Genomic DNA, 72,089 nt, shown 5'->3' on the forward strand with positions numbered 1-72,089 from the left:
TTGAAAAATAAATTTATAAATTACTCCTCTAAAAATTTTTCTTCAAAATAAAATTTTATAGGAATTTATTTAATAAATAAGATTGCTTCTACTGATAACTTTAAATATCATTTTCTCAATAAATGACATAGGGCTATAGCCAATTTTTTTTATAAGCTTTTATAATCTATCAAATTAATTTATCATAAAAACTTGTCTTAGATCAATCATAGATACAGTTTCAACAATTCTCTAATCGGCCTTTGAACTAAGTCTATAAAATAAACTGAACATGCTATTATATTATTATAACTTGTTATTTAATATATAATAATATATTTATGTGTCTACTAAACCATTAAACAAGTTGATTTACGATTGCTACAGTGAACATACATAATAGATGAACACTTGTATATACAATACTGAGTTCCACAGAATTTTAAAAAATTTGATGTTTGAAAAGTGAACTGCCTTTACGTTATTAAAATAAGTACAAATAATATATTTTACTATTTCATTTTAAATTTTTATATGGCCTCCTGGCTTAGAAATTTGTTGAATTGGGATCAGATGCTTTTATTTCAAACATATTTACTATTTTAAGATTTTATTAGATATTTTCTACAAAAATACTGTTTACTAGAGACGAATATAAATTATTGCTATTTTGATGTTTTTCAAATACAGTATATAAACTTAATATCTTATATAACAGTAGTACGTAACAGGAGTAGGTAAATTAATTACAATAAGAACCGTATATCGCCTATCAGAAATACACTAGAGCTCTTATCATCTATGGGAATATTATATTATAATACATTACATTACACACATATATATATATTAATTTATAGTGAATCGCATTATGAAAATGAAATTTAAATTAAAAATTATTATATTAAAATTTAAAAAAATAAAATGAGTTATTAAAAATTGAAGTGTTTATACATTTTTTGCTACACCTTTTATTATAGTTATCGCTGTTTTATAGTAACTATCACTGTTACTTTACACTGGTACTTACTACATCACTGGTACTTACTACAATACATAATAATCAGGAAAGTTACAAAAATATTACATACGTGTAAGCAGCACGTACTAGTTTATAAAAAAAGAAAGTGTGTGAGTATACGGGATCTGCAGTAAGGGTCTAGAAGATCGGCGCGAGTTTTGTCCCCAGTTATATATCATGTATACATAGGACATATATCATAAAAATCATATTGATCTTGTATGAAAATGGGAGTTCTGCTAACTATTTATTGATATTTTAAGATTTTTTTTGTGCACAAAAGAATCGAATTCTCGATTCCTTCTTTGATAGGCCAATTTTCTTTTTGCAATATGCAACATCATTTAATATAACACACGTTATAAAATCAATGCTTAAAAATTTTCCATAACAAGCTTTATTGGAGTTAAGTATCATTTTAGCAACTTTCTAATACTTCATTTTTCTTTATTGCTTATCTAGGATTATAGAATTATCTATAAAACTGGTCAACTTTATAATCATAACTTTGCATTCTTCTTTCGCATGCATTTTTTACTTAAGGATCTTATTTAAGGACTCTAAAAAGATTATGTCTTTTAAATAATAAATAAGATCTGTATGTATTTTTAAGGAAGTTGTGGAAATTCAGATGTAACTAACTTGTTCTCATAATGTTAGTTTTTGTAAGATCATAATTCATCTCATAGAATATAGTACTTTCAGGATAAAAAATAAATTATAAATCTTTCTTGAAGGAAAAAAAGATTGTTTTAAATAGTCAAAGACAAGCAATAATTGATTTTTCAGTTTGCTATACCAGGTAATTATAATTAAAGTATCCCTATTTAACATTGTGTAGAGATATTTAGAAGTCCAAAATGCATCCAGATATGGTAATGGTCACTTAAAATGTTACATTTTAAGTCACATTTTAAGTGACGAGGAAGACATTTTCGCAAGGGAAAAAGGCACCAGAACTAACCTCCACTGCAATTTTGTGGCTATCATTTTCATCCATATAATGTTTGCTTGTAGGGACACTCAAAATTGTTGTCTATCAAGAACATGTTGCAAATTTGGCAGTTTTAAAAGACATCATCAAGCTGCATATGGGAAGCATCACATAGGTTCAGTTTCGGTTGTCCATTAAACAAGGGCGTCGCCAGCCAATGGGCCAGGGGGGGCAAGATGATATAAATTGATAGAGAATATGAATTGTATGTAGGTAAAATAAAAACGATTCATAAATTTTAAGAAGCTTAAGAAGATTATTTTAATTAAAACATAATCTTCTTGGGTTTTTCGCGCGGGAATTATAAATCGGGCAATAAATGACTTAGCATTTAAATAATTTTTTTCGCATGTCTAGGGAGGGGCAACTGCCCCTCTGCCCCTCCTCTGGCGACGCCCTTGCCATTAAACACACTATTCACGTCTTCAGGTTTTACACCTTTAGAACGGTGACCAGATTGAGAAATTTCCATCGGAGAAATGCATCGCCAAGGTCTCTCTGCTTAACATGGTTGTCAAGTACAAATTAAATGTTTAACGCTTACAGAGCTAAAATTGCCGTAGTAATAAATTTTGGAAGTAATTTTCCTTTTTTATGGAATTGACTTCCGCACGTCCATACCAAATCTGATTGCATTTGATCTCTCAAGACAGCATTGAATGGAGATACTTTAAATACCCGATATAAAAAACAGAAAGAAAAAAAATAAAAAATATCAGATTGTCATTTTTATGAATATAAACATTAGTGCATTAACCTAATAAAAAGTTGCATAATGATAATTTTATCAAACAATCATTTCTTTACCATACAGTAATACTATGATTTTATAGTCCCATGGAAACTCTTTATTAATATGTAGAATTAATCGAGTCATATGCGTTCATTAATTTTAATCTTTAATTAATCATATATTTATTATATTTCTTTTGAACTTTTATTTACGTACTTTTATAAAATACATATAAAAATTTTATTATCCAAATTAGCTGCAGATAACGTTTTTTGTTATTGTAATGTAAGAAGCTTTGCCAAATAAATAAATTAAGAACTCAATTTAATTTATGTCTTAAATGAGAATTTTTAATTGAGAAAATAAATTGAAAAATTACATTAAAATTGATTACATTCATTGGGAAATTAAAAAAAAATAATAATAATTTTACAAATTAAAAATAGAAATCTTATTCTTATGTAAATATATATTTTAATATGTAGCCTATTTACATAACTAAAGTTAAATTTTATAAGATTTCCCATGTGTATATTTATTTCATGAATAATTTATTGCTTTAAATTGCTCTTAAATTTGAAAAGTTAGAAGAAATTACATTTCAAAAATAATAATTTTGTAAAAACTAATAAATATAAAAAATTTAAATATTGAACAATTTTAATAATGTTGTGCCCATCAGTAGCCGAGTGGTTGAAACCACTGAATATTGGTCGTGGGTTCGCCAACGCATTGGCCGAGTGGAGTTTTCCGGGTTTTCTTTACGTTTGTATCACCTAAATAGGGGCTAGTTTAAGTACTCCCGGGAAGCATCCCCCTGGGCAGATTGTCCATGTATCGCGTTGTCGTAAGCAAATAAATCAAATCAATTCAACAATGTTAGGCGATAGAATTAAATGAAAATAGAAAAAAATAATTATTTTTAATATAATTCTGAATTTTAAGAAATGCATTTCAATATAAAAATAATTTTATTTATGTCAACTTGTATAATTTTTAAAAATGGAATTTAAATGATAAAATTAGAAATGAATTAAAATTAAAATATAAAATACTCTAAGATAAAATTTTTAATTTTTCAAGAATTTAATTAATGTGTTTAGAAAATACTGAACTATTTATAACTTTCTTTTATCTTGCCGAGAATCGATGAACACGTAATCCATGATAGTAAACTGTTTGTTTAAAACAACTAGTATAATTAATTAAAAGCACTTTCTATTTATATACAACTTGATCTTCTTCAGTTGATGCTGTTCTAAAACAAACATTTCACATCTAAAACATTCCACGCATGGATCTTTCCGCGCTCAAAATATCAAATATTACACGTTATTATATTGTAGAAATATTGCGAAGTTTCGAACCTATATTCTGTAGCTCCTGTTCTTACGTTTTATTCACTTGGCTATCGCCATTATAAGAAATGAAACTTCCAAAGGCTTATAAGCTAAACTGCCAATTTTCAGAGGTCTGTTTTTTTTGGAAACGCTTGAAGAGTGAGTCCTATTATTTAGACATAGAGCTGTTTGTATTTAGGACTACGTGCTCACCAAGTTTCGTTTGAATCGGGAGACTCAAACGTTTGGCTCTCTCCTTGTTAGTAAGACACAGCAGGACAGAATTAAAATTGTGTATGGCGCCATATGTTATGAGATTTTATTTTAAAATAATCATTATATTACTAATTATTGTAAGAAGGCAAAAGTCTTAATTTTAGGATTCAGACAAGTTTTTAAGCAACTTGTAAATGCCAATAACGAGTAAACTTTTTATTAAGTCTTACTCCACTCGTGATATGACACAAGATTCCTCTCTATCCCACTCCTTTGACCATTATCTTCCAAAATTTTACAGCAACAACACTCCATATATAGAACTAATTTTGCCAAGTTTTAAAATTTTTGGTTTATCCTGAGATAAAACGCAAAATAGAAGTCGACATACACAAATACAGAATTTTGTTAGGAGTGTTTTTAAGTTTTGGGCTCCCGGAGTGTCAAAACGTCGATAAATGCAAAAAGGGGGGTGGAAACTTGACTGATCACCATATTTTCCCTATATTATATCAGGAATGTAAAATTAAATCAACTTAACGTTAATAAGTACATTGTATGTAACATGTTTATTTTGTTTAAAATTAATTGTTATGTTAAACCTGAAATACGCTTTGTTGCACTGGCAGGATTGTCCAGTGATAATACAATACAAAGACTTCATTCATACTAATTAATAATAAATATATAAAAATATCCCCAGGCAACACCCTTTTATTAAAATACTAACAATTTTGTATATTTCGTTTACTCAGCACAGATTTTAATAATTTTACATTATCAATTTTACAAGAATATTAAAATTATATTATCATTTACAATTATACATGATTTTAAATAATTTTAAAAAATTTTCCTCTTGACTTTACTCGGAAGCAGCATCATCTTTTTTGTATAGTCTGCAGACGAAGAGGAGTCTAGACCCGAAATGAATATTGCAAAATGACTATCTATCTCAAGAATTTGATTTGTTCATCTAAATAAAATATGTTCCTGTATGATATGTCCTTAAATTATCAATATGATATATGATTTTAAAACAAAGCAAATCAAATTTTATACCCACATGACCACAGAGAATTAAAATTTTAATTTTACTTTTATTGCGATTAACAGTGATTGAACAATCCGAATGGAAAGTTAAGTGCTTTTGAGTTTTCGATACAGGAAATAAACAAATTAATTCACATAAAATAAAAGATCGAAAATAAAATTAACACAGAATGTAAATTAATTGACATCAATGACAAAAAGAACAAAACTGTGCAGTCATATACTTTCGACTTTGAAATGTAAAGAGGATTTAAATTCCATTAAAATGACAGCAGAAATTGAACGTTTCAAATTAATTCTCCACATATTTTCAAATACTTTGATTTCAGCATTTCTGCAAATTTTAATCTGTTACAATTTATTTACGAGATCTCTAATAAAAATCTTATTTAAAAATGAAAACTAGAGAAGGCCGAATACTCGAATACAAAGTATTCAAGATTCGAAGACTCGGATTTTGCGTTTATAAAAATTAAATTCGAATACTATGAATACCTCCAATATCGTACCATACGTGCAGTCATAGTGGCGGATTCAGAAATACCCAAAAGGACTCTCATAACTCATAAATTAGGCCTAAAAAATTTGAAATAATTAACAAATATCTATTATTATACCTAAAATATGCACAAAGATTGCATTGCAGATTGGTCCGATAAACCAAATTTGCCATTATAAACGCTTTTAAAAACATTTCGAAATTCGAACAAATAAATTAAAAACTTTGTGTGTATGAGTGTCAATGGTTTATTTTTGTATCCCCAATAGCATGCAGAGCCTCTTCAGCACACCTGGTTTAATTTATGACAAGAAAAGAAACAGACTGAATCCAAATGTTTTTGAATTCTTGTTTCTAAAATAAAAATGCGCAGTAGATGAGAATGAGAACAATTATTTCTTAATCTATGATATTGTAATTGAGGTAAGAATACCTAAAAAAACTTTTTACTCTTAAAGTATACGAAAAAATATATTTTTTCGTATATTTTAAGAGTAAAAAGTAAGAAGAATAGAAAGTCTGACTCCATCGTTTTTATAATTATTTTGGAACCTAAAAAAAACGTTAGTTTAAAACTCCAGATCAGAATTAAAAGTTTGACTTTCATTTTTTAAAATGTAATAAATTGTTTTACATTATTAATCTATTAATATATTGAAATAAATAAAGCAATTTAAATAATAAATATTAAATAAATAATGTGAATAAGTTAGGTTAGAATAACTTAATAATTATTCGGGGTATTCGATTATTCGAGATCCGATTAATATTAGAATTCGAGAATAGTGATTTTCGCCCATCTCTAATGGAAACAACATTAAAAATATATTTAATCTGTCAGAATCAATTGCTTCGTGGGAAAATACTCTTAATTTAAAAGTAATAAATATACATTTTATTTTTCTTTAACACAGAAAAAGCTTTATATGATTCTTGTTATGAACAGAGCATAAATTTGTTAATAGGATTAAATTTTGAACTTACTATTAAGAACTTTGCGTCATTAAAATGCAAAAAAGTACATTTTCAAAGTCTATTTATTCTAACTTTACATTTTCATTTGAAGTATTTGATTGAATAATAAAAATGCTTTTTTAAATTCTTCTCACAATTAGACGAACGAAGATATATAAAATTGATATTTATGATCTTAGTTAATTAGATATTTTCTTTTCATTTTTTATTCTTTTTGAAGTTTTATTAGATTATAACTTGATGACCTTTTCATCTTTTTTATAATTTTTATGTTATACTGATAAAAGGAAGACTTTAAAGTATATCTAATTGAAAACCTGTCAAGAAAATGCAGCGAGTTGTAAAATGCTCAATAGAACAAAGGACAAAATCGTGGAAGAAATTCTATTATTTTTCTTTATTTCAATTGGATATTCTACTTTGTTTAGCGTTACGTTAAACTAAATGTGACCTCAAATGATTTGGAAGCTATGATTATGAAAGAATTACAGAATGTTGATGACCCCTAAATGTATTATATAAATTGTCTTCAATATGTCTCCTTTTTTACTAACCAATTGGTCATCTAAGTGAAAGTAAATAATGATTAAATTAAACCAGATTTTTTAATTTTAATCATTCTTTATGAAATTTAATCTGCATAATTGAATAGATCCATTATCTATTATTGAAAGGTTCTTCTGTTCAAAGGAAGCCGAAAAAGAAATCCAATATTGATGGTTATTATTCTCTTTTCATTTTTTAAAGAGTAGACTCAGAAAGAATAATAATTTTGTCAAAACTTTTAAGATATTAAATTCAAATATCTTATCAAATTAAAAGAATTTTACATCATAATAAAAGCTGTTTAGATTGTTATTCTTAAATATTCATGTAACTTGCATTTAGTTTATGAAAAATTTTCTCGTATAAACTATATTTAATTTATATTTTTTGATAAGAGAATTAATAAAGTATGAAATCAGATAAACAATATATTAATTTATACTTTACACATTTGTTCTAATTACAATATTTAATATTAAAAAAAATTTGTAGCTTTACTTACCTATCCTAAATTTGAATTTCTTTACTACTTACAATAAAAACTATAAAGAATTACACATTTATAATTACTTTATTATATTTTATTTTAATAGTTATGAAGTTTATATACAGACTGTTATTTTAAAAATTAGCTTTTAATTTCTTTTGTAGTTCGATGTTATTCTCGTTAAATTAACAAAGTTTCAAGATCTATGTTATAAAAATATTCAGATAATTTTTTCAAGTTTGCTATTTTAATATTTTAAGTAATGTACTGCACATATTACCACCCTTTTTATATCACTACAAAGCGGCCTTAACCAGGGTGCAGCAGCATACCAATATGTTGTGAACTTTTCATAGAGGTGCCAACAGATTTTGTGAATATTAAAATATGCTAAATTTTTTCTTATACTTTTTAATTTCGTTTGTATATTTTAATATTTAAAAAATGCAATTTTCAACACCAGTTTTCGTGAAGAGCAACTGTGTTCTTAAGAGCAACTTCTTAAGAGCACCACTTTAAGAGAAACTGTGTTCTTAAAGTGTAAATGGTGTTATATCAAACAACGTTTTGTCACTAGCTTAAAAAAGTTGAGAACCTCTAGATAGAAATAGAATAAATACTTAAGATTAAACAGTAAAATTATCTCTACTTTTATGCTTTAAAACTTTGAATTATTTTCCTATTTTTTCTCTTTACTAATCCTATATGTATAACTGTTATGGATAAAAATATAATATATTTATCCATAACAGTTCTACATATAAAAATATAATATTTTTATCTTCTTGTTTATGATAAGGTTTTTATACTTAAATATACAATATATTTTTAAAAAATCTTTAATAAACAGCTAATTACTTATTAACTTGTAGGTTTTTTTCTAGTATTTAATTTGAGATTAATGTTTAAATATTTAAACTGTACAATGATATTCATTTTATAAAAATAACATTACAAAACTGACATTTTTTATATTATAGTATTTTATTGATATGATAAGGTAATCTAAAGTAACTCATGCAAACAAAAAAGAAATGAAACCTTTTCTCAATGTTTGAGAAAAGCTTTCATTTCTTTCGTTTGTTTCTTGCTTATATATTTTTCCTCAACTAATTCAATAGGAAAATCTACGGAAATAAAAAAAGTGTTTATTTGCTAAGTAAATTATTGCCAATAACAAGAAATACATAAAAGTTTTTCAAAAAATTAAACATATAATTCAACTTCGAGCATGGGTTTTTGTAAAACAAATATTTTCTTATCATTAAATTTATATGTTTTATAATTTGGAAGTTAAAGATGCAAAGTCAGTATATTTCGGATAAATCAAACTATGTTTATATTAAATTATAATGTTTTTATTAATAAAACCGATTTTATGTTTATAAGAACATCTTTATGTGGCTGTAGAAGACTACCTACAATCATCAATTACGTTTATTATTGTATTGTACAAATTTAATTATGTTTAATTTAGTATTATCCGTTATTGTTAAAATTAAGCCATAAAAACATCGAATATTTTGAATACTCGGTGTACGGAGTTATTTGACAGCAAACTGTAATCTTTGTCCTAATACAATATTTTAAATATTTACAGTGTCAACTGCCATGATCAACTATCTAAATAAGCTGACAAGGGATTTTAGCACCAGAAATACATTTCCATATCAATAAAATTTGTATTTGCATTATTTGTATTTTTTTGAAAGTTCGGATCTTGCAATTACATGCCGGTCTGAGGAGCTATCTCGTATAACAATAGATAACACGTAATAGTGGTGCGAGGAACATTGACGGCACAGCACTAACTTGAAGAAATTCTGATTTTTCGTGTGTTTCCTTTGATAACATCAATGCAATTATTTTTCAAGAAGATAAATTCAGCGACACAGTGCAAGGTTTTTTCCTAGGAATGTATCTGTTACATTGCCACTGTTTGTTGCCTTTCCTCAGTCTTTGTATTTGTCACCTTTTGAGTATTTGTGAGACCAGATGAGAGGACAGCATCGCCTTTTAACGACTATGAAGGATGTGGAACGGCAGTTGCCACATTTGTAGGCAAATCTGTTGCAGGATGGCATAAGATGATTGTAGTCTGCATGTCTGACTGTATCGCCACATGTATCCAGGCAAGAAGAATCTTACAAGGTGTAAAGAATTGGCCTTTTAGTTGAGAGCGACCTTGTCAATTGGACCCACCTGCGGTCAGGAAATATACCACTTGTAAGATGTTGACTTGTAAACAGAGGAAAACAAAGGAAGCGCCGACTTTGTCAATTCGACCCACCTGTGGTCAGACGATAGGCCGCTTGCCATATAAAAAACTACTAAACGTAAATAAGTGGCAGACGTTAATGTAATTTCCACTCTCGTCGGATAACAGCGGACCTAAGTGTAAGCTGTTCACGAAAGAACGGTTTGTGATTGGTCGAAAGTTTTCTGTCCAAAAAACCCTTAAATAGAGGGAGGAGAGAAGGGCAAGACACTGCTACATGGTAGTCTCAGGCACTTGGGAAGCCCGCTGAGCTTAGAGAGAGCATTGTTCTCTGGTAACGACATCAGGGACGGGCAAGTGCGGAGACTGGACGGACCGTGCAATTGAGCCAACTCCAGAAGCTAACTGAGGCCTCTCCAAGGTTTAATAGTTCCCGAAAGCCTGGTACGTGAGACACCACGCTTTGTATATTCTGCATATACTATGTTTTCGAACTTGTACACTCTACATATTTGATTTGTAAATAAACTGTAAATATTGTCTAACTTGAGTGTGGAGGTGTGCTTCCATCGAACCTGGATCAACTATATCAAGTTGTGATACGTACGGCGGACCAATTCAAAGAAACGGAGTTTGGGAAAGAACTTCACAAGAACTTCACTCAAGGTACTAAAAGTTCGTTTAATTTGTAGCGTTGTTCCGCAGGAAATGTTCTTTGCTATGACATTGTGATCACTTATTACCATCGTCACTACTTTCGCATTAATTTAATGATAGTTAATGAGTAATAATATTTAAAAAATTTTTCATAAAATTTTTTTAAATATTATTTTTGTATTAAAAAATTACAAATCAATGATATGTGCACTATTTTATTATACGTATCTCGAATAAAAAATCTTTGCTTTTATTTTCGAAGAGCTCGGATCCTGAATTTTAACATCATCCAAATTCTTGAAAACTTTTCCATTAAGATAGCTTTGCTAGAAACGAAACAAATCAAAATATGAGATACAGAATCCGACGAACATCGTGAGTTGAAAGAACATAAGAATGAAACTGTAATAATATACAGTCAAACCTGTCAATAACGGAACCCCAAGGGACCGAACAACTTTTCCGTAGTTGACAGGTTTCCGCTATATACAGATTACATACTATAGGTATCCCTTGATTAGTGCGATTAATAAAGTTCTCGATGTTACCGCGTTAATCAAATACCTCGGTACCGTGGTAACTCGGTACTCGACCGAACAATCACCACTCGCTACAGCAGATTATCGGTTAATAACAAATATTTTTATTCTAACTTCAACTTTTCCATTCATTCATCCGCAAAAAAGTTCTCTAAGATAAAAATGAGTAACCAATTTAAAAATAAAACAAAACTTTACAGCTTCCCACCTTCGTCCGACAAAATTATACTCAATTCAGTTCGTTTTTTCATAAGAGGAAAAAAAACAAATTGCGTGCAGAACAATTATCAGCATGTTTTATAACCATTTCAAACAGATGAAGTGTTTCAACAATACGTGTCTGTGACACACTAATATTTGTTGCAAATTTACTAGTTGTTATTTGTCAATATTTAACAATTTCTTCCCGCAATTTCTCTCCAACAGCTTTTGGGAGCCCATACGTTTTGTATGGGCTCATACAAAACTTGAAAGTATGGGGAGCCCATACTTTCATTTCAAAACTTCCCGAATTGAAACTTTCAAAACCACATCTGACACATTCGGAGTTTATAAGAATCTTCCCCATACACGGTAAGAGTATTTTTTACTAATTGTATAGCGTGATATCCTTTACGAAACTTAAAAGCATGTATAGTATATACCCGATGTGCATTTTATCTGCAGACATTTCGACTTGATTTTATTCAAACGAAATATGATATAAAAAAGTTTAAAATAAGCTTCAAAGCAAAGAATACAATCTCACATCAGGAATAATGTGTTAAATTTCATAAACATGTAATTACATTACAAGTTTATGTTAAGTAAAAACAGCTTTTAATAAACATACGCAAAAACGTAGCGTTTAAATCCCAATAAAATTACTGTAATATTAGTCGTATAAATAAAGTATTTTACTATTCTGTATTGCATATGTGTATTTTTGACTTTTTTATGATTTATACATGTCAGACTTGTAAACGTCTTGTTAAATTTGTGTTAAAATCGTTAATCGGATAAAGATACGTATTTTTTCGTTATACGGCCTGATTTTCCTTTCCGTTCCCGCGTTAGACAAGTTCCGCTATATACAGGTCAATTTATATTAATTTTTGCAAAACATTCAAAGGACGAAGAAATTTTCCGATAATGACAGGTTTTCACTATATACAGGTTCCGTTATAAACAAGTTTAACTATAGCCTGTATATATTATTTCAACTCACGATATTCGTCAGATTCTGTTTCTAATATAATCAACATTCCATGACCTATGATGCCTGACGAAATAATTACTTTTCTGATTTAAGAACAGGTTAATTCCGAAAAAAGTAATACTTCAACTGTTTATAGTTCGATCTTTTTATGCAAAATCAGTTATACTGTAAATAACATCTTAAAATAACACATATAGAAATGCACTCATCATCAATATCCAAATGCTTCGATAAATCAGTTCAATTTATTTGGTATAAGATATAATGTAAAGACTGTTTTAAATTATCTTTTCATTCAATTATAATTAATAGTTTTATAATTAACTTTATTTCCAGTCTATGATTTTAATACGTAAATTATAGATTAACAACAAATACGCGAATTCAAAATTAATGAATATTTAATAGTAGATTACATTAGGAATTCAAGAAAAGAAGGCTTGTTAATCTTCTTTTCTGGAATTAGTAATGCCATTTATATTAAATAATCGATATCGAATGGATGTGAACATCTATGTTTTTCGAGCGGAAGTCTTGTTAAAATAATAAACTTTTTTGCTGTTTATTCTTTAAAAATAAGATACGTAAGAAACGTATTTCTACTTTGATATTTATAATTATTCAAAGCTTACGATCTTTGCAATAAAAAATGGATTGGAATATTTTTAATTTTGATTCTTAAAACGTCTTTGGCTCTTTCAACAGATTATTAGTGTTATTTCAATACTCACAAATTGTAATTTGAAAATAAAACTAAAGCCATATTAATTTTTTTATATTTTCAAAAAATAAATGCGTTGAATATTGCTAATACGATGATTTACTTTATGGTCAAGAAAAACAACTCTTGCAAACATATCCAATTTACAGGCCAAGTTTGAAAACGTGCGACTTTTTTTATTTCCAGCACTAAAACTGAATTGAAGACTATCTAATAACACTTTTAAAAGTTTCTATATAATTTAAGCACGTAAGAATTCTTTCAATGTTTAATCATATCTGTGGATTTGAAAATCGCATTGCAAGACCAGATTAGATATTTTAATTTTTACTGTTTGCAATGTTAATTTGTTGTTTACAATTTGCTGTTTCAATGTTTACAGCAGTGGTTCTCAATCTTTTTGAAGTCGGGGAACAATAAACTTTCACATTTTTTTCCGCAGAACACTTACATCAACTTTAAAGCAGGAGTGGCAAACCTTTTTGAAATCAAGCGCACTCAGTCTAGTAGATGACGACATTGGCGCTTGCTAATTACATTCCCATACAAAAATTATTTTACATTGTATTCCCACCTGTTTTGTTATAACGAACTGCCATAACGGAAAAGTCGTTAGGATCGGCCGTTGGAAACGACCGTTAGGAACTTCCGTGGGAAGAACCGTTAAGTTTCGAATCGTCAACCATCGGACGATTGGCCGGCGGGAAGTGACCGTTGGCGGCCGTTGCGGGAACATTCAAATTTGATTGGAGCAGGGTTCGAACGCCGTCGACTATTTAAGCTCGTATCGACGTTCGGATGGGATGGTGTGATCGTATCGGAGGTGATCGGATCGGATCGGATCAAGGGAGATCGTCGTTATCGAGGTGCTAACTAACTCTCTCGTTGGAAGTTACGTGTTTGTGTACGAACTTGTTCCTGACTCGGAGGTTTTGTTAATTACAAGTCTGTTTGTTCGTAAGGAGTTCTTTCGACGAATTTGTACGGGAATAGTCGGTTGTTGTTGGAATTAGTGTTGTGCATATTTAATTGTAACTCTAATTTGGATTATTTTGTACATTTACTGTAAATATAAAATTTGTGTTTTTCGTCAAACCGACTGAGTGGTTATTTTGAACATTACTGGCGCAGTCTCGACAGGATATTTTGGATACTTTGGATTACGTTGGATTATCCTGGATTACACTTCAAAGAATCGGAAGAACTGAGCTACGACAGAGAAGCAGACGTACGTACAGAGCATCACCAGCAATTAGACCCAGGTAAATTTTTTGTTTCTCGCTAGCACACAGAGATGCCCAGACGCGCGAAATCGCGGCAGCTAGAGGCTAGAGAGTGGGAGGATGACAAGCAGGGAATGGCGCGTAGGACAAGCAGGTCGAGTCGCGAACTCGAAGCACGTAGGTTACGGGCCGAGATCGCAAAAATCAAAGCAGAGATGGCGAACAAAGCCCAGGCAGCAGAGGCGAGAAGAGCGGAAATTGAGTCAGAGACGAGGAAAGCAGAGATAGAGTTAGAACAACTTAAGTTACGGCTGGGGATCACCGGAAAATTAGACGATACGAAGCGGCAGGAACAGCAAACACGATCCGAAGGACTTAAAGTCGAGAGGAACCGCGACTTCGGGGATAGAATTAGCTTGTCGGGAAAAAAGCCGCAGGGGGAATTAGATAGGCCAAGGGAAACTGACCGGCAGAAAAGAGGGTGTTCTGATAGGCGGGTAGACGATGAGGCCGAACGCATGCGACCCAAGGCAGCGGACCGCGTGGTGGTGGAGGTGAGAGCATCCAAACTCTCTTGCCCACCGGGGAGCGGGGAAGCAAAGGATCGGGTCAAGGCAATGCGGGGAGAAGGGAGGCCCACGTACGTAGCCGGATCGAGGACGGGAACCGCTGGGGTCAGGGTGGCCAAAGTCCCCATGCTAAGAGTAGAAAGTAGGCGCAGCTCACAGGTAGACCGGGACATTAGGGAGCCTAGTGGAGTCGCGGCAAGACGAGAGGAGGCAGTTCATAATATCCAACCCGAAGTTGGGAGGTCGCTGAAGGAAGCTGAGACAGTAAGCGGCAGAAATGGTCCCCCAGTTAAGGACGTTTCGGGAACGGAAGCGTCGGGGTTAAGGGAGTCATGGGTCCCTAAAGCGGTGACGGGAACGAAGGAGGAAAGCCAACTCGTTGGAGCCTTCGGTCACCAGGTAGAGGCAGGCGTAGCGTCAGTGCCACTTGGATTGTGGGAGGAAGGACGCGAAGAAACGCCGGGATCGGCACGGGTGACGTGTGCGATCACCAATAGGTTAGGGAAAGCGACAGACGCACTCTTAACGGAAAGGGACTTCCGAGCGCTGGTAGAAGCGAGAGAGAAAGCGGATTCCGAGGCAAGAAAAAGGGAATTAGCTGAGGAGCAGAGTATATTAAGTGCGGTAGCGGGGATGTTCGTGGAAGCGAGCGAGGCGGTTAAACGAGAGCCGCCCGACGACAAAAACCGGGGGATGGTCATAGGACCGCTTGACCAGACACAAGAGCGGCAGCGCACGGCCCAGTGTGAGCGGAGGGCGCAGTCTGAGCAAAATAAAGCAGGGGACGCGACTCCTATTGCGAGGAGATATTCCGGTAGCGAATCGGATAGCCGAAGCGAACGACCCGCCGCGAACAGGAAACTGGAGGGCGAGGACGCTGATGAAGGGAGGCCGGGAGTCAGAGCAGTAAAGAATGGGGTAGCTGGGACGCCTCAGGGTCAAAATTGTGGCGTCGGGGAAATAATCGACTTGGGAGATATCGGCCGGGAACCCGCGACGCAGTTGGCGCAACACGCCGATGACCAAAGACGAGCGATCGGGGAAACTAGCGAACCGCTGCTAGGGTTACCGAATACGACACGGGATGAGCCTCTGGATGCTACGAAGGAGTGTCATTCCGTGGACGACTTGGCCGGATTGATTGGGCAACAGGCGAACGTGATCTTGGCGACCGTCACTCGGGTTCAAAGAAAACACAGCGGTGAAGAGACCCGGAGGTCTCGGGCCACGGCGGGCGCGGCCAGTGGCCAATCGGAACCACCCACACACGTGCTAAGTCCGGAGGGAGGCATATCGCCGGTCCGGAAAACGACGGACAACGGTCACAACCGAGCTCGCGGTAAGAAACCCAAATTCCGTGAGAAGGGCCGAGCGACATCTGGTGACCAACAAAACCGGATGACGCGCCGAAGGCGACGGGGACGACCTCCTCGTAGGGGGACCCGCGCGGATAGGTCTCGGGGATCCAAGGGGTCCTACACCATCGCGAGGCATCTCTGTGCGCGGGTTATAGCGAGTTTGCCCGGTTGTACCGGAGGTAAGGGTCAGTCCGCACCAACGGACATTTGTAAAATTGCTGAGTGTTGTTGGATCAAACAGGCTTGGGCTAAGCTCAGTTTGATCCTTGGCCGCGGAGGTGTAAGGTATGGAATCGCCAAGACGCGCGATTCCCACCTGTTTGTTATAACGAACTGTCATAACGGAAAAGTCGTTAGGATCGGCCGTTGGAAACGACCGTTAGGAACTTCCGTGGGAAGAACCGTTAAGTTTCGAATCGTCAACCATCGGACGATTGGCCGGCGGGAAGTGACCGTTGGCGGCCGTTGCGGGAACATTCAAATTTGATTGGAGCAGGGTTCGAACGCCGTCGACTATTTAAGTTCGTATCGCGATCGGCTGGGATGGTGTGATCGTATCGGAGGTGATCGGATCGGATCGGATCAAGGGAGATCGTCGTTATCGAGGTGCTAACTAACTCTCTCGTGGGAAGTTACGTGTTTGTGTACGAACTTGTTCCTGACTCGGAGGTTTTGTTAATTACAAGTCTGTTTGTTCGTAAGGAGTTCTTTCGACGAATTTGTACGGGAATAGTCGGTTGTTGTTGGAATTAGTGTTGTGCATATTTAATTGTAACTCTAATTTGGATTATTTTGTACATTTACTGTAAATATAAAATTTGTGTTTTTCGTCAAACCGACTGAGTGGTTATTTTGAACATTACTACGACATTGGCGCTTGCTAATTACATTCCCATACAAAAATTATTTTACATTGTATTGATTTTTCTTTTGCAACAATTTTTCATTGTATATTTGTTTTATCGCAGAAAACTTGAAGTGGCTTCACGAAGCACCCGTGTTCCGCTGACAACAGATTGAGAACCACTGGTTTGCAGTACTACTGTTGACGTGTTTTATTATTTAAATACGTTTGAACATTTGAAAATGAATTAAATTATTAAACATTAGTGATTTTGTTTTGGTGTTTTTCTTTGTTTTCTGCAAATCGTTCTAATGTCTTTGAAAGTAATATTGTTTTATAAGATATGAATAAGAGTGGAATAAAATAGAATTAAGGAAGATAATAAACCATTGTATAATAAGACTGGTTAGTCTGTAAATACTTACGCTGTAGTTCATTATCTTCAAAATGTTCTAAAATATCTTATTTAAAATGTCTCTTATAAAACTGTACACAAATTTAATTTAAGTTAAAATTTGTATAATAAAATTACAGTACTCAAAAAATTAACTAATGATATTACATTGTAAATAAATTGTAAATCTATAACTGTTATTATTCCCTTAATAAAATCTGTATTACCTGTAAATACCCTATTAATGTATTACCCTATTAATAAAATCTGTATTACCTGTATAAAAGGTATTTAGTACTATCCATAAACCATACTACAAATACATCCCACAGAAAGTATTGGAAAAACAACATGCACAAAATGTATTACGACAGAACCATAATCACACATAAAAGAATTTACCACAACAGATCAGATATCACACTCATTGACAAACACAATGAAATCACATACTGATTCCAAACACTCACAATGTACAAAACACATGCACTGAAAAAATCAGCAGGTACACAGAACTTGCCCAGGAAATAAGGCATCTGTGGAGGATGGATACTAGGGATTGCAATTGCTGGATCCCTCATCCAGCAATCCAGCTGGATCCAGCGCATTTTTCGGCCTGCTGGATCCAGCACCAAGTGCTGGATCCAGCGCTGCGGATCCGCAAATACTCAATTACTTTCTAAATAATGCCGCAAAAGTCTACGTCGACGCGTTGCCGTTTTGCTAACTATTAGACTGCTACTAATTACTTACTCACTACTTTACTAACACTAATAATTAAATTACTTATAAATAAACTATACTTTAATCAATCCAGCAAAATTTAATAAAATAATAACGTATTCAATCGCTTTTAACGATCTTCCTCAGTTACAAAAAAATACAACATTAACTATAGAACATAAAATGTGTTTGGAATAAATATAAAAAGAATAGTGCTTAATTACATCCCATTTTTTTTAAACAAGATACATAGATGTACTGCCAGGTCTAATAATTTTCGTATTGTATACCGACGTAATCCCACTGTTTTCAAACTTTTAAGAAACGATAAAAAGAAAGAGGATCGGAATTCAACAACGGGTATGTATTCGGTGTCTTTACACAACCAACGTTTCAATTCCAAGCTTGTTTATGTGGGTGCAACGATGCGCAGTTTAAAACAAAGGCTCAAGAGCACAAATATACAATCAGTAAGAACCTTGACAACACTGCGCTGGCATCATACGAAAGACAGAAGGATGTTAACGTCCAATGGGATCAAGCGGCAATTATAAAAACGACGACGAATAGGCAAACGGTCAAACATCTTGAGAGATTGGAAATCTGCAAGGCGCACATGACAACTGGTTGTATAAACCATAGAGATGCGGACTCATTGTCTACCATGTGGAGATCCTTTTACATTAATTAATGTTATTAACGGACAATGCTGGTTTCGTTGGATCTTATATACAGGGTGTTTTTTTTTTATAAACTGACGGTACTCAGAGACATCTGTAGAGCAATCTAACAGCCAGACTGTCGCCAAATTTGGGAGGGTGATCTAAGGACGACATGGGAAAGAGATTCCGCGAAGAAAAAAGTAGTACCCAAATTTGCCGGTAGGGGTGGATTTGGCGCTGTTGTAGCAAAACAGCTAAGAATCTGCATAAAATCCAGCTGCAATTAACAAACACACGAATGAATAATCAGACAGCAGTTTCAGTGTAATAACAAAAGTTTAATTAATCAGCAAATAACCTTCTCCCTTCTTCAATGTGATCACCGTTCTGCTGGACAACTCATTGTATCCTGAACACCGTGTTCTCTATGGCCGAACGTAACATGTCCGCAGGAATGTTCATCACAGTTTGAGGAATGTTGTCCTTCAAAGTCATCAAGTTTGGGACACTACCAAGATAGACCTTGGACTTTAAGTAACCCCACAGGAAATAGTAACATGGGGTTAGATCCGGGGAGCGAGGCGGCCATGTAAGTGGAAAAAAGCGACTGATGACCCTTTCTTCAGTGAAGTTCTGGTAGCTTTTTCGCTACAACAGCGCCAAATCCTCCTCTACCGGCGAATTTAGGTACTACTTTTTTTCTTCGCGGAAGATTCCGCGAAGAAAAAAAGTAGTACCTAAATTCTACCTCTTTTCCATGTCATCCTTAGTCACTCTCCCAAATTTGGCGACAGTCCGGCTGTTAGATTGCTCTACAGATGTTTCTGAGTACCGTCAGTTTAGAAAAAACACCCTGTATATATTTTTTCCGCTATTTATTTTGTTTATTTATCTATATTTTGTCCGTTTGGGCGTTTTCCGTTAATTTTTATATTTATTCCGAACACATTTTATGTTCTACTGGTATATTTAATGTTCTATTTTTTTGTAACCGAGGAAGATCGTTAAAAACGATTGAAAACGTTATTATTTTATTAAATTTTGCTGGATTGATAGAGGTGTAGTTTGGCCGGATGGCCGAGCGGTAAAGGTGGCAGCCTACCGCTCTGGGGGACCCGGGATCGAATCCGAACGGGTCGAATAATCCCCAGGAATTTTTCGGGGGGTGGTCCGTTCGGATATGTCGGGCCCCGTCCCTCACCACCCGGTCGCCCCATTGTGGGCCTGGCCGAACCCATAATGGGCCTACTAAAAGAGGCTCTCTTAGTGCCCACAGGGCGGAAAGAGTTAAAAAAAAAAAAAAAAAAAATATGTAGAGCCTATATATGAAAACTGGTAAGACTGGTAGCCACTTAGCCACTGATTATCCGTCCTTACATTATTATAATACATTAATATAAATTAATCAGTAGAATTACCTTTGCTATTATTTAACTTAAAGATTACATTATAATTATAATCTAACTAAACATTTGAAGTTAATTATCTCTATCTCAAGTGTTAAACCGAATCAAACTTAAGTTTACTACCTAAATGTGTAAGAAGTTTTACTGATTTATAGTGACCAGTCTAAATAATAAAAGTTTCTTAAGTATTTTTTAAAAAAATGTTTTATTTATTTCATTTAAAAAAACATAAATTGCAGGATAGATAGATAGACAGATAACACTTTATTGCACCAAAAATACATCCACTCTGGATCCGCGCTGGATCCAGCTAGAATGATTTCAATCCAGCAAAAATCCAGCTGGATTCAAAACACTGCTGGATTGCAATCCCTAATGGATACAGGGGCGGATCTAGAATTTTCGGGCCCTAGGGCTTATTGAAGTCTAATGGGGCCCCAGTTTTGGCACCTCACACTAAGTAATTTTACTATTTCTGTAGCTTTTTCTCTCACTGTTTTTTTTCCTCCTTGCAAAGAGGTGCATTTCCATTGCCTTTTAAGTCAGGTTGGCTATTATTATTATTCTCCTTATAGCATTCGAAATCGAGCCAGTGTATTTAAAATTGCAACTTGGTAACCTGACCAATTACGTTACATTGATTACAATAAAACAAATAATACTATAAATTATCATTACATTATTAATATTCACTAATTTTTTACTATACGATAAGTGCTCATTGTTAATGAAAAAGTATTAAAAATTTATGACAATAATTCAATTTTTGTGGGCCCTTGATACTTGGAGGCCCAGCGCTTAATCCCTATTAGTTCCTATATAGCTACTTGCCAGTGTGTCTCGTTGCCGTAAACGAATAAAATCAAACCAACCTAGTTATCTGAATTTTTTTATGGAAATAATTTCATAAATTTCAGACAAAAATGAACCAATTGTTTGAACAAATAACCATTTTTTTCACTTATAAACTCAATGTTATTGCTTGTAAACAGAGGATAATATGTCAATACAGTATAATAGGAAAATAATTATTATAATCCAATATAATAGGGAAATTAACTTGAATATATCCTCCATTTAATAGGGAAAAAATTCGACTTTTTCGCAGATATGCGCAATTTGGCAAGACCAATTAGTGACGAAGCCGGAATTTTGAAATTCGATTTTTGGGACGAGATGTTCGAGGTGAAAGTTCTCCATGTAAAGTCTTCGGACGATTGCTGCTTGTATGTTGGTCGAGTACAACGTGTCTATCGAGTTTCCGATTATTGTCAACTTATATTGATATATGCCACAATTTTTTATTTTGATTTTTACGACGGGCTTTAATTAATATGCATGGCCTATGGCCGCACATGTGCGATTTAACCGATTGCTGCAGGTGGTAGGCAGCTATCTGCAGGTGTTGATATTTTAAACTTTCTTGACATTTTTCTCGGATATGATGTTGGACATGCACATCATTGACGAACTTTAGAGTTTTCAACTGCTTTAGAGTGAACGTTAGAAACGTGTCACCATATTTGTGTTTTCGTGTGAAACCGAAACAGAAAAAGCTCATTGGTGTTGAGCTCATTAACATATTTATGCGTATAAATATGTCAATGAGCTCAACACGCGCCAGTTTTGTGAGTTTGGATAGCGCATTGTAAAGGAATATGAAGCATTTTAGTTTTCAATACAAAAAACAATTATTGTCAGAAATTGGATGCTTGTATATCTTAAACTTTATCACAATTGTAATCCTGCTAATGAGGGGCATGATAGCCCGAAAGACAGATGTGAATCGATGTATGTGTACAGGTAGCTTAATAAAGAAAGTCTGTTTTCTTTAAGAACTTTTTTCTCAATTCTTGCATAAAAGCTTAAAACCAGTATAATTGTCCTATTAATAACTAATGTCCACGTTGACAAAATATATAATAAGGAAATAAAGGACAGTAAGGCAATAAGAATTATATCGAGCATTTATTACAACGCTAATTATCTGGTAAGCGCAGATAGATTCGGGTTCGGCATTGTAGGTGTTGTGTACACTTTGTTCCATGTAACAGAGAATTTGTGTTTCAGATAAGACTTTTGCTATGGGTTAATTTTTCACATTCCAAGGGGACATATTTTTTCGAAATGCTTATCTACCCACTGTGAAAAATTCAGCACTACTGCGGTTTCAAAAGTTCGATATTGAATGGCTCTCTCCTAGCTGCAGAAATCATTGCAACGCATACTCGTAAGGCATTTACAATGTTAGTGCGTTTAATCCTCTTTATATGCGCAAAATCTATATCATATCGGAAAAAAACTGGTTTCTTCGCTCTGTATAATAATGATAGTTTTTTTTTAAACTGACCACCTTGTTCACTAAAATACTTTAATTCAGTTTCACCTATTCATTTGCAGTATCATAATGGCGTGCCATCTATAAAGCTAAAGATTGACATATTGATGTTGAATAGGTTGAAATACCTATGCCTTTTCCAAATGAAAGAACTATAAATATGTTGAAGAAAATGTAGAAGATGCGCGATATATTAACATTTCAATATCAACATGTAACCTTACGCATATAGGCCTACTACTGGACTGTACTTTTAAATTAAAATGGTGGAGATGTCGACGTAGGCCTTTTTCATACTAACTGATTAAATTGCATTGATGGGGAAATACAATGCAACACATTAGGAATATCCAAAGGATATGCCTCTCTAGAAGTATTCTATGAGATATTGATCCATCACCAGGAGTTAGAAACGTCAAGAAACCCGTAAAATTCCACGTGGGCAACGATTAGCCATTTTATACTGTACACATTATATTATAAAATTGTGATTTATACTGATACTTTATGCAAAATACATTTACACAAATTGACGAAACGTTGCTTTAAGAAATTTCATAAATTGACGCACTTTCAAATAATTTTAACATAGTTGCAATTCGTATTCATATAAAGTAATGCACCGTCCAGGAAATAGTTACCAATAAATTTAAATTAGTTGGATAAATCCCAGTCAAATGGATTATATTTCAGTAATATCTTTTCTCGCAGATTTACAACTTATACAATTATGGATATTGCTACATATTGTGTTATTGGTGAAAGTTCAACAAGTGAAAATTGTATTCAGTTGGAGAATAAGAAAACCATTATTAAAACCATTATATTAATTTATATTAAAATTGTATACGTCTAGAAAACATTTTTTAAAATCAAATACAGTTTAGTAACTTCAATACGTATTTAAATTTTGGCAAGTCAGATGGATTGCCAGGTAGATAGGACGTTACACTATTGCTCTGGGTGACTCGGAATCGATTTCCGGTTTGTTGGGAACTCCCAGAAATTTTTGCGGGTGGTCTATGTCGGATATGTCGGACCTTCTCCCTCACCCGGTCATCCCTAGACGAATTCACGATAATCTTGAGAAAAAATCTCTTAGGACCCACAGGACGGAACGATTAAAATAATAGAAGAAAATTTTGGTAGTTTGTCATAGAATATACTCATAGAATGAAATTATTATTAATGAACAGTGAGATTGTGAGCTTAAAAATTTAGGCGCCTGTCATAGCCGAAGAAAATGCATCGCTGTCTGTATTTACGATCGATCTTAAAATAAAGTGAGAACAACTGTGTTTCTTTGTCTAGTGTTAGTTTTATCGGTGACTGATGGCGATAGTGAAAGAAGAAATTATCCTTGCTATTATGTCTTTAAAAACCTACGAATGTAGATTTTTTCGATTTTTAAAAACATCTATGTCTATTTTTTAGACATAGTAAAATAAAGAAAAATAGTTCTCTTTCCTTAAATTTGTGCAGTTTCCAATAGATTAGACAGACTGCATTGATAGATTAAGGCAACACAAGAAGGACAATCTGCTGAAGCGCGATGAGAGGACGAGAGGATGTTCTATGGGAAACTGGCCGTATTTATTTGTTATACATGTGAAAAAAACCCGGAAAATTACGTGGCCATCCCGTTGATGAAGAACAAACCCACGACCAACTATCAGCTGTTAGCGTTTTATCCACTCAGTCCACTGTTGGGCATTTCACATTCGTTGTCCGATATTCGCCTCACTTTTCACTCTCTTTGCGCTGCGGGCACTAAGATGGCCTTTCTCCTGTGTTCATCACGTGTTCCATCAGGCTCTAACTAGAAACTATCGGTGATGAGAGACTTGGCCTAACATGTCCATGACAGACCGCTCTTCAAAAATTCCTGAGGTTTCTCGTTCAGAATTAGTCCTAGATCCCCAAGAATAAATAGGCTTACACGTTAGCCATCTCAATCATCCGGCCATCGCTTTTTCGCTTTTCTATTTGATCAAATTTTCGTATTCTTACACGCACGTAAGAAGCAGCAGAGCGATGAGAGAGAAAGCCTGAAAAATCGGAGCTGAAATCTATTGAAACTTTGTAAGAATCAATTTGGATAAAGTTTATTCAGGTGTACAATGAATTAGAGACAAGGGACGACATGTTCGGGACAGATCATCTCCCGTAAACCCTGTGGAGTTACTCTAAGATTCGATTTCAGCTTTTAATTGCCAAAGTAATTTGATATTTATTAATCAGACTTTTACTTTATTCAAGTTTATGTACACAGCACATCAATAAATGAAAATATAAAATGAATACATTTTACTTGAATCTCAGTTACATAAGCTTTATATAAAAGAAATTCATTTTAATTTAAATGTTTTAATTATTTCCTTTGATTTAATTATCTTGACAATTCGAATAAATAATTATAAAATTTCAATTTTTAATATAATTTAGATGAATTTTCTATTTACAACTCTTGCTTATTAACTGTATATAATATTTATATGAATATGATCTTCTCTGTTTTTTAATTAACATTATTTTATGAAAAATAATTTAATAAGGAGAAATAATTGTATTAAATTACTTACAATGTATTTCATAGCGAGAACAGCAAATTAAAAGACGACAACGTAAAGTGATCCAGTCACAGAGCAATCGCAACAATGGAGAAAGTTACAAATTTCCTTTTTCTTGCATCAATATTTATAAGAGGAGCTGTAAGTTACAACTATAATGGCGACTGAAACAGAAGACCTTACTTTTCTCCAAATTTCGCACCAACAGAAACCCCAAACATTCCGTTGTATATGAGAAGTTGAGCATATTCACGTCAGACCTCGAAACTCAGGCCAGAATTAAGCGACGGAAACTTGCTGAGAGTAAGTAAAAGTAAAAAAATAAAAAATAAATTATAATTTATATATCAATTGTTTACGAAAGTTACAAGAAATTAATCGTGAATTTCTGTTTTAATTTGAACAGCTTTAGCTAAGACGGCCGTAAATTTAGTGAAAGTAATTATGACACTGTTTCTTCCACAAGAACGAGATGAAATAGATAAGATGTATGAAAACATTTAAAAAAACTCTTCCAGCAAGATCAATGAATAATTTTACATCAAAAATCTGTTAGAGTATAAATTTACGATAGAATATTTTAAAAATAATTATTATTGATCTTGTTCATAAAGATGTAGACTCTGAGACTGAAATTTGCTATTATTTTTAGAGATGATTTATAAGAAATTATTATTATTTACGTTACTAATAACTGATTACACTGCATAAAATAAAAAATTTTATTAAAATTCTGTAATTTTTAATGTAAAAACCTGTTCAAAATAATGAAAACGTGGTATTTCATACACTAAGTTTTAAAAAATCAAATTTTTAACAAATTCTTTTTTAATGCGGGTTCAGTATGGAACTGAACATTGCAAATGCAGCAAATATTGAAATATTTTAAAGAAGTAATTCTACGTATACAAACAAATTAATTTTCTAATCGACTAACGAATTAACATAATATAATATTCTACATTCTTTAAGATTGTGTCATTTCTAAAATGATTTTTGTAAGAACTTATGTATTTCAACAAGTTTCAATTTTTAGGAGTAGAAATTGTTCGGGTTTATTCTAAAAATAAAATTATCTATCGGAAAATCTTTCTTTCGCAAATTACTTATCACAAAAAGAGAATACTCTAGAAAACAAAAAGGAATTCAACTTTTTCTTATAAACTCAGCTTCAGAAATTGTAATTTAAATTTGCATAAACTTTATATTTAGAAAAATCCATTGTCATTGTTATATTTTGTGTAAAATGCATGTGTTTAGGTCCAAAATTAATTAAAATTTTAATTTTTGTGTCTGACTTTTTAATTTTTATATATAATAGTTTTTACTTTCTTCTCGATACTGGATTGTGAGAAAACTCATTTGCCAAAAGAGAACAAAAACAGAACTAAATAAAACAGAAACTTATGAGTTTTATTTAGCTCTCCAGATATGCATGAGACTCTGAGATGATCGTTTTGCTCTCGAGCAGAACAACCTAATGAATCTTTTTGAAAAATAATACACTTAGTATAAAAACAATATCTCCGCTACGATTTCAGGAATCAGCGATTTTAAATGAGCTGTCATCCAAGATCAGTTATCTGAGCCTGCTTTTTACTAGCCAACCACTCTCATTACAGACATAGAAGTTAGCAGAACCCTTCATGAGTCTGATTAGTAAAAACACACCTCTGAATGTTCAGTTAAAAACTGCTGAAATGGAATTTTAGTCATCAAAATATTTATTTATAAAAACATTAAGTAAATAATTGAAAACTTAAATTGGATTTAGGTTGGTGGAATAAGGCAACGCTCACATAGGCGATCTACCAAGGAGGAGAATCTAGAGGAATTTTTATGGGAAACTAGTTGTATTTAGGTGTTAGGCACATGAAAAAAACTGGAAAACTTTATGAGAATAGTCCGTTAGTGAAGCGCCAACCCCCAACCAATTACTAGTGTTCAGTGGTTTAACCACTCGTCCGGTAGTGGGAAATACTATTATGAATATGGTACATTACGCTTTTTTATAATATAACGTGTTTTCAAGAAAAATATTTACGTAATATAGAATTATTAAATTAATTTGCGGATGTATGTTCGATTGCCAGAATTAAAAATAATAAAGTCAGATAATTCGCTGTGTTACAGCAATCAAAATTATAAAAAATGTTATAATTTTTTGGTCCTTGAAGCAACATGCTTATACTGTACAATAAATGATGTTTGTTTCAGAAGTACAAGGGATTATTAATACGGATGTGTCAGAGAGACAAATCCTTTTTCTTCACGTTTTCCACCAATTTTATCATCAAATACGATACGATCGATCGATCGATACAGAACCAAGGATCTTTATTTAGGAAAGATCATCGGTTTCACTCTGTATAAAAAAACTTTTTACTTGGTCTACTCGCCGAAATATTAGAGGGGTTAGTCCTATTTTAGGTGACGAGAAGTTCAGAATTTTTTTATGTATAGTCTGTTCTGTATAGAAAAGTGGTTTTAGTGCCAACAGGACGAAAATATTTAAAACTGAAAGATTTTCTACAACTTATCTTTATACGAGTAAGTTGTAGAAACATTAAAACTGTAAGAGGTTGACGAACAGAATGCAACAGATTGTAGGTTGTATACTTAGAGGTCTTTCGTTTGAAATGCTTGTAAATCTGTAATTTAAAAAGTAAATTATCTTTTATTGGTAATTTTCCTAAACAGTGTTTGTCAAGTAGCCATTAAGGATTATATAAATATACATATCGTTTGACATCCCGAATCTTTTTAAGAACTTGTATTATTTATATAAGATTTTGATATCTTTTATAGCTTGATTTATAAAATTTTATGTATTGTACTGAAACATAATCTTTTGTTTCTAATTAATTTAAATTGCAATAGAATATAATTTACTACTTATTACTAAATTACACTCATAAAATAAAAATTATATATTAAATAAATATTTCATTTCTTTATTTCTATTAAATTCAATGAAAACATTTTGAACAAACAAATTTTTTACACTTTTTATAAAAATACTTTATTTACTTATGTAAATTAAGAATATTCTTATTTAATATTTGAGATAACATTATATAAATAATATAAATTAATAAATAGTTTTTGTTATTAGTTCGTTTACCTGAATGAAACAAAATTCTTATTTACTTTAAGGAAAAGTAGAAATTATTAGGAGATAGCTATTCAAATCTGTAGCTATATAGCAATATCTAATGATTGAAAAAGCTCAATAAAAGTCGAGAAAGGAACTTTCATTACAAACAAAATAAAACTGACTTAAGCTATTGTTTTAGCAATACTTCTTTTTTGTTTTAAAATTTATTTCAAATTACTTTTCTGACGTATTTATATGAGCTTTCGAATTATAGAAAAAGGAACAAAGATTTTCAAGAAAGTCTTTATTATTATAATTTTAAAGCACACGAATCTGTGGGTTAGTGATTAGACTTTTATACATACATATTTCATATACATATATATATATATACTAGCAGCAGATGAGCCCGGCGTTACTGGGCAAAAAGTAACGATAGCGAAAATTAAGATTATTGGATTATAGCCGATCTTACCCGTTTCCACCGGATGCAGGAATTAGGAATTAGGTCCCCCTTTCTTTCGAGACTAATTAAAGGATTTTTAGACGTGTCAAAAAATATGTTCGATTCCTCGCAAAAACATAAAAAATAGCATCTAAAATGATACAGTAGAAGCAGCGTTCTTCAGGGTAATGTTTAACCCTCTCCCTTTCCCCCACGGGGGAATTTTTAAAAATCCTTTTTTAGTGTGCATTTTCATGACGTACCCTAACTGTGTACCAAATTTCAACTTTTAACTCCGTACCGTTTGGACACTGCGCTTATCATTATTATTATGTTGGGTTTAGTGAATTATACTCGGTTGACACCGGTGGTTGTGTACTATGCCGAACCAGAGTCAAGGCAAAGCAACCAAAACAAAACTAAAATTAAATAAGTGTGTCTGTATTCAGGAATTTCCTAACAATGTGGCATGTATTCAATATAGTGGCCTTCTGTAGTGTGATGTATGTATTTCTATTCAATTCTAATGTTTCCAGACTTTTGTGTAGTGTGTGTAGTATCACACCTGTAGAAGAGAGAACAACAGGTACAAAAAGCACCTTATCCATCCCCACAGATGCCTTATTTCCTGGGCGAGTTCTGTGTACTTGCTGATTTTTTCAGTGCATGCGTTTTGTATATTGTGAGTGTTTGGAATGGATATATCTATAATGTATATGATTTTATTGTGTTTGCAATGAGTGTGATGTCCGGTCTGTTGTGGTAAATTGTTCTATTTGTGATTATGGCTCTATCGTAGTACATTTTGTGTGTGTTGTTTTCCAATACTGTATGTGGAATATATTTGTAGTATGGATTGTGGTTGTCTAATAATTTGCGTTTGTTTGCAAGCTCTTGGTGTATTATATTTGCTACTTGATTATGTCTGTGTAAATAATCTGTCTGTGCCAAGAGCTTGCAACCAGAGGTAATGTGTTGTATAGTTTCTGGCATGATGTGACATTTTCTGCATGTGTCATTTGTGAGTGTTGTACCTCTGAGTATGTGTTTTCTGTAGTTTTTAGTATTTATGACCTGATCTTGTATGGCAATCATGAATCCTTCTGTCTCCCCAAAAAGGCATCCTGAGCTAACCAGCTGTTTGAAGCAGTTTTGTCACAAAAATCTTGGGCCAGATCATAAGGATGCCTGCCATGGAGTACCTTTTGAGCCCACGATTGCTTAATGGTTATCCTTTCTATATGCTGTGTTCTGTCCGTATGATGTGAGTGTAAGTTTAATGGTGTGTTATTTGAGTCTGCTAGAGTTACTGCTTTATATAACTGTGATGTTTCTAATTTTTTGTAGAAAAACTCTTGCAGTAACTGTATTTGTTTGTAGTGACGGTTAACTATGTTAATCAGGCCACGTCCGCCATCTTTACGTGGAAGGGTTAATCTTTCTGTGGCAGATTTAGGATGATGTTGTTATGCTTAGTAAGTGTTGTTCTTGTTTGCTCAAGATCTGCGTGAATCCAATGTATAACTTCAAAAGAATATGTGAGTACTGGGATGACATATGTATTTATTACTTTAACTGTGTATTTTGCATTTAACTGTGTTCTGAGAATAGCATTTAATTAATCTACTTTGGTATTCCTTAATTAATCTCTGTATGTTTCGTTAGTTTGGCCTGTTGAAATCCTAAATTCTTGTAGAACTCGCCCTCTTCTATGGATTTAATAACATCTTTATTTCCAAGTACAAAAGCTTCTTTCTTCAGGACTCCTTTTTCTATCTGTTTTGCATTTGTCTAGGCCAAACTCCATTTGTATGTACTTGGTGTATGAATATATGATTTCTTGGAGTTGATGAAGTTAATTTTATGTGGATGCGTAAAGTTTTATGTGGTATGTCGTCCATGTTCATGAGATGTGACAGTGTAAGCTGTGTTGATTTTTCTTGTATGATATTGTAACCATATTGCGTGTTGTTTAACATGTTAGATAATGGGTTCAAAGGTAAACAGAGCCAGAGATTACTCAAGGAATCTCCTTGAAAAATTCTTTGCCTAATGAATATTTGGTTTTAGTTTGTTTGGAAGTGTTATGAATACTGAGATGTAGTGTTGTTCTCCGGTGCTGCGTTGTGTTTTGGAAAAATGCAATGAGCGATGGGGTATTTTGTAGATGCATAGAATATGTAGCAGTCGACTGTGTGGAACACTGTCGAATGCTTTTCTGTAGTCTATATATGCCATGTGTATGTTTTTGTGTTGTTTGTGTGCTTGCCGTAGAATGACTAAATCTATGAGTAACTGTTCTTTGCATCCCCTGTGGTTTCGAAGACAACCTTTTTCTTGTTCTGTAAGAATGTTGTGTTCTTCAACATGTATATTTTGTTTGCGATACAGGCCGTCAATAATTTGTAGAACGTTGGAAGACATGTAATGGTCTGTATTATGTGGGGTCTGTAGTATTGTCTTTTTTTTAGGTTTCATGTAGATGATGATGCCCTAAGTAAGAAATTTTGGCATGTTATGTGGATTGATGATGATGTGTGTTAAGTGTATAGCTAGTTCCTGGTGCAGTGATCTAAAGTTTTTGTAATTGTGAATGTTGTCTACACAGATATCTTCCAGTTGTGTGTTCTGTTAACAGTGTATTGTACATCGTGTATGTTTATTTCAGTACAGGGCATAGTTGGGATGTTGTGCAAATTTTTGTGACAGCACTGGACCAAGCGAAGACCAATATGTTGTGAGTTCTTCTTCTATTGGCGTGCCACTGTAATGTGTATGTGTTTGTTTTGTTACCAACGTACAACCATTGTGTTAGAATGTGGAAGATCTCGAGTGTGAGGGATGAGGAGCGACAGGTGCAACTTCTGTGGGCAAATTTGTCGCAAGATAGCGTACGGTGTCTGTATGCTTAATTAACATGCCCTATCATATGGTCTTATGTATCCAGGAAAGAGGTCATTTAATGTACGAAAGGTTGCTTTAAATTGTATTGTTGTTTTCACAAGTAATTGTGTTTATAATATTATAATCATTTTTTACGTTTGCACTAATAGAATTTCATTCTTAAGATTATCACGAGAGAAATAAAAGAAAATATTTGGAGCTATATATATACTTGATATCTAGAAGATAGTATTATTAGAATGTTCGTACTTACCATTTTAAGTTGGATGTATAATGTTTCAATAAAGCATTTGCTTTTTAACTCAAATATTCTGAATGATTAATAATTGTTACATAGCTGAATTTCTGTTTACTAGATTGCTTGTTTCCAGTAAATAACATAAATTTTCAATATTTCAGGGCTTATTTTCTTGTAAAAGAAAAATAAATATTTGGTTTGACAGAGTACTGCAACGCAACACGGACGATCTGTTTAGGTAATCTGGGCTTCCCGAGAGGACTTTCTACGGCCCTATTTAGGTGTTAGACACATGAAGAAAACTCAGAAAAACGCTTCATGGCTAGCCATAGACAAGACATGACGAATTGCTATTATTCAGTGGTTTAATCTACACGGCCATTGCTGGACAAAAAGAAAATATTTACCGGGTGATTATAAAATACGTATCTCTATTTGGAGCTGTCGGTAGCTTGAAGAAATAATCCAAATAAAACTAAAATTGACACACTTACTATGTAAGGAGGAAAAAAATAGAACAAGAAAAAAAATTGTCAATAGAGGACGCTATGGAGCCTGTTTTTTTTTCTTACTCTTTCCTCCCTGTCGGCACTAAGAGGGACTCTTTTTAGGAAGCCCATTATGGATTCGCCCACAATGGGATGGCTGGGTGATGACAGACGGAGCCCGTCATCTCCGAACAGACCAAGCCCGAAACATTCCTGGGGAATTTTCGACTTGTTCGGATTCGATCTCGAGTACCCTAGAGCGGTATGCTGCCACGTTGACCGCTCGGCCATCCGATTGAAGACACAGGCCTCAAACATCCGTTTGGGGCCTGTGTCTTCTATCGTTGTTGTAATGAAATGTTTACCATGGAGATGTATAAAATATAAGTGTTTTTAAAGATGGCATATTACAACTTGTGAGAGCATCATTACATTCCGCAGTTGAGCATGACATACCGGTATGAACCTAGAATACCGGTATGTACCATAGTCAGTGCAATGGACACGGCGGTATTGGAAACCTGAACTGAATCGTTAACGCCATGAGACAGCGTTAACACATTCACTGTGATATTTTCCAATAAATACCGGCATGCCATCAGTTTTTACACGTTAATTCTTTCTTCTTGTATTACACACTACATTTCAGACTTTATCGACTATCGGCATTATTTTTCTTGTTTAAATCCTTGCACTTCTGGTAAGTGGTAAAATGATAAGTGTACCAATTTTGGTTTAATTTGGGTTGTTCCCTCATGCTGCCGGCAGCTTCAAAAAGAGATACTTATTTTATAACTACCCGGTAAATAAATAATTTATCTAATCACTTAAAGTGATTTTCTTAAATTAAGCAGAATCTAAACAAAAACTTCTGAGATGTAAAAAAAATCACGCCAAATATATAATGTAGACGACGGACAATATTTTTCTTAGCAGTTTTTCTTTCGTAAACATAAACTTGAAGGCGAAAATGTGTCAATAGAAAATAATACAGATAAAAATCTTGTGGGTACCGCTTCCACGCACCGAAGAAAAACTGCTAAGAAAAATTTTGAACATTGTCTAAATTGTCATAAAATTTTTACCTAGAGTAATTTTTTTACATATCAGATGTTTTTGTTTAAAAATTGTATTTTTACGTCAAGACATAAGACGATGACGTACTGTATAATTCGGTCGCCGAGCTAATTAAAACTTGAACTGTTGTTATTCTGGATAAAATTTTGAATAAATTATCATTCTTTTCCATGCAATTTTATCATTATAATCATGAAATTAAGCGATAAAAGTAAAATAGTTTTGTTTGGAACCCGTGTGGACTTTAACTTATCGACCTGGAAAATCTTTCAGCATCTTACTGATATAGAAAAACACTTAAGTTTAAAATTTTAGATTTCTAGACCCAGTAGTTTTTTCTGTATGAGCAAAGGAAGAAAATTCAGCTTTTTGGGCAATTTTTGCACTTTTCAAGTTCTTATATTTCGGCAACCGCTTTATAGAAAATCTTGAAATTTTACGCACTACCTAAGAAAACAATTTTCTTTCGAACAAGATATTCGGAATTACTTCAGGTGTTTGAGAGCGGAGAAATCGACCCCCGAAAATCGGCAACTGTGATTCCTTTAAATAGTTTATCATTGACTTGTTCACTTGGCGGAGAGTTACTGCCGTGAAACCTGATAAAATTGTATTCAAACGTTTTATTTTATTTTATTTATTTATTTTTTGGAATGTCATTTTTAAAAATTCCAGAAATACATCAATAATTTTATACTGTATTTATTTCACATTACTACACATTTACCGTAATCTTCATGAATTTATTAGCTAAAAACAGAATAATTTAAACAGATAACACATTAATTATTTTAACTAAAACTGAAACATTTTATCTTCTACAAAATACCTTTTTAAGTATTTTCGAATTTGACATTTAGATAAAATTTTTATTTAGAATAGTATCTAATTATATGATAGAGTTAAAAACAATCTGTGATAATAAATAGTTGAAATCTTCGTATTGTTCTCAAAAAATAACATTGAGTAAAGTTTTAAAAATGCTAATTTTAAGATACTAATTTAATTCATAATTACCAGATTAATAGTTAATTGAATCAGATTAAAAATAATTTTTCAATAAGACTTTAGTAGGAGAAACTAAGAACGAAATATAATATGTTTAAATGCACAAATATATGTAAAGAATAAAAATACAACCTTAATGAAAAGAAAGAAAAATATTTAAATTGCTAATTGTGCGGCAATCGACCTTTTCAAAACGACTTAAGACAAGAATGAAGTAAATCATATTTAATTGCAATTTGCTTATAAAGTAAATATAATTAAATAATAATAAACATAAGTCTGTCAATTAAAATTTTAAAGGTTTTTGCTGTTACTATACTTGTTTATTTATATAACTCTTACTAAATGAAAATATATCTGCAACAACAAATACACCTACATAAAATAAGCGTTTACAATGGTTTGATTTAAAAACAATAATAAAATTTTATCTACATTATTATCGCAAATGTTGTATAATTACGATTTATTTTAAAACTTTCTGTAAATAGATATATGAGTGACAATTATAAATATAATTTTTGCTCAGTTACTTAAATTTACAAATTATTTCAAAATCATTTAAATATATATATAGTTTGAAAAATTATAGCTATTAGTTAAAAATAATTTATATAAAAATATAAATTATTCTGTAAAACGAGTAAAACTTATTAAAATCATGTCAATTGTAAGTATTTATGAATACATCATGAAAACCAGCAACGAGTTGAGCAACGTTCCGGACATTTAAAACTGGGCCTGTGCCACCGTTATATTTTTTTATTAAAAATTTTTATATTTTTAATTATTATAAAATGGTACAAAGCTTAATTTTAAAGGTAGTGATGGATTTTATAAAAAATTGTAAATGCTTATAACGAGTAAAATCATCATTAAGTCTAACCCAACTCGAGATATGACACACGATCCCTTTTATCGACTTACCTGTAACCATCAAAATTTAATAGCATCAATCATCTAATAGTGAAACCTCCCTGCAAAATTTCAGAAAATTTCGAGAGAAAAACAGGAGTTAGTAAGTTTCAAACAAGGTAAACAAAATCGTACCTCCCCCCATACACGTGATATAAGTTACTATATTATAAGTGCACTGAGGTTGTGGATTATAGTTTTAGATAATAATATTGATGTTGCGGCTGCATAAGAAAATATATATTCAATACAATACAATACAAATGTTAAATCCTATGAACATTTCTTTGGTAGCACTTTTTCGTAAGCTCTTTAAAATATACAATAAAATCTATGTAAACCGGAATAGCACGTTACCGAGTATTTTTCGGATTGTCAGGTTTCCGTTTTGAACAGGTTCTACTTTAACATAGAAAATCACTCCGTTCCGAAGAATTTTTTTGTTTAGGCTGATTTCATTTTTATCCAAGTATCGTTTTGGACAGGTTATACCATACACTATAAAATTTAAGTAAATATTTTATCTTTAACTTAACCAGAAGAAACAAAATTCAGAATCGGACAATTAATTACTGCACAAATTTGGGATTTATTTCCTGTGAACAATTCAAAATTCCCATTAAACATTTTATGTCCAGTTGCACGTTATAATATGCATTGATTGGATGTTTGTCGTCTGACACGAGATGTACAGTACGTATTGAGAAATTGTAATGAGTTAATGAGAAACTTAGACAGTTTCTCCGATGTTGAATGTACAGGATGATTCATACAGACCCGCATCCAATTTTTCATTGTACCTTGAATGAATGGAAACTGATGAGATTTTCAGGAAGCTTTCTATATTTCCACTTATGTTGAACATATCGAGTGCTGAAACTGGCAGCTGGATGGCAGCAGAAGCACTACTCAGTCTCCTTTTCTTTAGAGAAACACAACACTACTGCATATGTGCGGATTTTCAAAGAATTCGTTGAACAACATGATGATTTGGAAATGACGCAGTGTTACTTCGAGCAAGATGGATCAAGAACACATCGTTACACATCACAGAAATCAATGGCGACAATCCACAGCGTTTTTGAGAACCACTGAAATCTTCAAGAATCTGTGGCTGCCAGATTGTTTGATCTTACTAGCCCGGATTTTTTTATGGAGCTATCTTAAAGAGTGTAACGTAATAAACCACACATGATCGAAGTTTTAGGGAATAACGTTAGGAATAAAATGAAAAACATTGATGCATTTCATTCCTAACGTGCATTTTGGCAGCATTGACACACGTCATCTACAATATGCAAAACACGTCGACATGTGCTTGACAGAAGGCAGTAGCCACACGCAATATTTGTTGTGATGTGATGTGTTTAACGTAAGTTGGAGTACGCTTCCTGAAAATCGAATCGATTTCCATTTATTTGTTTATGATTTATAATAAAAAGTTTTGGTTCTGGTTTATATGAATCATCTTGTACAGAACATTACAAGGGTCTCAAATAATAATTTCAATAAAAATTACATTAATTTCAAACAGTAGCATTTTTTCGATTATTTAATTTATTATTATAAGTAGGCTATTAATTAACATTATAAAAAAAATTATTACACTTCGTGAGTGAAAAGAAGTTAGGCCTACAAGAAGAGGAAAATGGTGATTAGACATTTATTTCCCAAGAAGTTCATCGCCAGACAATTCTTCCCTAACAGTTCATCTTCAGGAAATCCACCCCCAGACAGTTCTAGTCGGAGAATTTATTCAAAATATACTTCAAGTGATTCTTTAAGTGAGTACTTCTCTCCAAAATTTTTTCCCAGGCATTCTTCTACCATAAATTTTTCTTCAAAATGTTATTTTCCAAAATAATCTTTTGCTATTATTTATTATTAACGGATTAATCATTTTTATTAATAATTATTTTTATTAACGGATTGTCACTAAATGCCGAATGCCGTGGAAACGACGTTTACTACCTCGTATATTAAACAGAGCGTAAAATTACATAGTCGGTCACATCCGCTATTATACAACATTTTTACCATACAACATTTTCGACTTATAAAAATTAATAATAATATTAATAGTAATGAATTAGTTCAATAGAATGTGAAAAACAGAAACAAAAGGTTTTATTTTTGCAAACTCTTAAGGCGGTTTTGCATCTATATTTGTAAAACTAATAAAATGATTTGTTCTAATGTAAATTATATTAAAAAAACAGATTCTCTGAAGATAAATTGTGTACACAATTCGTCTCTATAAACTTTATTTGTCTTAATTTCACACTGTTTTTAGAAAGAATTATGCAGACGGTAGAATAAGGGAAAGAATTGACCAAAACAACATCAGGAAATTACTTTTTAAAAATGTAAGGAAATATTATCTGGGAAAGAACTGTTCGTACTAACTGACTGGAGAAGAATTCTCCGAGGAGGAAATGCCTGGAGAAGAAATGTTAGGGAAAAATTGTCGGGGGAAAATGTCTGGAGAAGAAATATTAATGTGGGAAAGAATTGTCTGGACATGAATCGTCCAGGGAAAGAACTGTCCACTGAAAAATTACTTGGGTTCTCTAGTAACAATCGTCAAAGACGAATTCTTTGGGAAATAATTAACAGAAATCCAACAAAATGCAATATGTTTTCTTATTCCATTGTTTTTTGTGTTTTGTAGATAAGGCAAGTAAACTAACACTTTCGATTAATATTTATATTCGATAATGTTATGAAATAGACTAACAGTTTAAATAAATTATAGCGAACTTTTGAATAACACATAAAGATTAAGAATAATTAGGAAAGATCAGAAATGTTAAAAATTATATAATTGCTCGTACAAGAAAGTTGTTACAATCAATTACATTAGAAATTTAAAAGTCATCAATTAAATTATATTACAGAATTTAATTAGTTATAAATGTGACAAAGCTTCAATAATAATAATTTGTAACATTTAAAGGAATGCTGGCAAAAAACCGGAAATATCCGAAATCGGATAAACGTTTGTCAACGAAACGGATTTCAGTAAAACAATAAAACATTCCACTGAATTTCCGCTTTTAATAAGTGGAATTAATGTTTTATTTTTGCATTTAAATACGTTACCGTTTTGAAATTAATTCGCGTTAATTTTTACGTCAATATTAATTTTAAATTTAAACATGAGTGTTTCATGGCGTTAAAAAATCAAGGATATTTAAATTGGTTTAATGTAAGAATTGTAATGTTATACTAAAATTTTCTGATTATGCCTCAATAATGTGAAATCGTCTTAAATCGAGGATACTTTAATGTCAACTAAACGTCAAAGAAAGCAAGTAAACACAATAATATCATAATAAAGATGCCGATTTAGTTGCCTGTTCAACCGATTTTCGATTTATGCGTTTTAGCATAAATCGAAGATCGAATTGATTGTATTGATAAATCTTTGTATTTTGTATTGATAAATCGTGATTTACAATACAAAGAACCGATTAATCGGCTTTACTGAAAACCGGTTCTGTTGCCAACACCAATTTAAAGTTTATTGTAACAACGAATCGAATTTAATATCGAGAGGAAGCAATTACGTATTTCAATTAAAGTACAATAAATAATTTTTATATATACGTACTTTCGAATATACATATTTTATATTTTTAAAATTAAAAAATTCTTAACTTTTGTTGCTTTGTACATTAATTAAAATAATTACTTTAAAATTGAATTTAAAAATAACAGGAAACAAAAAATATTCTAAATTAAATTTCGTTCGATTAAAAAACATGCAAATAAGTAAAATTAGACCTGGAGATAAAATAGAATTTGCTATTTTTTCGCTTAGTATAAAAGTTTATTTCAAATGTAAACAAGTCAATTTAAATATCCATGAAATGTAAACAAGTCTATGTCAATACTTTGCATTCTGCATTTCATTAATTATTAATTTTTAAATTTGCTTTATGAAAGTGAATAAATACCTTTATAAATTATATAACTATAAGATTTATAAGATATGAAACTATTTATTAGTTGTTTCTTTTAGAAATTGTGCTTAGAAACTATAAAATTGTCTTAAGTATAGAATAATCAAAATAACATTTATTGATAGATTGATAATAATTAATAATGTATTAAATGTATATACGTAAATAAAAATTACATTTTAATTAAACGTAAAATATTAAAATATCTGTAATAAAGATGAGTGATAAAATAAATATAATAATAAAATAACCGTAGAATAAATCTTAAACATATCTCTTTATAAAGTAAAATTAAAAAATTCATTTTTTAACAGGTATTAATAAAGATATGTTGTATATCCCTGTTTTTACTACAAAATTGGTTTCTGGAAAACCGTCTTTAAGCGATCATGATAAAACGAATTTTCATAACATAAATTGAAGTTATACTCCTGGAAACAATATTGAATTTCATTATATTAGATGATATTACGTTAATTCCATAATATCGTTTTTTATTTATTAAGTATACATCAGGTAATGCTCCAAAGAACAACAGATTATCCCCTCAAATAAAACCTCTGCATACAACCATACTCAGTATCAGAATTCTATTATTTTACCAATGGCCAAAAATTAAAAATAATAATGAATATCTAAATACAATAAAACGTGTTTAAGACCACTATTCCCAAAACTTAGGGAAACTGATCATCTCAAGGGATGATATGTTGATGAAATTATATGGGATATGGAGCATTGTACAGTACATGTGACAGATTAAACTACGTCCCCCTCGGGTCAGGTTTGACATTACCTGTGAGTTCTAGTTCACAAGAATCTTTCGAAACCTTTCAATGAATGCGTGAGTGGCCGCGTATGAGGGAATTTCCTTTAACCTTCCCCTTCCAACCTTTAACGTCAGTTCGACGGCAAGAGAGGGAAGAGGAAGTTCAGAGACAGAAAATCCGGGAGAAATACAATTCACAACGCAATTAACAATTAAATAAATGTTAATTTTTTTAGCTGAATATTAAATACATGAAAAACAGAAATAGGGCGGGAGTCTAAAACCGCTACACGCGCCTATCATAGAGTGTTTACAGTAGATTGCGCGTGTCGATAACTACTTTGAGGTCCGGCGATCGCTGGCTGGCTTGGGTTTCTGAGGGAGAAAAAAAGACTTTTAATTGTAATAAGAATCCAGGTAGCAATATCCAGAATCGATCACAAATATTCCAAAACAACAGTTCTCTAGCACAGAGTGGCCAGGGTCCAGTAAACAGTGGGAATCCGATAAGATCAGCGGTGGCAGAGTACTGCGGCGGATGGTCACACTGTAAAGGCGAACGGACGAACTTTCTCCGTCTCCTCCACCCTGTCCTTCTTTCACCTTTCCATTTATTTAAGTCTCACCTCTCTTCCTTCTTATGCTCAAATTTGGTGAACTTGTGAAAGAAGTTGGCTGCTAGTCCAATCTTTGATTTTTTGCGAAAGTTTTTTGATGAGTAGGTTTTGCGAGATGTCAGTTACGAAGGAATGTTATCAAAGAGAAAATCTTTCAAATTTTCTGTTATATTTGTCATCTTGAATCTGATGATAAAATTCATCAATAAATGGATTATAAATTCAAGTAATCATTGGTCAGGTAAAGATGTGGTTGGATTAAGGAGAGTTTTAAAAACAATGACTTTTATTGAGTAAAAATTCTGTTCTCAGAAGATCTTGACATCTAAAAGAGATGTCATTTGAATGTTTTACTATATTCATATAATAAATTATAATATAAAATTCACAGTAATAGTAAAATCATAGATTGTAAAGCGTAAATCCATGTATCATGCTGTGATAGAGTATCACATTTCAAAATAATTTCAAAAATAATATTATTATTTTTGAAAAATACTGTCAATGATACAATACTTCAAACAAAAATTCAAAGCATAAATAATGATATTTATATTTTTTTATTTATTTACAAAATTTGATTTATTTTGATGTATGTGTCAATATAAACAGTGTAATTTAGGATAGTTCAGAATGTGAAATTAGATGAAATTGCAGTAAAGTATTATAATCATTTTTAAGTTAATTGTTTGCAAACTAAAACTTTATAATTTAAGTAGTTCATGCTTTAAAATAATTAAATCAATTTATTGTTAAAATAATTATTAGAGCTTATGTTTGCAAATGTAAATCAAAATTAAATTTTATCCATAATCGAGTATAAATATTAAAATTTATTTAAATTTGTTTGTTGACTTAGCTATTATCCTTATTCGGCGAAAAATATAAACTAAACAAAGATAATTATGATTGAATTAACATAGTAATATTTAAGACGTTAAAATATAATTTGCAGGTTTAACAAAACAGTAAACGAGGGAACACAATGAATTTATTTAATTATAAGTGAATGTAACACTAGTAGTTTGGAAGAAGAAGGTCAACGCTGATCAATCTTGCTGAAAATAGCTTTGACAAAATCTACACATTTAAATACGTTTGTATTGCTTAGACATTTATAGAAGTTGCTGACTGGAAATAATCTGGTTTTAAATTATTTCATCCTAACTTCTTACTCTCACATTTTAGAATGCGATGAAAAGTGGATTACGTTTTTTTTTTCTTTTTACAAAAATACAAATTTCACAAAAAAGTGTAAGATTTATTTAATTTAATCTGATTTATAACAAAATTAAAATTGCCCCAGAGAAAATTGCATTGAAAAATACTATCTGAAACAAACTGATCTGAACCAAAGAAATTGAGAAAAGACCAGAAATGAAAAACACTTTCGGTCAAGATCGAATTTTAGATACTGCTGAATCCATCAAGAAAATAAACATCACCAATAGAGTGTTAAAGCCGATGGCCACCGGTGGCAAAATTACCGCAACAAAGATCGTCAGCATCCTTCAACTTTTGACGTTTCCGACTATTGTCACTATAGCGATTCCCATTGTCCAGAGTCAATCAACGGTTTTACAAAATCGTCACGTTTTTTTTCATAATTCATATCACTTGGTGCGTCTGTGATACAGTGTCGATATAGATAGAATTCGAACAAATAAAATAGATCGACATAATAGATTTAAAAGGTTTCGTTTTTGTTATATGCTGAACTTTATAAAGAAAAACGCGACAATGGTGGATTTAGCCCAACAATACCCAAACGCTTACTATATTGTGTTATAAAAAAAAAAAATTTTCCTAATTTGTTCGATTTACTCGAAGTTTCCTCCATACTCTGAGTTTTTGTTACTGCAAGAGATAACGTGGTAAACGAAAGTCAAACATCTATCATCTGATTGAGTGCCGCCGTTCGTCGACTCTATAGAAATATATCACTATGATATTTGACTGACTCGAATAAAGCTGGAAGGTTTGCAAAGTACAGTAGTTGGAACTGCAATCGACAAATTTTGGCTTTGAAACTAACAGTCGCGTTAGTTTTCCACCCGGGGGCATCGGCCTTTAAATATTTCATATCGCACAACATCAAAGTTAGATTAAAATTTAATGAGTTAATGATTAATTAGAGTAAAACCTTTAAACGAATGTGTTATCTTTATTGTGAATGGATTTTTTTTCCTCTATTAATTTAATTGCAATAAAGTGTTTCAAGAGAATCGGAAGAATAAAGAATGTTCATTAGAAAATTTTAAATTAAATTAATTATATTAATTTTAATCGAAGCCTTCCTGTTTCAAATCGGATAGCGTAACCAGGTACTGAACGATTCAACTTAAATAAAGATTTAATAAATTGTAATTGGATGACTTCAGTTTATCCAGAAAGTTAAGTGACGAACAAATAAGTAGAAATATTTACTTAAACAAATGACTTAAACAATCGAAAAATTACTTTCAAATTATTTAATTTTAGTCTGAAAAATAAGAATAATTTTTTATTTATAATTTTTGATTTTACACATGTTTTTATATGTTCTTTTGTGAGATAAATATTATTATTATTTTTATTTGTTTGTTTTTTTTAAGCAGGGAAGCATTTAGAAATCTGCAGTCATTGAAAATGGAGCGATTCGCTTCATTTTCAATGACGCCTTCGAATGTAGATGACAAGTCCATGATACTGGAAAGTAATCACTTGGGAAATCGTCTAGATCCGTGCTTCTCAACCGGTAGTTCTCGATCTATCATGGTGTGGAGAGTTTAGAGGTCTGCGACACGAAAAACGTTGATAACCACTGCATAGATTACGTAAAAGATATTACGATAATCACCAGATCAGAACATAAAATGATTATGTCAATAGTTGATTCGCTTTGGTAAAAAACAAAAGTAAAATTGCCAGGATAATTATTTGGAAAAGAATCATTTATTGACAAAAAAATTACATTATTTACAAGTCTTTAAGTTAATTATTTGTTTATTCTGGGATATTTTATCATGCTTAAAATTCAAATTAATACCAAAGAAGAATTTTGAAGATTATTTAAACGGACTTTAAATTTGCCTATTCATACAATCCTCATTATAATGTCCCACTAACTCCAAAGTGTTATTTATTTTATTGCCATAATCATTTTATGGAAGATATATAACAAAATTATAACAATTTCTTTGGAATTAATAACCATTTTAAAATTAATCAAGGCAAAAATATTAAATGTATGGGAGTGGATAAATATAAAAAGTGAAATATGATTTAGTTTAAGGCTGAATTAGAAGATATTAGAATAATATATTAACAAAATATGATAACGCGTGGTTTACTTTAATATACAATTTCTGAAAAACTTTTTAAAATAATTTTAAATTAGATAATAAAATAACTAAAAAAAGAGAGAATTAAATAGTGATTAAACATTAACTTAATTTGATTTTTGATTTGAATTTTTACATAAAATGAATGTTTATTTAAAAAATAAAGAAAATAAGTTTCAAATATTTAAATATTTTAATTCTATTGTTATTTTAATTTTTAATTATTCTAACTCTAATTTGGTTGTTGACGTCTAAAATATTAAATCTCAATAAACAAATAATTAATTTTTGCTGTGCTTTATTCAGTCTGTGCTTTATTAATTATTAGAAAATTATAATTCATTATGCGCTGCTATTTAAAAAAAAAATTGTAGATCTATAAATTCCCACTGTCGTAATATATCTGTCCTTCCTTAATCTCGAGAACGGTGTTAGATAGATGAAAGTCTTCACCAATTGTGGAAAGCGTAGGGGCAGGAGGACCCGATTAACTATATGGTCTCCCGGTCTAGACAGTAAAAATTTCCCCTGAATTACATAGATAACCGGCATAATTATCAGCAAAAATGTGATGTACAGGGGTAAGACACTACTAATTTGAAATGGAAAACATATATTTTAAATCGAATAAATTAATAATATGATTAAAAGTTGCAGCCCGGCATTGTGACAATGTCATAATGAATAATTGCTCATTTGTTGTATCAACTGTATCTAATCTCAAATTTTATATCATAAATTTTATTATATTTAGAAGCAAAAGACTTAATAAAAAATTATTAAGAATTACATATGTAACTGTTGATTCGAATAAGAAATGTGCTTATTTAGATCAATTCTTCATTTTATTGTTTGTTGCTTTTCTTAAAAATAATAGATAACTTACTGTTTTCTTGAAATAAAAGATTTAAATATTTCAGTAAAAATCAGTTAAAAATATTGTTTTGTCTAACAAGTTTATGAGCGTTTATTGATAAATAAAGATCTTTATTTTATAAAATTAGTTCAGAGGTAAGTAGAAATATGTAACTAATTTTAAAAAGCAGTAAAGTAGTAAATATCATTTTTATAAATGATATTTACTACTTTGATGTGTTCAAAAAGTCCCAAGAATGAGTAAAAATATCAAAATGTTTTGATATATAAAGAGATTTATTTAATATTTTTAAAATAATCTTCCTGAGATTCAATACACTTTCTCAAACAATTTCTTCAGTTCAGGTAAAGTTTTTTTTTTTTTTTTTTTTTTTAATATAAATCAGATTTCTTCAGAAGTAGGAAAATTTAATCCGATTCGTCCTGTACAAATTTTGTTGATTTAAACTATTTTGTTTTCTCAGTTTTGCAGTCACCACTGTTCTTATGAAATTTTAAAATTTTCTTCACGTTTCGAACACTTAAAAGGACCCTCTCGGAAGATAGCTCTCTTTGTAGATCGTCCTAATATTACATTATCTTATTCCATATAACAACATTTTTGTAAATTTTCAATCAATTACCTTCATTCCATGCAAAAAAATGACTCTTTGAGTTTTCCTTGATCCATTCCCGTACAGCAACTTGAATTTGGCATTGCATAAACCTCAGATGAGTGATAGATTCATTATTATTATCAAAGAATTAAAGACAGTGATGCAGTATTATCACTCTCATTATTTGCTTTTTTGGAAGTTTAAAGGTATTCCTTTAAAGCTTTTTTTGGACGTTTAAATCTGTTCAGAAGATCGTGCGACAATTTTTTCGGATGGAAATAAGTTTGTACTCGTATATGAAAAATATTTATAAATGAGATAGAATCAATTCAGTAAAATATTATAAAATGTTACAAGCACTCGTGTCACATATTCCCGGAATAAAGCCAGAAATATTCGTCTTTTCTATTTTCCAAATCCATAAAAATTCCATACTTTCCAGTTTTCGTGATTGCTATGAGCTTAGAACCAGTCTGATGATCATAGTTCTGAGTTATAATAAAGGAGAATGGGAATAACAAGTAATGTTAAGTTCTTGAGCGTCTTCGTTGCACTATTTGGAAAATAAAAGAACTTTCTTGGAAATTGCTGCCCTTTGTTAATGTTGTATGCTTTATCCAAAATAATTGTTTAATTTATGCAATGGGTGCGCCAAGTTTCATTCGTGTGCAACGAGTAAGAATCTTCCAAAGCATATAACTTCATCAAATCGAAGGGTGCACCAGGAAACGAGTTTTATCGGAAACGGAGTTCTGACTTTCCGAACAGATTAGTTGGCTCAGAGTTCAGCTGTTATCGAATACCCGCTAAAAAATAATTCCTGGTTATGGGGTTACATATTTTTTGATGGAGTATGTTATTTATATGGGCACGTGCATAATGATAAGTAAATTTAATTGTGATTAAATAGAAATTAAAGTTATAGACTCTATTCGTCAGTTTGTACATTTCTGGTTATAGTCGGGTACATATATTTTTGGTTGATTATCCAGAGGTGGTGTTTGATCATCTTTTTCAGCAGGTGGTCAATTTTCTCGACATTCTCTTATCATTATGGTCCGATTCGCACTATCAAGTTGTTTACAAGTTCTGTCAACAATAGTTTTTATTTATCAACAACCCAATTTATCAATATTTTCATGTATCAGATCGAGAGCGTTACACATAGTATAAACACTTACATTGAAACACAATTGATATATACTTATTTGATAATACCTGAGCGGTTTGGTAGTGTGGATTTGGCCTAAAGTTACTCTCGAAACATGTTTCTAACGCTATTATTTGATTAATATAGTTTGGATTATACATTATATCAAATTTGACCCTGTGATATCATTTTCATGCTGATTGGCATGAGATGGAGATCTACTTTTGTACAAAGAATATTGTATTATTTCCACCTTATGAACTTAATAAATTTGCCCTAAGAAGAGATCAATGTTTAAATTTAATAATCTTAGGACACTGGAAATTTTTAATAATAACATGGAAATTTTCAGGAAACTTATAACGACAAATTGCTATGAAACCTGCTAGTTGTTCTCAAGATTAAATATGTCAAAAGGTCAACAGCTTCATTAAATGCTGAAGTTCAAGCTGCTGTAAGATAACGAATCAAAATAAAACAAAAAAGTATTTCATACAAAATTTAAAAATTGAATTGAATGTTTAGAGAAATATAAACTCTAAATGATTCATATGTTGAAAAATAAATATGTACGATTAAGATTAATTATTTTTATTAAGCTTAGTTTGTAATCTAGTTAGATTATTCTACTTCTTTTCAAATTAATCTTACAAAAATTGCGACTTTGTTTATCAATCAGTTCACCGAATATTTCAAAATACAATATATAACTTATATAACCTAAATATACATCATACATTATTATAAATTACTATAAATTTATAGTAATTTATAATAATGTATGATGTATGTTTATCAAGTTTTTTATAAAATATTTATATGTTACAGTAAAAACCAGTTTTTGTTATAACGCGTTTTAACTAGTTGAAACTAGTTTATACTGGATGCCTTTGTTAAAACCCGTTTTCTCTAGTTAAAACTTGTTTTAATTCAAATTCATTTTTTACTAGCAGTAAATTCTAGTTATAACAAAGGCATCTAGTACAAACTAGTTTCAACTAGTTAAAACGCGTTCTAACTAAAAACTGGTCTTTACTGTAACATATATACTCTTCTGATATAAACTCTAATATAATATTCATTATATATCGGTCTAACTAGAAAAGTTATATTTAACTAAATGTTTATACATTATTAAATAGTTTTTAAATGTAACTTATTAATTTAGTCTTAAAATCTATTTATTTGAAGTTAAACATTTTTAAAATAATAAATTCTGAAAGAGAAACTATCATCAATTATTCAATTGAAATTTATTGAATTTGAATTAAATACTTGATAATACGGTCAGTGGCGTAGCGTGGGTGTCAGTGGCGTAGCGTGTGTGGGCGGCGAATTTTCCTCTGCCGCTCGGGGCAGAGGAAAATTCGCCGCCTCCTTATTTAGGTATCTCAATTTAAAAGACTAAAATATACAGTAATTCTAAAGAACTTTTCGGCAAGAACAATCATCATTATTGTGTATTGCACAGGTGTATTGTATTATTATTATTTATTGTGAAATTTTGCCGCCCCCTAAAAGTGGGCGGGTGGCACTTTTACGGGGCGGCAAAATTTCACAATAAATAATAATAATACAATACACCTGTACAATACACAATAAGTGGGGGCAGCTGGAGTGGGGGCCGCTCCAGCTGCCCCCACTACGCTACGTCACTGAATACCGTAGCTGATTATCTACCAGTACATAAAGATTAGTTTCAAAGTTTATATGCATTGTGGTCAGTGATAGTATTAAATTAGAAACTAGAAACAATTAATTTTTATAACTGGGTGAGAAAAAGTCTGGACTGAGTTTAAAGCGTTATAACTTCTGAACTGAAAAAAAAAAAAATCATTTTAAAGTGTTTTCGCTGAAAACTACATAATTACAAGTGTTCAATTACACCACGTGAAGTTTTGGAACGTTCGTGAGTCAGTTCGGAAAAATGGCTTTAAAACACGACACGTTAAGGGAGTACGTTGTATAAACGTACGAAAATAAAGCAAACCACTCAAAATGATGGTAGAGCACGTTTTAGCCGAAGGAGATAGCATAAATAATATTTTGAATAAATATGAAGTATCTGAAACGTAGAAAATAAGGCCAGGAAATGGAAGAAAGCCTGTTGTGATAAACCAAATGAGACAAACCAAAGAGCATTACGACAAATGTTTGATAACAAAGATATAGTCAGCCAGGTGAAGGCAGCTAAAAGGTTCAATTGTCAAGGAACATACGTAGGTAAGAAACTTAAGATGATCATAAAGAAAAGGAAGAAGAGGGCCTCAGTGTACGCTCCTAAAAAATTGCCGAAATTCGAACGCAATGAGGATGGCTTGTGAGAAATTTTGGAAATAAAACGTTTGTTTTGGATGACGAGAAGTACTTTTTTCTCTCCGGTACGCAAATGCCAAAAAATGAAATTTACTGGCATTTGAAGTGCTTGATTTTCTTGCCAGTAAATTGAAATTTACTGGCAAGAAAATCAAGCACTTCCCGAAGTGAAGTACAAATTTAAGAAAAAATTTGAAGCAAAAGTCAGGCTCTACATTGTCATTTCACCAGCAGATGTTTTCGAAGCTATTTTTAAGAAGGGATCCCATGCAATTGAGGCTGACACGTACCAACATGAATGTCTAAAGAAAATTCTAATCCTTTTTTCTTAACAGAATCATTAAAATGACGATTTTATATTTTGGCCATCAAAGCTTCGTCACACTACGCAAATTCGACGTGAAGTTCTTCAAAGACATAAACATTCCTTTTGTACCCACAGAACATAATCCGCGAAATCTGCCACAAAAGAACAAGGATAAGGCCTAAGTTGTAATCCAACCTCAGAAAATAAATAAATTCATTGTTACATGATATTCCGAATACAGTATAGGAAGGAATTAATCCAGTTTCATTTATTATTGTTGACTATTATGTATTTTAGAATTATACACTATCTGTTTTATCTTTTAATATATATAGGCTTTAAATTTCTTTCAAAGGACTCCCACACAATCCATTTGAATTTTGTCTTTCGAGAAATTGCTTGAAATTTTAGTATGTTATAATTCTTGAAAAACTGATAAAAAGTCTCAATAGACACGAAACTTGATGGCTTGTTTTCTTGCCAGAATCCTTCGAATATTTGGGAGGTGTAAATACAGGGAGGTTAACAAAAATCTCTCCTAGTTAATTAAATTATTTTAAAAAGAAATAGATTGTAAGATGAAAAATACGAACCACTAATAATACATTTTAATCCATTTTGAAATATCAAGTGGGATCCCGGAACAGGCTGTACTTTATTGCACAGTACACAAGGGTAACAGTGCATTACTGCATAACAAAATGTAATGTGAGAATGATTTAATATGTTGCTAGTGTGAGATTCAACTTTGATATCGGGATTTTAAATAATAAAATTTTAATATCAATGGGAGCTTAAAAACGGAAATGCTCCGATAACGGAGATTTCAAGAATTTTTAATACGTTCGTTATAAGAGCGATTTCCTCATCGGAAATTAAGAGAGAATGACTCTACGGAGCCACCATATCATTCACATTTATAGTTTTCTTTAAATGTTGTAGTAAAATAATTAATGTAAGAAACAATGGCCTCCCACTTGTTGTTTACGCAAAGGGAAACGTTTAGTCACTTTTCTGACAAAATGAAAGTAGAAATCCTTTCCATACCCCTTATCTACAAACTTTGGCGTCCATCTGGATGTTCACCCTCTTTGAATATCCCCATACATCCCGTTGACATGCAGAAAATCCACCCTTTTGATTGAATAGGTTCATCCGAATAAGGTGAACCATATCATGCGATCGAGGAGTTCTTCACGAGATCCGAAAGAGTAAAGTGCTCCAGTGGTCCTCCACATAATTCGAAAAGAGTTCAACACAAATTCCACTCTAAGAAAGGCGGAAAAGTTGGAGCGTCCTCAGCCAGCTTCGAAAGAAGTCAGTTTTCAGCTAGGGGCCTAAAGAGAAGAGTTCTTCGTGAAATTCCCGATCCTCTGACGTACTCCCGAAATCTGGACCGCATCCTCCTCATCACTGATCTTCATTGAAACTGCGACACTTTATCCAGCACAAGTATCTCCAGCAAAGAAAAACCTGCACAAGTATTGCAAGAGGAAGTAGTATAAAATTTTGATCCGATTGTAATCTCTTTCTTTTTGCGATTAGGGAAGGGTAGATATTTAGATATTATTTTGTATCTTATTTTTTGTTGTTTCCATTAACGTTTTGTTTGTTATTTTAACATGGTCTCCTCAATGTCTCAAATCCGAGCTAACGTTTTATCCACTTATTCACGTCCCTTCCACTCGAGATTTCTCTCAGGTGTATACAAGCATGCCTAACTGAACTAGGCTGGTGTCAGGAAAAACAAACTTGCAGGGGTTTCCTACGAACTTTTTGCACCTTAAACTTAAGACTTAAGAAGCCATACTACGACTCGATGGGTCAGTTTACCAACTGGATAGCCGAATAAGTAGTAGAGGGGCTAAACCAAACTCTATCCCGGCTGACCTCACACTAAGTTAGCAATGCTATAGTGATTAAGTTAGCGTAGTTTTATTTAAAAACGTTTTTATTTTTCCTATTAAATCGGATTATTTTCATATTCATGTCATTGATAATCTAACCATTAACCTACATTCAATCACTCTCGCATTGCATTTGTGTTATGCAACAATAAATTACTGTGTGTTGTGCAGTGATGCATTTACATGTCATATTTGATTGCCTGTTCTGGAATCCTTGATATTTAGAATGCATTAAAAGGTGATGAAACATATTTTATCTTCTATTATAATTATTCTATAACTTATTGAAATAACTTTATTGACCGGAGAGAGATTTTCGTTACCACCTGTATTTTCACTTTCCATATATTCGAACGGCTCTAGCAAGAAAACCAGCCATTTTCATGTTTCTTGCTATCAGTCTTCTCATCAGTTAGTCAAGAACTATAGAAAGAACAAGAAAAAATAAGCATAAGTTTTAATTATGCTTATTTTTTCACAGTAAAATACTCAGCGAATTGTTTTATCAACACATTCTTTAAATATTTATATGATTATCTCGAATTTGTTAGCAATGAAGTCTTCAATTATTTGAATGAAATTCCTCCCAAATTAAATTAAATTAAATTAAAATTATTCTCAGAATTAAAGTTATGTTTACACATAACTTCACTTCTGACAAATTTTGTGTAAACATAATTTTAATTTTAAATACGGACGTAGGGGTGATTCAAATGTGACGTCCTCACTAGGGAAGGGAATATGTAAACATTTTGTGACAGATTATGACGGGGTAGGAGAGTGTTAGTAAAATTATGATACCGAATTTATTCTCAAAAACTTTCTTACTTGAAATAATTTTTTTAGCAAGCTTATTGCGCAAAAGTAATTTGATTAGTGATTACACAGCGAGTTCATACTTATTCCATTTTGATTAATGTTTTAGCGGAAGCATTTTTGTTTATAGTTGCACTTTATTGGAAACATTATACTAAATACACTCTGTTGGAAGCGCTGTGGTAATACTTGAACATGAAAGAATAATGGCAATTTTAACCTCTACCGATAAAGATGCCGCTGAAAGATATACCGGTATAAAATATATTAACTTTAGGATACTTAGTACAAAGTCATAAGACTCTTCTATAGTAAATCAGAGAATTTTTTTCTCATTCGTATCACTTTGTCGCCAATTTTTAAAAGCCCATCCTCCTAATATCACACTTGATTTGTTACTCCTGATATTAAAAACAGACTAAGGATGGGGTAATTAAACCCCAGCAGGATGGGGTATTTAAAAATTGGTCACAAAATGTGACAAGAGAGGATAGTCAAAAAGGACTTAAAATTAGTCACATCATATTTGAATGGACCCATAGCTAAAGATAAATCCAGATTAAATATTGAATAGTAAATGTTTGAATATATTCAAAATCTTAAAATGTTAAATAAGTTTAAATTAAATTTGATAGTGAAACATAATGGATAATTAAAATATAGATCTTTATCACGTTGAAGCAAAATTATATCTAACAAAAATGTTCCATTTCATTTCAAATATATAAGTAAAATATAAGAATTTTTAAAATTTTAATTTTACTTTTATATAATACAACTTAGATCAGCAATTTGTTAACTTAATCCAGACTCGTGTTTTAATTTAAAATACAGAGATATTTATTTTTTGCGTGAAAGTTTTTAATTTTTATTTTTATAAATTACTTTAAATTGTTTTATAATTATATTTGATTTGAAAATATAAGATAGGGCCCCATTATGGCTCCCTGCCTTATTTTATATTAATTTAATAGTGTAGTCATTATGGAATACGTCTACGAAACAATAATAACAAAAATTGATTTCATTGATGAAAAATATTGTATATAGCTTACTTGTATTTGATTATTACAATATAATTAATAAAAATTTGATTATTGTTATATAGGCATTGGAAAAGTGTTTTTCTTAAAAGGAATTTGATATTCTGTATTTATCTATAGAATCAAAGCGACTAAAAGCCATTTTTTCTGAAAGATCGAGTTGTTTCTTAAATTGATTAACCCGAATTGATCATCGTTAATCCTCTTAGAAAGTTGATTATTTATAAAACAAAAAATTTATCAGTTTCATTTTTTACCATTTTTATTTGAAGTTTTTATGATGAAATTGCAAATATGGTTATTAATCTCTTTAATATTTCTATTTAAAAATTTATAATTATTTGATATATGCAGTAAAATAACTTAACAATAACACGTAATTTCATACAATTCGTTTAAGTTAAGTTCGATTTCCTACTGTAATTTTGGCTGAAACAAATGGGTTTTATCCTACTTTACATTGATTTTTTGTAATTAAATAACATATTTATGTATAGTGACATATGTTACTGTGAAAGACCGATATCTGGCGAATGTTGAGGTTCTCCGGTCGACATTATCTAATTTCGGTCTTTCACGGTGACATACACAATACAAAACTATTGAGAGCTGTCGAATTTTTAGATAGATAGGTAAGTAGACAAATTTCTTAAATATTATTTAACATGCATATAATTTTAAATAATAGGAACAATCGATGATCTCATATCATTATCTGAAACAATAACATAAATAAGATTTGAAATGAAAGATTAAATTAATTATTCGTTGAGGATATTTAACATGAAGCTAATTAAAATTCTATTAATTACTTAGTCATTATTACTCCGTTTATTACTTATTCTGATAGTCGTTAATAAATTTTTTATATAATTCGAAGAAATAAATATTTATCATTGACATTTGAAATAAATCATAAAAATATATTGATTAAAACTATGAATTAATGCAGAAAAACAACTTCTAATTATAAGAAAATATATAATGGCTTTAGATCAGAAATTCGGTAGATGCATAATAGGCCAATCTGTCTTTCTTTTCTTTCCATCAAGAATTAATCCTTAAAATTAATTTACCAAACGTTATTGAAAACTAAATTACAATGATTAAATTAGATTAATTTTTGTAAATTAATTTAATTTAATGCTTTTATGTAAATTTTGTTTTGGTAATATAAAATTTAAAATAAAAAGGAAAAGTAATACAAACTAGTATATAAAATTAACAGTCTATGTCAGAAAATAAGTTTAAAGTCATTCTATTTACTATGTTCTACAAGTCTAAATGTATTTTTTTCCAACTGTCGTATTTAATGTGGTCCTGAAAATCAAAATGAAGTTATTTCTGCTTCATTTAATAGTTTCAGCATTAATGAAAAACACTCTGCTTCTGATAAGAAAAACTTGAGTGCATCTTCCAGAAGAAATACAAATTTTTAAATTCTCAAAAGAATGTTTAAAAAATGTCCTTTGTGTTAAATACAATGTGGACACAACATAGTGAAAAGGATAAAAATAAACTTAAGAATGAGTTCAGAAGTGGGGAAAAAGAATCGACAAGGATCTATATATTTTTTACACTTTTTCACATTTTAACAACGATAAACATCACTGATTAAGCTGTTGAAGAAAAAAGGTAAACTACTGTTTCTGTTATTGCTAGCAGATTAGATATTTGCACTACTTTTTAAGATAAAGAATAAACCAGCAAACAGTTGCTCAACTTTCCTGGCAACATTTAAATTTTTGGAGGCGCCATCTGTTATCATGTTTTATTTTTAAAATTTTTATATTTTTAACTATTATAAAATGGCAAAAAGTTTAATTTTGAGAGTAGGGATGAGTTTTATAAAAAAAAAAATATATTATAAATGATAATAACAAGTAAAATCGTCATTAACTCTTATCCTACTGGAGATTCACACAACTCCATTATCTCCCCCACCCCTTGACCTTTACCACCAAAATTTAATAATATCAATCCCCTAATATATAAACTTCCCTGCAAAAATTAAGAAATTTTCTACAAAAAGCACAGGAGTTAAGCTTCAAAGAGGGTGAACAAAATCGTGCCACATACACACACACTAACATCCATATTTACAAAAATTACCTCCGAGTTTGTTTGAATTTATCGACGTTTCAAGGTGTCCTGAGTCCAAAAATATAAACATTTTGAGGGTCATTTTTTGCCGAATCGCCATATATAATCGTCTTCCCTCTGTTATAACAGCCGGAAAAGTAAAACAAAATGTACGTAAGTGGCTCATCAAACAATCTAAAATATTTCTTTTGGATGGCATTAAAAATTTTATTAATAAACATAAAAGTTTTTAGCTAGCAATTTATTGTGTAACTGTAGCTAAATATATATTAATTTATTCTGCAGTATCTAAATTTAGAAAAGGTAATATTAAAAACATGAAACAATTTTATATTCTAAATAAATAAATATAAATTTATATATTTTTATATGAATAAACATAAGTAAAGAGTCTATACTTAAAAGTAATTCAAAGTTATACATACTTTACTTTGGTTTCCATTCTTTAATAATACCAAGTCAATGAGCTACGTTTGGATAATTTAGTATGAAATATTAATCTATATCATTCTCTCGATTTTTCGTATATGTTAAAGAAAATATGTTTACTCTTTATTGAAATAAATTATTTAATAGGCCTATACTTTTAAACATTATCAACTTTCTACATACGTTAGATATACATTGAATTAATAAGTCAGAATTCATACAAAAAGAATTCTTTGTCATAAAAAAATTATAATTAAACGTTATATATAACAAAAAAAGTCGAAGAAAAAATAAATAAATGTATATATGTATATAACATAATCATGTCTCAAAGGAATAGAATATTATAATGCAGAAACATTACAAATGATCGAAGAACTTTATAATTAGACATTGAAAGACAAAAGTAATTCATAAGAGCAAAGATCAAAGAGGATAGATATATACTCTAAACCGAGATGATAAAAAGAAATTTTTAATTTTTAAATTTTATTTGCATAGAGTATGTAGAATTTACTATACTTTTTAAATATATATTATTTATAATTAAAGACAAAAAAATAAAATTATATAATCCAAAATTTATAATAGAAAATTTTGATTTTCAAAAATTTATCATAAATTACTTTTTCATTAAAGTTTTCCATCATCATTAAAAATATTTCTTTGAAGTGGATCATCACAACAGCAGGAGCATATAAATGATGTCGTAATTAATAATTTTTAACGTAATTGCAGTTACAGAATTTGAAATATTCGAAAGTTTATGTTATATTTTTCATCATTTAAGCATACGCCATCCAAATATCTACATAATAAGTTCCTAATAAATCCTTTAAACTGCTGTTAAATTATTAATTATTATTAATTTTATTAGTATATTTTTAAATACTTTATTGTTTTTGGCAGTAAAATGATTAGTATTGAATAAATATTAATTAAGATATTTTAAAACGCTATGAAATTTTTCTTCTAATAGGCCTACCATTTTGTCGCTTGCTTTGTCTTTCTAAGGATAACGAGATAGTAATAAAATATCAAATTCTTTATGCATAAATTCATTATTTTAATTAATAATGAAAATAATTATGATAATATTTATAGTGCTTTGTATAATTTATTTCCTAATTATTTCATTAATAATTCAATAAAAAGTTTATAAATGAGCTTGTTAAATTCTAATTACTACAGTAATAAAATATATAATTTATATAACTACGCACAAAAATATTTTGTTACTAACCAACTAAATATGTTATCTTTGTAACTGTTTCTATGTTAAGTACAAACAGAATTATGAATATAATTATATCAATGTTTCTTTTTTACGAAAACTACAAAAATCTGTTATTGACTACTTTCTTTTGGCTGTTTATATGTAATTTGTATTCTCAAGTATCTTGTAATAATAAAACCAACCTCTTGTAACAGGCAGATGCCTATTATAAATAAAGATTATTATTAGTATTATTACTATACTAATTTCCTAAATGATATTAGAATACAATTTTATGTGTGTTTTAGTAAGTATCAAATAATAATTACTCATCGAAATTTGCGAAAAAATGTAATAAATTATTTATATTCAAATTTAAAAAATACAATAATATTATTATAAATTTTTCACTTTGTACTTCATATAAAAACAATAAGGTGTTCGTATAAGTCATTATTTATATAGAATTTATTATTTATTTATTTACATTTTAATTTATTAATTTATATGTATGAATTTTGTAACAAATCTGTGATAAAAAATGTAAAATATTATTTAATAACACTAAATTATACACTGCATAAATTTGTAGTAAATTTGATTTAGCTAACTAATATGAAAATCTTTAAAAATTAAATATTTGTTTTACTAATTAAACTGCTTAATACTGAATAAATATTATTTTAAATAATAAAATATGTCTGATATATTATAATATTGACTCTAAATTAATTTAAAAAGATACTACGTATTAAAATTATTTTAAATTACTTATAACTATTGTAAATATTAATACGGTAATAATTATATGCAATTTCCATAGTTTTTTCTCAGAATCCGTATAAATTCCGAAGTAAACTTAAATTATATTCTAAAATTTCTGATTATATCAATGATAAAATTGTTAACTAAATTAATAGTAAACATTAAATACATTACAAAATTGTACGTTTTGATTCATTTAGCATTTAAAGACAACAATATTTATTAAGTCAGTTTAATATACAACCATAATACTTGTTATCACATTATCTTGTAAGTCCGTTTCCGAGGAGGTTTGTACAAGAGAAATTTCTTGAAAAAGAAAGAGGACAGCCTTATTTAAATTTGAGTCCTATTTTAAATTGGTTTTAAGGAACAATGAAGAAGGTTATTTCATAAGGATTCAACTTGTCAATTTAAATTAAAAGATTAATGATTTACATTTCAGTTTTAATAAATAAACTATATATGATTTATTAATGATATTTAAATCAATGTAACTTTCAGAAGTAATTTTAAAATAATAATTTTAAAAATTATTAATTATTTCATCCGTTTGGAAATAGTATAGGCTTTGATAAAATAATTTGCATTATTACGATCAGTAAAAAAGCGATGATTGTTAAAACAATGGTAATTGTACGGACATAATTACATCAACGTTTAAGATTGAATTATATCGGTAACAAAATATTATTGATTTTCTATATAGATTATTATCCTTTAATAAAATTATTTAATTGATCGAATAAATATCAGAACAGAAAGGAATATTTACATTAATTGGTTTAACGTGTTAATTAATGAATTTATATTAAAATCCCAAATGTTAATTTGAAAGCTTTTATTTAATCTCTATATATAAAACACTTAACTTAAAATCGTCACGATATTTTTTCTCGTCATGAAAGAAAGAAAAAAAGGAAAAAAAAAAATAGAAATGATTGCATCAGGAATCTATGAATCGGCAAGAAATTTTTATTATGAATATTTTGTATTGAGAATAAGATAGCGAATCCTATGGGACGAGCGAGAGAAGCTAATTTTTGTAACAGTAAACATCTTATCGAAATATTTCATATCATATGTTTTCCCGTTTTCTGGAAATATCAATAAATATTAAGTTCATAAAGTTCTATTTTGAAAAATTGCGATACATATGAAATGTATAAAGAAGAAATGATGTTTGTTTGTTTTTACATCAAATATAATGAAACTTTTCATGGACTCATCTTCGAGGTTGAATAATGTTAGACCACCTGCCTGCAACGTTTCTTCTTATCTGATTAACGAGATTCGATATTCGAATAAGATTATTTACTAAACAGTATCAAGGCTCTAAGTTTAAATTTTCATCCCTTTTATCACGATTGATTGGAGATTAGCAATCGGAATTAAGCTGTAAATAGCACATTAGAACTAAAATTAGAAAATATTTTCACGTGTTTAATTATTGATAGCTTTTTATCCTAGAAATAGTCAACGACTACATTTTGTTCAATAAAATTAAATCTTTATCTTGCATAAGATTAATGAAATTGGGAATTTCGTGCTATACAAAATTTTTGCATAAAATTTATACTTTAGAATGCATCAGATCACTGAGTTTGTTTTTAAATTCCTACTATTAGTTCACACTCTCCCTATATATATTTATATATCTTGTTCAAATTTTCAATCGTTAATAAAATACTTTTTATTCATCCACTCAAGTTCAAATACATTTTTTTTAAACTTGTAGTGGATGACACATGATATTAACACAGTTTTTTTAAATATTAAATCATTAATTAAATTTAATTAATTAATTTTAGTTTTATATGGGAGGAAAAAAATTTTCTTATATAAGATATTTAGCATATGTATATACATATTTATATTAATTGTAATTATTTAATAAAAAATAACTAGAATAAAATTTTTCTTTGTTGACCTAAGTAGGAATTGACTTTAAAAATTTTTTTTTATATTACTTGTTTCTTTTGCAAAATATGGTTAGTTCAACCAACTACTAATTGGAATCCATTGATAAAACACAGTAAAATATAAAAATATGCCCCAACTCGAGGGAAAACGAAATGATAGGCACTTATAGATACAACGAATTGTATTAGTTTTGAAACCTACTGGTTGCTCGAAAGCCGATAAGAATTATATATCCTAAATAATATATATATTTGAATATTTGATATTCTAAAATATAGTGTATTTTATACTTTAAAAAATTATTTATTTAGTATATTTCTCTATTCTACGATAAATTTTTTATATAAAGAAACATGAATAATCTGTATTAAGTTATATTGTGCAACTTGTATTCTACAAAATACGTTCTGTATTAATTATTTTCATTATTGAAAAACGTATATCCTACTTAAAATAACCTTTTTAAAACATTTATTTTTTACAAGAAGAAAGATAAAAGTTATTTTGTAAAATCAATTGAAAACGCTATATTATTCATGGAATCCGGAATAATTTTTCACATATTTTCTAGAGTTTTAAGGATATTTTAATACTGTTTTTAATTCTTAATATTAATTTTATTATAGAATCCATGTTATTTACGTTTTATTCTGTGATTGTAAACATTTATTGTTGATTTTTATAATGATTATCACATTATACAAACTTAGTATATTTGTTTATGTTAAACAAATAACTAAATCATTTGCTTTATCTTACGTTAAAATAAATAAATTTTGAGTTTTTACGAAAACTTTTATAAACCTTTAGATTCTTTAGAATATTAAATCTTAAGTCATATAACTTTAAGAAAGAATTGATAATTTTTATCTTCAGAAACTGCTTAAAATCGATCATCGTGTTTTTATTTTAGAGAAAAATTATAAAATTCAGTTCGTGGATGATAAATGCATTAAATTATTTGGTATTTCTTTAAGCTAAAACCCTACAAAAATTCTCTCTTTCTCTCTCTTTTCTTTTTGTAACAAATGCAAGAGCAAAACAAACATCAAAATAACAATAGCCAGTAATAGTTATTTTTCTGAAGGATTATCGTATTTCTGTAGAAGTAAAATCCAGATTGTAAGGAAGCGAATCTACAAATATTAAAAAAAAAAAAAATTCTTCAGAACGTTGAATATTTGAGAGTCTTTGAAATCATTCCCTTTCAAAGATTTTATTTTTATAGGCTGTAGAATTCCTTTTTATTAAATTAATTGTTAACCGATAAATTATTATTTTCTCGTTTTAATTAAAACGGCAATAATGAGATGTAGGGTTTTCCTCGAAACGTGAAATTAAAGGAATGTAGAACTAGCAAAACTATGAAATACTTCTAAGAGCAGATAATTAAATATAATTGGAAAAGCACAAAACTATTTTGCATATTATATTGTTCACGTCCTAAATTGTAAAATAATATTTGCTTTAACATATAATAATTTCGAATTAACTGTGTAATTTAATTTGAAAATTATTTTTTGTTAACAAGTTTTTGTAATCAATAAAATCAAAAAGTTATATTTAAAAAACACCAAAGAAATAATACAAGAATGGTTAATGTAAATTATTATTAGACGAAAAGAATTATTATTTAAACATATAATTTTATTAGCTGTATTCTTTAGTAATCATTCTGTTATTCTATTGTTCAGTAATATGTGATCGAAAAATTAAGTAAAATATAGCACTGTATTATTTGTTTGTCCTTGAATATGAATATTCTTTATGTTACTTTGTATCGCAAAAAACAAGTTTGTGCATATAAATAACGCCGAATAATACATGTTAGGTGTTTTGTATCAGAAAACTTAAAAATGTGATGATGGCCCACAAATGATAGGGGATTCCATAACCATTACGATTGTTTCTCGTTTCATATCGCGTACAACGCATAAAAACTTGAATTTGTAAACTCCAATCTTTATTTAAGTTAACGTCTTATGATTAGGTTTAAGATTACATTTACGTAATTCATAGTGAATGATTGTATTGAATAACCTATGTACAAGATTTTATGTTTATGCTTAATTTTCATTGTGCGTGGGTTTTTATTCCCGTACCATTAATCTTAAAGCAATATTTATACCATTGTTTTAATTGTTAACGGAATAAAATGGAAATTTAAATAAAGAAAGCAATGAGCACAATATATAAAAATTAATTCATATATGAATATTTGAATTAAGTTTTATATACATTTATATATATTTATTTATGTATCTATTGTATTTATATACTAAATAAGAAAAATTCTTTTGAATTAATTTCATTTCAATTTGAAAATTCTATTTTATGACGACGCTAAAATATAACTTTAAACCCTTTGTTCAAAGTTATATTATTTTACAGTTTGTCAACAATATGAAAATGTCATAAAACATGCCAATAGGCCTTCAACGGTTGGGTTAGGTTATAAATTTATTCGCGATCAGTATTGATAGTTAACTGTACAGTCAAATATAGTATCTGTAGTATACAGGTGGCTAACAGACCAAATCTGGTCTTGGCTATGATAAATATTTTTCAATTATATAACTACTAAATAACAGAATTTATGAGAACTTATTGTTTGAATCAACTTTTTTAAATAATAATTTTCTCCGTGTAGATTAATAGTTTTTATTATTATATTGTACTAATATTATTACAGGCAATAAATAATATTATATGAACTATTATTAAATATATAATGATAGTAAATTACTAATGTAATTGTATATATATACAATTATATTAGTAATATATATGGCTAGTTCTAATTATTTTACAATATCGAACATTTTCATTCAATTAAAATACTGTAAATGCTACAGAAACTATGAGAAGACAAATTACTCATATATGAAAAGTGACGATTCTATTAATTTTTACAAACAGAACATGATACGATCCTGAAAATTTTATAATTTAACTAAGGAGTTTCAAACTACCGCTCATGTCTCTCCTCAAGAGGGTTGCCTATTTATTCAAAAATTTCGTGACCATTCGTCGATTTCTGCTGCCATCTTTTCTATTCTCTCTTGACGAAAAACGTTAGTGGCGATTTTATGATAAGTATTTTATGTAACTTGCATAGAATAGATTAAACTGATTACAATTTACAGAATTAATATAAAATTTATAATATTTTAACATTTGAGATATATTTAGATGAGTTTTACCCTGTATTTAGTTCAGAATTTTCGTTAAAATGCAAATGTTTCGTAAAAAGTTAATTATTTTATTTTAATGATTATATGATATTATAACAATATTTCGGGTGCAACAATTTTCAAACTAAAATCAAGTAAGCAAATTCTATAATGTATCGCGAATTTTTCTATTAATATTTTATATTTAATTCTATTTATTTGTGTAATTGTCGCTAAATATATATTGATTTGTTGTGCAATATCTAAATTTATAAAACGTAATATTAAAAACATGAAACAATTTTATATTCTAAATAAATAAATATAAACTTATAGATTTTTTATTATTCGTGTTGTTCGTGCAGAATTTACATAAAATTAAAAATTACTGCTTCTATAATATTTTTTATGGGAGATTACACGTTATTTTCTACTTTAATGGCTTAGATTTATGTGCACATATATTAATTCTTAAAAAAATTAATTAACTGTGTTTAATTTATAATGAATATATAATAAATTACGATACTTTTAAAATTTAAATATTTCGTATTTATATTCAAAGTTTTAAATATTAGAATAAATTGAAAAAATTCTTTTTTTTTAAATGAGTTATTTTTATATTATATAAATAAGTTTTGAGTAACCAGAAAGTATTTTATGAATAATATTAGTTATATAATATTGTTTTTATTTTTAAAATAAAATTTAAATTTATTCTTCAATTTAAACAAAATTACTCTATTCATTTCCGAATCTCTTTAAGCTTTGAAAAGAGATTCAGAAATGACTTGAGGAGGTTACGGAAACTTGAACGAACTGGGAAAGAAGGGAAGGAAAAGCAAAAATTTCAAGAAAAATGAGGACGTAATTTATTGGCAGTCTAAAGGGACTACATACAGTCAGCACATATTCTAACATGCAAATATACACAAAATGTGTAATAAGAATTTTGAATTGTGCAGTGGGAATCTTATAATTATTCAGTAATTAATTGTCCGATTTTGGGTTCATAAATATTTCTTTCTTCTGGTTACGTTACAGTTAAAATATTTAGCTAAATTACGGTAAACGGTGTACGGTAAAAGCCGTCCAAAATGGAAACCGAATAAAAAGGAAATCGGCCTAAACGAAAAAAATTCTTCCGAACGGAGCTGTTTTCTATAATAAAAAAGAACTTGTCAAATCGGGGAAAATATTCGGTACCGTGCAATTCCGGTTTACACGAGTTTTACTGTATAATTTATACGGCTCACGACAAAAAGAGCTATGGAAGAAATGTTGGTAAGATTTATCATTTATATTGAATATATACAACAGATATATTTTTATGCAGCCGCAAAACATCATCAATATTATTATTTAATCTACAATCCACAATCACAGCACACTTATAGTAGAGTAAATTATATCAAATGCAGGCGCACAGTGCGCTATGCGCATGTCTAATGATTAATATTGAACGGTGATTGAAATTAATAAATAATCATACGGATATAAGATTTGTATTATTGCCCTTATTTTCAATTTATATCTTTTAGAACAGCTTATTAACGCTAGGATTATCGGCTTGTCCAAAACAAAACTGATATTTGTGCAGTAGGAAAGCGACCTTAGAACAAAGCATGTATACTGTATATGAGGTCGTTCCCGACAGGAGTAAGAAACCTCAACAAAAATTTTTGTTTAATTAAAAAAGAAATGTTTACTATTAAAAGTTCTTGGTTGGTGAAACATCGCAAGAAAAGTCGTTTTATGAGAGAATGTAAAACGAGAATTCGACCATCTCTCTTATGCAAAAACGATAGAATATTTAATGAAACCAAATATCATGCGAGCGCAGGTGGCGGGCGATATTTATAAAAGGATAAAAACGCTGAGTTACAAATGTAAAATTGCCACAATTCAATAAATATCTCCGACCGGTGTCCGATCCCTGAATTTGATCCTGAATCGCTCTGGCCATTATCTAGAGGGCCAATCGAAAATGGAAGAGGATGATCATGACCAACTAGAACGATCGATCGGAGATGCAAAACTTTTAAAAACTCCGAAATTCAAGGTCACGGAGGCGTTTCCTACCAAGACAACCTTCTTTTGTTAAAATAATACCTACGACTCGGAAGACAGCGAAGAACATTTGTACTTCAATGTGATAGTTCCTTCAATTATTTTTACGTATATACTATTCGTTTCGGACCCCGACCCGTCAACAAGGAGTTACGAGCATCCGGATCCTCACATTACAGAGACCACCATCGTATTACGAAGACGTTATTATCCACATATCTTCCTTAAATAGAGGAGTGTCGCCCGCGTTATGCTAGACGATATCAGGTCCGTGATAAGACGTCACTGGGTCATCACAATATGTGAACAAACAAAGTTTATAAACACGATACTGTTATGCATCGCAGCAGTTGCAATATTGAGTCTTTTGACTTGTGTACGGTGTTTATAGCGTAAATCTGATTGTTTCTTTCGATCTCAATTAGTTGGATTTCTTGTTATACAGTATATATATATTTATTTAAAATAGTTTGGTGTTCAGTACCGAATTGTAAAAATTCGACAGCCAAAGGTATAAGATTGTTCTGTTTTCCCTCTAACAGACTGTGAGAGTGATGATTTAACAGTTAATATAAGCAATGGTTTATTAATGATTATATACAGAAGAACCAGATTTATTAGAATTGAATAATAATAAATTTTCATCGTGAATAATTGAAGAAATTCCGCCTTAAAGATTTTTGTCCCAAGGTGACATTTTATTGTTTAGTAATATACTCAACTTTCTTAGTGTACTGTACAATACATTAAGAAAAAACATGCTCTGCTTACATTTTACATGTTTTAAAAAAAATGTTTTTAGGACATTAAACATTTCATTTTCAGATTTAAAAAAAAAATTATCACACGAATCACAAATTAATATCATAAGAAATATTCATTAATTAATTATTATTCAAAAACATCTTATTTACATTTAATAAATAATAATAACGATTTAATTATTATTGTGAAATTTTCTGCTGCATGAGATCTGTAATATAATAATAAATGTTTTAATAAATGATTGCTTGCATAGAAAACTACAGAAAATTATTTTCCTCTTCTGGTTGACGTTTTCCTTTAGCAGCAACATCAGCCATATACAATCTTATATAGATTCCTTGAATATATTCAATAAGGAAAATTCAACTGAAATTTAGTACATATTTTATAATTATTATTACTTTTATAAATTTATATTTTAATACAAATAATGCTTTTTTTTTTTTTTTTTTGCATATAAATATGATATAATGTCTTTCAGTGTAAACATGCATTTTCTGAAGTAACAGTTTTAGTGAAATTGCAAAATACAGTATAAGGTTGTTGATAGAGATTTCTTTTAAATATTTTATGTTGTTAGATGAGAACAAAAATCCGGTATATAAACTGCTTTAATATTTAACACATATTTTGAAATGTTTGCGGTGGTTTAAAAGTGGTTTTAATTAAAGTGTGTTTTAGTTCACAAACAACATATTATAACATTTATTCTGTTTAATAAGTTACATATGTTGTTATACAACCTGTCAGAAAACTAAAACTTTACTACAAACAGTCTATAGGCTACTACTGATCTGAGAATCGTGTTTTAATGTTGTAATTTAAACACGGTTAAAATTTAAAATAAAATATAAAAATTGAAATTAAAACTTTCAGTCATTTAAATTAATATTTCATAATAATTGAGAGTAATGTAACCTAATACAAATTGTATATTCTAAAAAATAATTGCTGCGTAATAATAATTCTATTATAAAATAATAATAAATATAGTTGAAGTTGATATTTCTATTTGTTTGTATTGTCTGCTGTTTAATGATATTCTATAGATATACTTATTTCATTCTGTATAAAAATCATTCAATTTAGTTTATATGCACAAGAAAGTTCCTAAATGACGGAAGTTATTATCTCTTGCAAACATTTTGAAGGTTTACTTTATATAATATATAAAGTTTGTGAGAATGGTTTTCTTTTTTTGATCTAATCTTAATTTATAAAAAATGTTTGCTCTGAGCTCCTGTTTGAAGTTTCTGTAATGCAAAAATGTATGCGAATATAGAAAACTAAGTATATTCTTATTTTAAGAAATATCTCCAAACTTCTCTAATTTTGCATTTCAAAACTAAATAAATTTATCCTCATATTTCGTTATAGGATCATTGACATAGCTTTTTATTTTGAAACTTATTTAGTTAAAGCCTTTAATTATATGTCAGAGTAACCTGTAAATAAGATGTTCTATTTGAAATTATAAAAGGAATTCTGTGGCTCGAACTCGAAGGAACGTATAGTTTACTGCACATAGATAGCATGAAATATATACCGTAACCTTGGAACTACAGACCCAATATGGCAGCTCCATAGGGAACAGTGGTGCTCTGACCTTGTGTTTACAGACATTGTGAACAGAAGGATTGTGCAGCTCCACATGGATACAAGACTTGAATCTCAGCATATTTAATTATTATAATTCATATTTTGTAATTAATATCTCATAACTTTATATTTATATTTAAAATATTAAATATATATTGTTGAAGAATATATTCTGTGATAAATATACTTTAATACAAGAGAACATATTACAATTCGTACAATAAATTTTCCTAAAATTTTAATTATTACGGTTGACATTATTACTTTCATAAATGTACTCAATTTTATATTCCTATTTTCAGCAATAAATTATATGTTGCATTTCGTTGTTATAAATAGAATATTGAACTGAGAAAAACTGTATTGTTAAAAATAGAATAATTCAATGCGAGTTTAACTTTAAAGAATAAATATTTAATTTTATTGTAGTTAATGTTCGAGAAATTAGAGAAAATTGTTGAATTAACGTATTATTTATTTATAAATTTTTATTAAAATTTTATTTTTATTTTAGAAGAAACTTGAAAATACAATAATTTATAAGAAAATATATAATTTAGTAATATAAAGGAAATTAAAGTACTGTACAGACGGCCGGATGGCGGAGGCGATTAAGGCTTCAGCTTCCGCCATTTTATTTGTTATTGTCCACTGGCTGAAGAATTAGAAAATGGAAAAAGAAATTTCATATTTCATGCAAGGCAGGAATAGAAACGAAGTCAAATTTCAACTAACGAGTAAAAACTGATTTCACGCTCTTTGAAAAAATAATTTTATCAAATGCATTTGGTATTCGTACAGACTAATGCCTCGGCCATACGGACTGCTACGGTATGGACGGTGCGCTCACATACGGATGCTACAGATGCTACTCCAGATGGCCACCAAGAAAGCTACACTGCACTCGTTTTTCATCAGTATTTAAGATGGCAAAGTTCTTAGTGTACTGTAAAATAATGGTTTTTTATGACAATATTTTATTTTTACTGTTTTTCAAAGAGAAAAGAAAATTGGTTTAAAGTTGAATGAAGAGATCCGAATATGTGAATTTCATCATCTGATGCACGATTTTCGAGAATCTGAAAATAGATTTAGAGAGTAGTATTGTTTGAAAGTGTCCCAGTTTGACGGTATTTCTTAGCAGCTATGTTCCATAAATTCAAAATTCAATTTCTTTTTTTACCAATCTACTTCCTAAACGAGATGTCATCATTTCCCATGATATAACTTTAATTAAAACAACTCATAATCAGATGACCACAATCCGAACTACTCATTAGAAAAAATTTCTGCGTATAAAGGTTTTACGTGCCTGATTCGGGGTGAATTCGGCCATTCCAGCCAGTTCTCCAGAACTTTTGTTTGAGTCTAGTCTTCTCTGACTTCCGACCTCCGTTTCTCATACGACTCATCGAAGAAACAAAGATCAATGATTATATTCAGAGGTATTATATCAAACTTTACGTAAACTCTCTCTTTCTCTCTCGCGAAGATGAGAGAATTTAGGAGTTTTATAGGAGAATTCTAAACTCTTGTATTTTTATTTTAATTATGTTTATTAAATTTTTGTTGTTTGTTTATTAAAATGTGTCGATGTCAATTCAATCGCTTTATAGTCGCGAGCCCTCCTTCTCGGATTTTTATAATAAATATTAAATCGCGAGGCAAGACGCGATCGAATTTTCTTGTCTGGTGTCGGAAATCCTGACGGGAGACGATCGTCTAGTCTCAAATTTCTTAAATTAGTATTTTAAGGCCATCCAATGACAAAGTGAGCGGTTCTTACCGAATCGTTGCCGATTAAGTGTCAATAATAAATCCCTATTGACTCGTCTTCTCACAATACATTCTTCTTTTTGAAAGTACAACATAGCTATTGAGAATTAAAATTTCAAAAATGCTTTCATTTCATCAGCCGTTATACTTTCTTTTCTATTCATAAATATTAGAAAAATTTACAAATAATTTATTCAAATTGTTATCAAAAGGTAGCTCAAAAATTTCTAAGGGTGACTATTCTGAGCTACTTTATATTTTTGAACCATTCAATTTTGGGAAAATTTAGTTTTCTTATTTTCTATTTGACTAAACTTTGTTTTGATCTTTCTCTTTAGCGTTCATTGCACTCTGTTTGCCATTTTTCGTAATCTTTTCAATGGAGAACAACAATTTCAGTTCTAACTGAGATCCAGGTAAATTGCTTTTATCCATTTGTCAGCACCACAATTTTCATCTGTCATCGGCTTATCTTTAGGTGGAACTATTTTAATCTCTTCACCTTCACCAAATTCATTACCTTCTCAATGTTCTAATTCTTCCAAAATTTCGAATAATGCACTGTACATTAAAGAAAGAACAGTAGGCAAAGAAGAATTTGGATCGATTTTTTGTCTCTGATTTCAATAATGTAAAATCAAAAACAAAAAATCGATCCAAATTCTTGCTTGCCTAATGTTCTTTCCTTAAGAACACTCAAGTTTATAGTTTATTAAATTCTTGTTGATTATATATTAATTTGAAATATTATTATAAACAGATTTTCTTTTGTCTCAAATATAGATTGAAAACAAATCTCCTTTAATAAATACGATACATTAAGAAAAATCGTACGTTTCCTTCTGTTACTTCATTTTACAGGCTTGTTGTAAAAAAACAATTTAAAATAACTGTTAATAGCAGTGCTAAGTATATACTAGAACAAAGGACCAAAATAACAAAATATTCAAACATATCCAATGTCACCTATAATTTCAAAAACTGAAACAAAGAGAGAAATTATAAATTCAAAATTATTTTTTCTTCTCTCACTGTCCTTTAAAAAGGAATGTAGGAACATCTGGGTTAAGTCGATATTTAATTGAACGTGAGCCAATCACAACCCGGCACGTGTGCAGTTTAGGGGCTACGGCTGTTTGAAAGGTTTTCTTCCGTAAAATTAATCGATTGTAGACTAATTTGACTCGAACATTTCCAAAACACGTATAATTTTTTGGGAATAATCCATATAAACTATGCTATAAACAAAAAATTGTAGGATTACTTACCGAGTGTGCACCGTTCGAAGACGCCATTGCCTAAGCTTGTTTTTGTCGCGGAGCGGCTCATCGAACGGCGGGCGCGTATTTCCTGATAAGTTATTCTTTCTGTGAAGAATTCGCCGAACTTTGGAAACATCATTAATATAAATATAATTTTTATGGCCGTTGAATGATACTGTAAATGTTTTTTCACAAGAACTCTATAAAAATTTATCAATACTTTCCTGCCTAAACTCTCTCTATATACGCCTGGCGCTGGATGGCGGTAAGTAGTTCGGCTGCTCGTCCACTATTGGTCCAGAATCGACCAATCCTGTTTCGACACGAGTCGGCGATGACGTTTACCGTGTTATACGAGTCTCTTTTAACGTGTTATACGAACACGATCGCAATTTTTTCGCTGTGTTATACGAATCCGTGTTATATGAACCCGTGTTATAAGGAGGTCTAATGTATTAGTAATTCCCGTAAAAACTAAAAGAAAATAGTTAACAAAAACTGGTTTAATCATTTTGAAATTTGTAAAAAGAAATAATTTTATAATATTAAATGATAGTTAGCTAGGTGATGTTTCTTCGGAATACATTTTTACACATCGACAAACTAATCAATGATTGTCTTTATTACATAACCCTCAAACACAATTTATTCCTGTTATTTGTTGAAAGTTCATTTTCCTCATATCGAAAGATTACCTTTGTATTCACAATATGGTACGAAAAGCTGTAAAAATGGAAGCTATACTGTCTTATTAACTGAACATCAAGGCATCAGTTGAATTTAACAAGAGAAAAACTAATTTAACCAAACTGCTGTTAACAGTCTATAAATTTAGTTTGTTTAGAAGATATCATAACTAAACAAAATATTGGTTTGTTGATAAATGTTTTAAAAAACAAAATTAATTAAAAAGTTTTAATTTATTTATATTTAAAGTTGTATTTGTCCACTTTTGCGGAAGGCAAATAAATCTGTATTCTTGAGTAAATATCAGGTATTAAACCTGAAAATCTTGTATAGCACATAATATTATAGTTATAATTCAGAAAGACATAAATTGCTTAAGTATTTTCTAAAATATATTGAATCCGTAAACGATGATCAATGTGTTGTCATTATAGTTTCATTCTTTATTGCATTATTTAAATATTCTCATATTGTTTTCACAATTTGGATGAAATTGTTTGTTTGTTACACTAGAAGGAAATCAGCTCTTGTAACATAACGTCTATCTTTATTATAAAAAGATTGTTATTTGCATAGGTTGTTTCAAAAAATGAGGCAAGAATGGGTTTCTCATATATAGAGAAGAAAAATCAATTTTTCTTTCTTTCTTAAAATTTGTGCAGGTACTTTTGATCAAACTCGTCGTCCGTCATCCTCCTGTCTACAATGTAGTAGCCAGATGGTGATGGACGGAGCCATACAAATTCGGAACAGATCTCCCCGAAAATTTATCCTATCTCCAGAGCGGTTGACTGATGTGTTAACTTCTCCGACATCCTGCCATCTAGAAAAATAAATTATGATAATGTGAATTTGGAAATGCTTTGTTTCGGAGTTAATTAATAAAATATTCTGTTTGTATAACCTCAGGTGAAGTGTTGAAAATGTTTGCCTTCTGCCTGAATAAAGGTCTCAATTCGTCGTCTCAAGTTTATGGCGTAGCGTGCATTGTCTCTGAGAATTCGCTATGAAAAGTTACGGCATTATCCACTGCAGCCAAATACATCAAAGACTTTGAATAGTTTTTAATGTATTCGAATTAAATTGCCCCTAAAAATTAAATGCTACTAAAAGCAGAAATCTAATTGGTTTAAATGTAGTTTAATATATTGTTCTGCTTAGACATGGCTGTATATTTTACCACGTTTGAAAATATATTTGC

The 72,089-nt window shown here is 30.3% G+C and overlaps 1 protein-coding gene across 1 annotated transcript; it reads left to right on the top strand.

The window, feature by feature from the left end:
• The first annotated feature begins 14,614 nt into the window (after positions 1–14,614).
• LOC136977743 (microtubule-associated protein 1B-like) lies at positions 14,615–49,055 on the top strand. The gene is made up of 2 exons (XM_067273293.1): positions 14,615–16,307; positions 48,808–49,055. The coding sequence occupies exons 1-2, from the start codon at positions 14,615–14,617 to the stop codon at positions 49,053–49,055; spliced, it is 1,941 nt and encodes a 646-aa protein (XP_067129394.1).
• The last annotated feature ends 23,034 nt before the right edge of the window (positions 49,056–72,089 follow it).

The sequence above is a fragment of the Centruroides vittatus genome, unplaced genomic scaffold (genome assembly GCF_030686945.1).
Source record: "Centruroides vittatus isolate TY-2023 unplaced genomic scaffold, ASM3068694v2 contig_474, whole genome shotgun sequence".
In the NCBI taxonomy this organism is placed as follows: domain Eukaryota; kingdom Metazoa; phylum Arthropoda; class Arachnida; order Scorpiones; family Buthidae; genus Centruroides; species Centruroides vittatus.

Coding starts and splice junctions, on each gene's coding strand:
- LOC136977743 (XM_067273293.1), top strand. CDS start 14,615: ATGGCGAACAAAGCCCAGGCAGCAGAGGCGAGAAGAGCGGAAATTGAG. Junction 16,308..48,807: donor CGGTCACAACCGAGCTCGCG/GTAAGAAACCCA, acceptor TCTGAAACGTAG/AAAATAAGGCCAGGAAATGG.